Raw genomic sequence first — 72,089 nt, 5'->3', positions numbered from 1 at the left:
ACCTTGTTGAACCCTTTGGTTCTAGAAAGCCCAAGTAGTTCTAGCTTCTGCTTAGGGCATGAGTGTAAGCCTGAGTTAATGAATATGACAAAACAAAGTTGCTGTCAACCAACTACAGTGAAGCGCCTTTTAGGAAACACATCTGCAGTCAATAATCCTGAAGGGTAAATAGCATTATGGACAAATTCATTGAAAGCAAATTCTATACTGCATATGAAATTCTTGTGCTCATGTATAAATAGCGTAATTCTTACGCTCTAGAGGCCTGATACAGGGCTTTGGATAGACACTCAGCTACCAGGGTTTGTGTGTTTGCACTCAGTTCATAAACAGCACAACTGGGAACCCAGTCCTGTCTCTGTGGTTTCCTCAGATCCTTCGTGTTGGATAAAAAATAAGCTGCCATTCATGGTGTTGTGGAAACACAACTACTTAAAAAGACAATCATAGGATATGGTAAATTCTGCGTTGCTGGTAGCCTTTAAATCAAGGGTTGATGTCTGTCTAAAAGTGACTGGGATAGATGTAATAATTGGTTACTGAAATTTGAGGGGAAAGTTAAGGAGATCAGGCTAAATTATCACAATGTTCCTTCAGGACTAAAAGGTGCCCAAACAATGCTAAGCACATGCACAGTCAGGCCTTTATATGTGACATTTAAAAGTGTACCTGCTGCTCGGGCATCAGCACTTTGGTGGGTGTCCTTCCCTTTAACCCTCCCTTTCCCAAAGTCTGCATGAAGGCTGAGTTTTTCTGAAGTGCCGTGGCAAACGAAAGGAAGAACAGAACGGCCTGCCTTCATCCCTAACTCAAGGCTGCTGCGTTTGCTTCTAGGGCGCTAGTTTTGCCCTAATAAACAAGAGAATCTTGCTTTTTGATAAATTGAAGTATGTTTGGGAATAACCACCTGTGTGTGATACAGATGAAACCTGTTTGTGTTAATAGAATGGGCCCATCCCACCAGGGAAGCAGAGAGGTCTTGCCAATATAGATTGGTCTTGATGGATATTAGACAGTAGGGGAGAACAGATTAATCTATATACATTTGAAATATTTACTGGTGTTTTTCAGCTCCAGATAATGAAATGCCAGAGAGGTACAGTTAAATTTCTGTTTATTGACAAACATCTGCTGCAGTAAAGAGCTTGCTAGGAGCATGGTCTACGTTTGGCTTGATTTTATATTCTGATAACTCTCCATAGCTGTGGGAAACATGCCCTAGTAGCGCAATGGAAATCAGTAGTTCTGTCTATAGTAACAATTTATCTGCTACTCTGTCTACAACGACTCCTCTTCTGGTGATTTTTTTTTTTTTCTAATTTTTTTTGGCCCTTGCAAATCATAGCGGAAAGAAGACCTTTGCTTTGTCCCTGCAGTGGTAAGGTAGCTATTCTGAGAGTTTTGAGCTTCTTGAATATTTGCTTTATCCTGTCAATATTTTGTTGATTTTGATATTTCCATGATGCTTGATGCTTTGGTATTCGCCTACGCACGTTAGTGGCTGTGAAAGCTGTTTGGCTGAGAGGAATAATTTTTAGACCCCAAGTGTAGCTGTATGTTGCAGCCCCGCAGGGTTGTTGGTAAGTGGTGAGCGATGTGCAGGGTGGGCTGGTGCTGGGGAGCCGAGACCAGCGAGGTCTTCCTGAGGGTGACGTCGAGCCGTAATCTGTATGGAGATGCCCCATGTGGCCGTTTGTCCCAAATGTCTGTGTGCTCCATCACTTCCCTTGCTCTTTTTCTGTGATCTTCCTCACTTATGGCCTCTATACCTTCCGGTTAATCCTGTGAAGCAGTTGGCCTGTAGCTCTGTAGTTTCACTGTTAAGCCAAGCCTGGATGAGCAATTCCTTTCTTCGTTCTCCAGCGACACGCGCAGTGGTGAGAACGCGCAGCAGTCACCACTCCCATTAGCAGGATCCCTCGCTGCCTCGTTCCCAAGTGCAGAGCGATACTTCTGACAAAATGTTCACTGTGCTGCTGTAGTTGTGCAGCAGCTTTTATTCGTAGTGGCATGGCCTAATTGCCCATTCTCTGGGCTGAGAAGTTGCAGTGCTAGTCCCACTCCAAAGTCTCCAAAAAATGACTTTGGGAAAAGAAGTTTAGAATGAAATAAACCCTATTTCACGTGTTGAGTAATGCTAGAGATTTAAGGTAAGGTGACCAGCTAACATTACGTTCAGGTAGTGTGAGTTTAAAAAACAAAGAACTTAACAATATCCATGTTTGCAGAAAAATACGGATAACGGCTTACAGTGTAAATAGTGCACAGCTTCGATACTGCTGAAACGTGGGCCAGACCACCGGGTTCCTGGCAGCCTGCTGGGCGGCTATAAAGACCATCTTTGCTCTTGAGGCTGGCAGGAGCTGCGGCGGGGGACTTACCTCCTACCACGAGGAAATGCCTCCAGCTGCTCGCAGTTGCTCTCCACCCTCTTCTGGCTGCAGCGCCCAGCGGCTTTGGATGACTTTCCCTCCTTGGCTTGGAAGGGTGGTCACTAAAACGCAGAGCCCGAGGAGGGAGGGACGAACGCCAGGATAAAGCTTCCCCTGAATAGGTCCAGAGGATATGTAGTAGGTATATAGGAGAGTCATGAAAGAGAGCACGTCAGGGCCCCCTCTCTGTAAAGAAATGTCTTTGTTAATGCATTTTCACACTTATTCCCAACAAAATACACTTTCCTTTTGATGTTTCAAATACCCACTGTCTTTCTGAATAGCTTGGTATTACCCCAAAGTAACTGACAGAGCAAAATCCTGCAAGCCTTCCGCTTGGCAGCCTCCTGTTCTGCACTGAGGTCTCGGAGGGATACAGCTATTTTCTGTGCTGCCTTTGGCACACAGGATTGTTCTGGGGATGCGATTTTGCTGTGGGGGAGGTGTGCGCTTGGATTTGGGGAAGGCTCTTTTGATCGCCCTGAACCAGCTCCCTAAGTTGGCTGTTGCAGTGATTTGTTTTGGCCTGCAAGTGGCATTGTTTGTCCGGTTACTGGACTCGATAGTCTAGTTTATCTGAAAACCCTACGTAAATTAAAATATTTCGGAATTGCTCCTTCTTGCCGAATGTTTGTGTATGACAGCCTGTTTGCCGACTCTGGAAATAAAATCAAGCTAGAAGCTATGCTGTGTCAACTGCCATAACTCTCGCTCAGTTCTCTCTAACCCTATCAGTTATTGCAGAGCCCCTTCTCTGCACTGCAAAAGCTTTTCTCCCCTTGAACTTCATGAACACTTCTGTTTTACTTCCTCGCTTCACAAATGCTCTTCTGACTAAGCTGAGTACCTTGAGATCATTCAGATGCAGCCTCTTTCCAAGCTTAGGAGAAAATAGGGCTCTGTAAGTCCCCTCACCTTTGGTTATCATTATTTCCACTGTAATTTCTGCAGAGGTTCCTGTGCCATTTTCACAGTGTGCCGTGTGGTGTCTCTGCTAGCTCAATTCATGCCACAGGACATACTCTGTTACTTAAATATGATTCTTAAGATTGTTAGCATCGGAGAGCAACAGAGCTGCATTTTCCATCAAAATACAGGTATTAAAACAGTGTTTGTTTCTGGGAGCTTCATCTCCTCATGGTGCAGTTAATTTTACCAATGTATCTTCTCAAAGAGAAATTTGAGTAGAAATTCTGAATAATTTGCTAATCATGGCCAGCATACATAACATTCCAGGGGTACCCGAAAACAACTGTACATTTCTCATCTGTCCACTTTGGGTGATTTTTTTCACCCTCATTTTTCACTTTTGAGAAACTAAAATGTATTCTCATGAAGATTGTGCAAACTCAGAAGGGCCCCTTGTCTCACAACATTTTGCTCAGGAAACATGGGGAGGTGGGACTCCACTGGGGCTGTGCTGTGCAGAGGGATGGATACGGGGCTGCGAGCCTGGAATCTTTTACTGCCTCCTCGAGAGACCTCTGTGCTTATATGGCAAAGTATATACATAAAGAGAAGGTATGAATCATTGTCTTTAATTATTTGAGTAGAGAAACTAGAGCCACTTCAACACATTCATAAAAGCTGAAGGTAACTTCAAAAATGAGCACATAAATGGGTGCTGTAACGTGTGTGTTCCTAAGCTCTCCAGACTCCACAGAGCACAGCCTTTGCCAGCCGAGATTAAAATACTAATGAGGAGGAATGAAGTATTCCAAAAGGAGATGAGGAAGATGAATTAATCTTGATACTTACTTGTGAGTTTTAAAAAGGTGAAAAAGAATGTGTTCCCTTGACTCTAGACCACTTCACTTCAAAAGAAAAGAAAAATTCCCCGTGAAGGTAGGACTTCAATGCTTGAGTGTAACAACCTTTGAATAGAGACACAGTTTTCTCAGGAGTACTAAAAGTTGCCAGTGTGTCCCAGAAATGTAATGTATTTTTAATATTTATTATGATGTTAGTTTTAACTTTCAGAGACTACATCCAGTTTTACATGGCTAGTATTTACAGAGCAAAACTTTTCAAAGACTAGAATTATTTAATAAGACATACTTTCATTTTCCACACACAGAGGCCCTGTGAGGTTGCAGAATCCACAAAACCTTCAATTTTAGGAATATTCTTGCCTGTGTTGCAGGAACCTTTCACAGTCCTGAATCCAGTTGTGGGATTTTTTCCCCCCACTAATTGAATCCAGGCTTCAATGCTGGAGGCACATATTCTGTCAATTAGTGCAAATAAGTTCTCAGAAGTCATTTAGTGGGTGCAAATAGTCTATTTGGCACTGTTGGTAGTGCTGTGTCTGCAGTGTATTCAGTGCAAACAAATTAGAGCACTGGAGAAGGCCATGGCTGGAAAAAGGCAGTCTTGTGACTGAGCAAGACCACCGAGGGATGTCACATTTGCCAGGCAAGGTTTCCACTTAGTCTGGACAAAAGTTTGCACAGTTTTGCCCTGCCTTGTGAAAACTGGTGAAGTGCCTTTGCACAGTTTGATTATTAGCCTTAGCACGCTGAAAGCCTTCACCAGGGTAAAATCCACTGCGGTGTTTATTTCATGGGAGAATAAAGATCTCAGAGTATTATAAGCAATCCATATTTAATAGCTTTCTGGATGTATTGGTGAGTGTGGCTTTCAATAATTTAATGTGAAGAATTGCTAACACAGTGGAAAAATCAATTGCATTTATTGTGCTGAAGGTAATCTGATAAGAATGCCATCTGTGAGTGTCTTTCAGGTTGGCTTGGTGTATGAGCGCGTAGTTATGTCTGTGATTGGAGAGAGATCAGATAAAGCGGTTATGATGAAATGTTCCTGGTGCTTTAAATTTGAACTGATTTACTGGCAAAAAAAATCTTACTCTTCTCTGCTAAAATCTGCCTATGTTCCTTAGCCATTCTTGAAATCTCCCTAATGCTGCCATCTTTGGGAGTGGGCACACCTCTGCAGAGCCAGAATGAGGCACGGGGACGCTTCACCACGTTCTCAGCCTTGAAAGTCGGTGGGGGTTCCTGCCTGAATAAGAAATACAGAATCAGATCCTGAGTAGGGGGTGTGATGCTCTGGAGTTACCAAATCTTTGGAGACTTAATTTGTTTGTAACTTTGATATGACAGCTTTCTAGATTTAGGATTTAAATTTGCTGAGATTTCTTAATTAAATACTTGGTTCTCTTTCAGAAAAATATGGTTGCCACCGAGTCATCTGTAAGATGGGCTGTGTTTGTAGTAGGTAAAGTGAAGATCCTTTGCTAAGGATGTGACTCTGTTGTGATAAGCATCACTTTACCCTGAAGAGTAAATGTTTTTTAAAAGGGTGTTAAGTAACCTTGTTTTGAAGTCTTTACTTTAGTGCAAGTACATCAGTGTGTGTGGTTATGTATCCAACCTGCCAAAAACAACATGGCTAATGGATGCAGGTAGGCACCTGCCGGGCCTTTTTCAAAGTGCTTCACAGGGTTAAGCAGAAGGTGATCACCTTAGTCTAGTTTAGGCCTGTCTGCAGATTTTGTCTTCTAAATTTTTTAGAAAATATGACCTGAATCCTGACATACTCTTGATTTGCTATGCCTGTAACAGATATTCTGGGTGCTCTAGGTAGAGTAAATATCTCCAACCTTTGCTACCTTGCTATCTTACATACATATCTTGCTATTTGTGTTTGCCATACGTTGCATAGGAAGTTTCCACTCCCAGCTGTGAAGTGCAGCTTAATACAGTAATGCAATAATATTTTATATGCATATAATATACATAAATAGGTATAAATGTTTATTAGTATAAATATACCAATGATAAAAATAAAGTACCATGTCATGAATGCTCTGACATGGCCTCTCCAATGGGAATACACATAGCCCTGTTTCTGAACTCCTAATTAAAAGCAGAAAAGAACAGTGTGTGTAGCAGACGTATTTAACAGCCAAGGGGGAGCTGAGACTGGAATGGAAAAGAAGGACTTCATGATTTCACTAGAGAAATACAGGGGCTCAAGGACAGAATCTGCCCGTCTTACAACTTCTGCCACCTGATATTTCCAGATTTTTCCATTGATAGCACAAAATTTGCATACAAAAATTAAGAGTATATGCAGACAAGCACATGTGAAAGTGATGTGGTCTTGTTTTGTAAGGTGGTTTGAACTCGATTTGCAGGTAAGAGATTAACTCCTGCTCCCTTCCACCTTCTCTTTTTAGTCCCAATGTCTGGCTATTTATGTGGGAAACAGAGCTGAAAGAACAAGAGAGTAAAGAGGGGATATCTGTGCAGTGAAACCACAACAAAATCTGTAAATGCCACGAATGCTTTGCTATATGATGCATTTCCTCAAAGGACTTGTTTCCTTCTCGTTAAAGTGCAACCTGAAAGCTGAAGGTCTGTTTTGTGGCTGTCATACCTCTGGGTTGCAGCCTTAGTCCCTTTAGCTGCAGGATGTTCCTAAATTCAAAACTACTGCATGAGAATGATAAGAACTGAAATTTTACCTATTTGAGCGTTGAACCAAGCCAACATTATACTTACATGATCAGTGATAAAACATAGTACAAGAGATAGAGGACTGAGACACTGAAACATAGTAATACATAGCGACCCATCCAAATGTAGGAATGGATCAAGGCCATAAGTCATAGGGAGTGCTACAAAGTAGCTGTGAGGATTTTAAAAGGACATAGTGGAGACCTCTTTGACTGCATGGCAAACAGCAGAAAAAGGACTTTCAGGGTAGGTCCTCCTGCTTCGTGCTTCTGAGCTGCTGAACAAGAGAATTGTCGGTGGCCTTGGAACAGGTGGATTTCTAAATGGAAAAGCAAAGCATGGAAATGCAAAATAGGAGAATGTAAATGAGCCTTGCTTAGTCCTCAAATAGTGAGAAATCACTCTCTCCCTTTAGAGGAATAGGTTAGGCAGTGCCTGGACCACAGAGAGAAAGCGAGCTGAATTTTTCTTCTGCTTGTAAAACTTGCCTCTCAGTAAATTGCTTCAGCTTGGTTTGCCCAGTCTGATAGTCGGTGCCTCGATTCAGCAGTGAGCTCCCCTGCAGCGCGGTTCAGCGTGAGTCAAAGGGAGGGAGTTGAAAAGGAGGGCAGTAGCCAGCATTGTCTCTTATAACTGGAACCACAGAAGAAATAACGTCTCTGTGGCACAGCTGACTGTGATGTGACGCTGGATGGGAGAGCTGTGGTTAAATTTCCTAATTTCTTGGCTAGCGGTGATAAGAAATTTCATGCAGTGGAGATGCTGGGTCTTCATCCTTGCCCAGCATCCAAATGCAGGATGCAAAGCTGCTTTCTAGCTTCAGCCCTTCTGGCAACAGTATTATGGCTGTTGTAGTGGCGCAGGCAAGGCACAATGAAGCTGTGAGGCAGTCCAAGATTAAAGCAGTGGTTAGAAACCTTAAAAAAAAAAAAGAAAATAGCCTGCTTGGATAGCCTAACATTGTGCATTTGTGTTTTTTAGAGGAGGAGGCCACTTCCAAATAACTCCAGGGACAGGCAGCCAAGCTCCAGGCTAAGGCAAATTAAAACAATTATCCTCTTAGAATTTTAAGTTTATTTTGGCAAAGTTGGCAAATTCTTGACAGCACAGCGCATTAGTCACTCAGGAGCAGCTCTGGGGAGTCCTGGAGGAAAGCACTGGGCAGTAACACAGCTGAGGGCTTGCAAGGTTTCTGTTTTGTCACCCTCCGCTTCGTTGTGCAGACAGGCTGCAGCAGGGCTAGCGAGGGAAATGCGGGACTGTAGTGACGTGCGGCCTCTCATTCCTGTCTCCCTTTTTTTGGGTCATCTGGTAGAGTCCGAGTGTGGCTGTGGTGATGTTCGCTGAAGCTCAGCTTTAGGAGTATAACAGGAATTTGGGGGTTTGCAGAAACAAGCAGAGAATGATGCAGAGACTGTATCAACAGGCTATCTGGGTACAGCCTTCCCAGCGCTTGTTCAGCAGCTATGGGCAAACTGTTTGTCCTTCGAACAATAAACCCAGTGAACTACTGATTACTTGGAAATCCTCACCTCTTATCTCTGCTAGTGCTGCCGGGGAAGAGACCTGTGCAGACTGACTGCTCGTAGTTTTAGCACCATGTTGTCCTTTGCTGCTCAGGATGTGGCTTATTAGATGGAGAAGGGAGAAGAAACTGGTGCTGTGTGCTAAGCAGGTTATTATTTCACATGAATGTTTTAATTGAATGTTAATCAAAATTAATGTTAATATTAAATAAGACCGTTTAGCATAGCCGGGAGCTGTTTCTCTGTGTGTGTGTGTGTGCGTGTGCACATGCAGGCATGTATTTAATACGTAATTTTAGAAAGCTCTTATATATACACCTCTAAAAGTGATATAAATTAATTTCATAGCTTAAGACATTCCAAGGCTGGAAGAGACCGTTGGCTCACTTAGTCCCATCCCCACATAGGCGGGGCCAGGAACTTTTCCCCCCAGTTACACTGTAGTAGTGCCAGCAATGCTGTGTCTGAGTGAAGGATGTTCTCCCAAAAGGCAGCCAGCGGTGATCTGAAGACAACAAAAAATGGGAGCTCTCTCACTTCCGTTGGTAGTGTGGCACAGACATTTATCGCTCTTGCCATAAATAGCGTGCATCTTTTCAGATTCTGTTGTTTTCTAGAAAATGGTTTCTGCCATACCTCTCTCCATCAGATTATGTAGTTCTGTTGTTACGTTAGTTTTGTAACTTTTGTCTCAATTAAGAAAAGACTCATTGAAGATCTTTTCAAAAAAAGCCTGTAAAATTTGAGCCCCTTTTTTCCCCAGGTGCAGACTTGCTGTTACCGTCGGGGCTGGCCGGCCGGTGGGGAGCTAGGTGCTTAGCTTTCCAAGTAGCTGTGCAGGAAATCGGAGCTGTTGGTGTGTAAATACCGGAACTGGACAATTTACCCTAAGGCACCATTTCTGTTCTCACTTCCTTTTTCAAAGGCAATGCCAGAAGGGGATACATTTCCAGTAATGGCCTGTGCTATAGCTCTTCGGCAGGCTCTTGTACGCGGGAGCCTGGTTGGCAGCTGTGGCGACTCCTCCAGTTCTGCCTGACCCAGCGCTGTTTTTCTAATGGAGTCTCTGAGTTGCTGGTTTTGTTGTTGTTATGGGGGTTTTGTTCTGGTTTTGTGTTTTTATCCTTTCTAATATTCTCTACCTTGACATACCTTAGTTCTTATTTGCTTTCTACATAACCGGTCTGGAACAGAGTGTTCCCCCTTGTAGAAATAAATCTGTGCACATGCAGAGATCCCCGGGGCCCAAGGCCTGGTCATTTGCTAGCCGAGTCTCTTCCCAAAGCCGAGGGATGTCCATTCACCCAGTCTTTGCTGCGAAAAACATGCCTGTCTGTGCTTGTAAGTAGAAATAGCTTGTCCAAAATGGGCCCAAAGGACCTACTTTCTTCTGATTTAAAGAACAGCACAGTTGATGTCAGTTGCTTAAATTTATGGGAAACTGCTGCTTTGTAGAATTGAGACGGACTAGCAGGAAGCAAATGTATTTTTAACAAAAGCATTATTAGTGAGATACAAACTGTTAAGCATGCTTCACAGTTCAGGCTGCTGTGTCAGTTCAGTATTAAACTGTGGCATTTCATTATAGCCTTGGCTGCCTTTCATGTCTTGTGACAGAGCAGTTACTAAAGCGCTGCCCTTTACTCCGCTGGGCTGGTGGCGCCCGGCTGGGCACACGCAGCCTGTCCTGCTGGTCACTGAGAGGAAACTTCCTTCAGCTCCAGGAGCAAGAGTGTCTGAGTTTCTGTCCGGGTTGCTACAAGCCCCTGTGCAATGTGTGGGCAACCCTAACCTGACACCAAAAGTCCTAAGTGAACCTGACTTTAACTTAATAACACTGTGGAAGTAGAGCAAGATAAGCAAGGGTTTGGTAGAATTTTATGCTGGGATTTATGTGGCTTTGAGAAAAATGTTTAAACTTTCAGCTTTTTTTTCCTTCCTCTGTGAAGAAGAAAGGTGAAAATGTTGACTGACTCCTGTAAATGTCTTCGGAGAGAAGTGTCATGGGCAGGAAGAGCAGGCTGCTCCCAAAGGAGGTGAGCCAGGAGCCCGGGGGAACATGCAGGGGCAGTGGCTTCACCAACAGTCCTGCAGTGCCCAAGCAAGGGTATTGCAAAGGGGAAAGAAGCCCTACACAGTCACTGAGGAAAGGTATTTCTTGGGGTTTGCCCCTAGGAAAAAGGGTGGAGTCCCTCATGGAAGAAAATGCAGTGAAGAAATTGTAAAGTTTCTGCTGCATTATTATTACGACTAGGTGATGCCAGGGTATCACCAAGGTGGTGGCGCAGGTTGTGTCCACATTCCTGCAGTGAATTTTAAAGGTGGCCACCAGCAAGTGGAATTAGAGCCAAAACCCTTTCCAGGACAAATTTTGTGACTTTTGGCATTTCGCTGGTTGAATTTGAAAGGTTATGAGAAGGGTCAGTGTACCCCTCCAGCCAGTCTGATCTATAACCTAGCAAATGTTACAGTTTATCAACAGACACAGATGCATTTACAAATGGCCTGAGATAAGCTGAAGGCTGCCAGTCTGAAACTGAACCCAAGGAAGTGTGGGTTGCTGTAAGGAAAGAAAACTTATTTCTAGTTTTCTGACAGTGCTGTAGCCATTGTGGAATGGATTTACAGTGACAAGAAGAAAACAAGAAGCTGTGCACAACTCCTTAAACCCACCAGATGTTCAAAGTCTTGTAGAATGATGGTCTTATTATTCCAGAAGGTATACTGGTAGATTGCCAGGGTTGCAAAACGTATACGTAAGTTGGAGAGGAGAAGGAAACGATTTCAGTCATCAGTAGAATGTGATTTAGGAATTTCAGAGCTGAAAAGGCCTTTTGCAAGTGTTCCTCCTGGCATAACCATGATTCAAAACCCTTCTTTGTATTAAATACAGATGTTAGAGCATACAATTTGGGGCAGTATTGACACAAGAACACAAAGCTCTTCAGGGGATGGTTGCTTAAAACAGTAAGAGCTTAAATTCCCTAGGGGGAAATTATTGCAACACTCGGAAGGAACTCCTGACTGTCATTAAGGCTACAGAGTATATTCAGCAGAGGTTTAGGAAGATGTTTATGGTCAGGACAGGCTGTACATTCCCGCAATGGCTCACTAACTTCTGGAAACCTGAGAAAGTTGCCAGGTGTCTGAAAAACTGCAATACCAACGTACCGCAATTATGACTGCTCTGCTCACGTGCCTTTATCTCGCTGAGTCTAGTGCAGGGCTGCTTGGAGGGGCGAGTGATGGTTGCTGAAGAGAATGAGGATGCTCAGGAGGAGATGTTCATCTCTTCTCTTGGCATAGGTGAAAGTGGTACTGGTTCATTCAGGTAATAATCGTCTCTGTAATTGTCATAACCAAAAGCTTCCCAAAGTGGGAGCTATCTCTGGATAGTGGGCAATGAAAAGATTATTTGGCAAGTGCAGCCACTTCAGAAGTGGTATCTCTTCAAAATATCTGGTAAAAAACTCTGGTTAGAAGAGGAAAGCACTGAGATTAAACTTGACGTTGTAGAGGACATGAGAAGAAATCAGCTGATCATTGGTTCAGGTATTAGTTGGTTAACAGCCAGTTTTTCAAAATCATGAACTTAAAGTGAGAAGGATCTGGGTTGCGTGACGCCGTCTGCAGAGTCTCACAAAGCATTTCTTGTTCGTGAAGCTGGATAAGCTCCTTCGCAGTGTGGCATCTCGCCTTGTGTAGAGATAACGTTTTCCCTCTCTGTTTCTCCGAGTTGCTAAGCGCCCTGTAGGAGATGCGTGCCTGTGTGTCTATCCCGGCTGCGTGTGTTGTGGGGGGTAGCCTCGTGATGAGGAAGGAGAATGTGGGTAACAGACCAGCATGTACACTGTTCTGCAAGGCACTGGGCTTCATGGAAGCTTGCGGTCCATATCATCTACTTAATATAAATTGGTACAGTTCCATTTTTAGAGCTAACAGAAAAATTAACCTAGGTTTCTAAATAAATCCAATATGCAGTTATATACTGGGATGATACTGTCTTTCCTTTGACAGGTATTTCGTTGTAACATGCTACTGAATTTCTAAATGCAAATGATTTAAGGAAGCAGGGCCATGAGAAATGTTGACAGTGTAATTTGATTTTATTTGTATCACTGGCACTTCATGTGTGGGACATTCTTTTCTGCTTTTTTTTGAATGAGAAGCATTCCATCAGATTGTGAAAAGAACATTTTTCTGTTGCCAATGCATAAGCAAAAAATTAACCAAACAAAAAACCAATATTGTAAAGAACAGGAAGATAAGACAAGTTAAACAATAATACTTGACTTTTATGTATAACGCATTGACTTCAAAAATCTGAGTCATTCTGTCCATATAAACAAGTTATATAGTAGTAACAAAGTGCATGAAGCAAATTGCTAAATTTAACTAAGGTATTAAAATAAAAAGTACTTTAAAACAATACTTTAATACAGTTTCTTGCCATGATTCCATCATGCATCAACACAAATCAAATCCTGAGGCAACCTGTGCCTTTGACAGTCTTTCTGTATTATTATGTAAATAAATGGAAGTAATGGTCAAACTCACAAGGGGGTGAAGAACATCAAGACAAACCACCTATTTATAACAGAGTTGTATTAAAAAAAAAAAATCAAAGTGCACTGCTGGTACATCTCATTTGAGCCTCTTTGGGTTGTGTATAACACAGGGGCCTGATCCAGTCTCCAAAGGTTTTTGTTTAAGCACCAGGGGAGTAAAGAACAATACGTGTTCTGTTACGAGCATTACTATGACTAGCATGAAAACTGAAAAATTGTACCAGAATATATACGTAAACATCTTTTGTATACTGAGGAGGCAAACACTCTTAAATTATCTGATGTGTACAGTACTGGTACTTAATGTTTTGGTGCCAGTACCAGACTGGTCCAGTAATTAGCATTCAGATCTATTTCTAATTACAGATAAGGCATATAACAAAAAAGTAAATATTTGGTTATTAATAGCTCATACAGTTCAGCAACCCAACCAGTCAGAATTTATCTTGCCAATTTTAACAATCTTCAAACTCTTGTCTTCCATTTGTAGATAGTACTGATCTTTGAAAAAGTAGGTGTATCCTGTGAAGTAAATTAAAAAACGTACTCAGGTTATGGACAACATAATTCTTGATCAAAACTTCTTTGTGCGTTTGATTTCACTAAGCCTAGTGGACTTGAAGAGGTATTTCCTGAAATATTTATACAATCTTAAAAAGTTACATAGAGGCTCCCTTTCTGGAGAACAGAGGCCTCCTTTTAAATGGAGCCTCTAGTCAGGTTACCATTTTGTGAGCCTGAATTTTCGGGGCAGAAATATTTGCTGATGCCATTGACATCCAAAATGTAATCGCTGAGGACGTCCTGACATCAGCGGTGCTTGCAGACACCTGTGCATGTCTGCACAAAGCAGGAGGTCACTTCAAAGAAGGTGCCAGGCCCTCAGCTGCAGCTGATAAAAGGAAAGAAAGAGCAAGATGCCTCCTCTTCGTGCCTGGCGTGCAGGAGATGATCATCGCTCTGGCCGTGGTGGAGCAGCATGAAGCTGAAATGGTGCTGGGCCATATCCTGGCTCTTGGGAACCTACAGACCTGCCAGGGTGCTGGGAAATTTCTAAGCCGTAGGGACTGTCCCGCTCACACCGTTTGGTGGTAAAACAGCCTGTGTATCAGGCTGTGTGTGGCAGGAGCCACTTCTGTGACTGTCTCAAACTACACTAAAAAGAGAGGCTAGTTTTCCCTGTGCCCAAATGAGAACACCAAACAAAACCCGGATCTTGGCCTTAGTGACATCTTGACATCAGAGCGACTGCCTCATCTGTTGCTCCCCTCTGCAGCCTAACATTTGTATAGCAGGTTTCTAGTCCTGTGCAACATAGCAGCAGAAAGCAGTGAGACACCTCAAGACACTTTCACAAGACAGTATAAAGTCTTACGAAACTAAGTTCCTTTTTTTCTTACAAAAAGTTAACAGGAAGAAAAGGAGAAAAAAATGCTACTAAGAGCCATTTCTTGCCTTGTAAGTTTTTCCAAAATGTTTAACATCAAGCAAATGATAAAGAAAGGTAGCAGATTTAAATAAAATAAGCTTTGTGAAAAGGTTATTAGAATAACTATTATTATTTGCTTGGACTGATACATTTGGGAAAGGTTGTGTCCCCTAAATGTTGCATTTTAAAAGGATAAATCTGTGGTTGGTAGGATATTTATCAATTGATATTTAACGGGAAAAGAAAGAGAGAAAAAAGTTTGAGCCAGCAGTATGCAAAGCTGAATTAGCATTTGGCTCCTGTTCATTAAGCAGCAGAAACTAAAGTCTCCAGTAATTGTCTGCTGTGAAACTTAAGAGAGCTTGATAGGGACTTAAATCAGACCTGCAGCTTACCACTATCACTGAGACCCAGGACAGCATCGAGATTATCTGGAACTCCATTCCAAGAATCAGCAATGAATTTAGGGGATGCCAGCTCCATTTTCTTTTTTTCTTCGTTGTACCTGAAGAAAATTATATCCCGGCATTATGAATCTGTATTTAATGTTAAGATTTGACATATTTTTTCAAGGAGTCCTAAGCAGATGTGGCTATATAAAACAGTTCAACAGAAAATAAAATAGAGGAGATTGTAATATTCTTTCCATTCGGTTAGAGTTTCCCAATTTCTTTAAAAGCCTGTGACATTTTGCCTCTTCTGCTTCTAGAAATGCAATTGTTGCTGAATTGAAAATATGGTTTCTAAGCAAAACATTTTTCAGAAATTCAGCTTTAAAATTCAAAACACATAATTCCAGGAAAGGTAACAGTTTTTCACGCAGGAACCAATATTGGAAGATGTCAGATTTTAATGTGAAATGGCTGTCTTTTTTAAATCTTATTTGAAATTTTAGAGTTGTAACCCATATAATTGATGGATTACTAGTAAATTACATATTGCTTTCTGTGCCATTTCATTCTAAAACCCTGTTGTCTTCACACAGTCCTGCCTCCCCCTCAGTGATGATTAAAAGATAAATGCATGTTAAAAATATAGGCATTTCTTTGAACTGAACCCAATGGCTTTCACCCTCCGTGCTTTGGAGAGAAAACCTCAACTGACGTAAATCCGCGTAACCCCAGGGCAGTCGGATCTCCTTTGTCGTGTCCTTCGGGAGCGGCAGGAACGTTGTGCATCCGTATCGCCTGATGATCAGGTGTTTTTGTTACTCTGTGCGCTTTCCGCTGTCCAGTGCAAAGACGGATCTGCCCAAAGCTGCTTTTACACTCTCACAACCAAGTAATCCAGGCTCTCGCTACAGGCGGGCAGCCTGTAGGCAGTTGCTGTCCCAGGGAGGCCGGTTTCTCGGCGGTGGGCAGGGAAGGGGCAGGCTGTGGCCTGCCTTCCCCGCTCTGCGGATGTACACGCTGGAGCGGGTGCTCCGGAGGAGGCTGGAGGTGTCCTGGAACAGTCGCGCCGGCTGTACTGTGCACCAGGCTTGGTCACTGCGCCTGTGAGGGCGCGGTGATGGCGAGCATCCCACCTCCAGGACGGCTGGCTCCGCGGAGGTCGCTGGGAGGAATCCTGGAGGGAAGCACTCATGTTCTCGTTTTGGTTTATCCATATCTGTCTGTACCTTGCATCACCTTTCCCTCATTGCTGTATGAAACTACTTGGATTGTGTCCAAAGTTACACCAGTACAAATGAGCAGTAAGTTGGTCAGAATCAACCTAGATAATTAATTTAAATTTCTTATTATTTTTTCTTATGGATATTTAAAGAAAATCTGGTACCTTGCAGTGTATCTTTAAAACTTCAGCTGTGGAATTTGAGCCAGCTCCTCTTCCTCTCACTCACATACCTTCACTTTGCCTAACAGTCCTGCTAGGATGATGCTAAAATAGCTTGGGGCTGGAACGAGGCAGAAGAGAAGGCTGCCAAAATATCCATTTAAATAAAGTAGGTGTGATAATGACATGGGAAGGACTATGGCATCTAACTATTTTGATTCCATGTGACAGAGTCCTTGTGTAAAACAAAACAGCCGCGTACTTAAGGGTTGTAATGTCTGTGTTAAACACACAGGCTTTTTTTCCCCTCAGATATTTGTTAACTGCTTGCTTTCTTCTCTGAACACATAGAAATCACTTAAAGTTGCTTTCGTTTCTGAACAATAAATTATGCATTCTGCAGTGACTGCAATTGATAAGGCACTTTGATAGAAATACTCTCTGTGATTAGAGAGATAAATTGGAGGCCCCAGAGTACAGTTAATCCAAACAGGGGCCGGAACAGAGGAGGCCGGCAGCTTGCTAACTCATGGTCTGTAGGTTTTAGCAGGAATCTGAAGTATTGCAAATGACCATTAAAACTACTTGAAAACATTCAACGAGATCAGCTCTACAATCCGACATTAAAAAAATGAATAACAATCTTTAGGTTTTGAGTTCTTTATAAATATAAATATATATATATATTTAGATAATGGAAAAGAGTAACGTCCTTAAAGCAGCTGAAAGAAAATTATGCTCAATTGGTAAATTGTGAAAGGGTACTTTATTTACTTACAGGAAACCGCTGCCATTAGGATATAAAATAGACAGTCATCCAGTTTGATCATACCAGGAAATGACTGTTCGTATTAAATGGACTCAATTATACTGATACCTCCTTGATACTTGATATAGCTATCTCTGCAAAGGGGCTCTAAAAGCCTGGAGAATCTTTTACATTTCTGGTTGGTGATTCTGATTTTCCTCTCCTCTCCTTTCCCCTCTCCTTTCCCCTCTCCTTTCCCCTTTTCAACTCCTTTCCAAACTGTTAGTTAATGAATGGTTCTGCTTTCAGCCTGTCGTTTAACGTCTGCATTCCTGGCCTGAAATCCTGCTCCTGACAGGGGCTTCTGGGGGCGAACCCAGGCTTAGTGCCTTGCTTCTGGGCTAACTCACCCCCCTTCATCGGAACACCTAAGCGCAGGTCTGCATTTTAAGCTGATCTTTTGTGCCAAATCTTCCTGCCAGTTATGATCATGCAATCCTGTTATATATGTTTTTTACACTTTTCCTTAGGTGCAAGGTAGGATATTTAATTCTACCACCCTGATAGCCTTGAGGCATTTTAAAGACCTTCCTTCCTCATCTTTGAGTCAAACATCCTTCCTGTGCAGAACATGTTCTCGTAGCAAGTTATCTGCCCGCCCAGTTGCAGCACAGTTGTCTTGAAAATTACTTTGAATGTGTGGAATACAAAAGAGAAATGCAGTTCAGTACCTAGCTCTGCCGGAGGTTCCTGTATAGCCGTAGTTAAGACACTAAATTCCTGTGGGCCTTTTTCCTTTTTTCTTTTTATAAAATAGGTCTTTGCTTGCTTTGCCTAGCTAAAGCATAAAGCTTTTGGTGGAAGCGCTAACTGTTATCCTAACACAGGTAGAGCTCATGTTGATTAGGGCTTCCAGGCTCCATCGCAATGCAGGAGTTGTTTTAATATGACGCGAGTTTGGTTGCTTGTGTTGCATTGTATTTGGGTTCTCATACAGCCTTTCAAAGAGCAGCCGTGGCGCAGATGCACATTTACATGTGTCTGTGGACTTCTTTGCAACAAAACTGGCCTGAGTATGTACTGGAAACTTGAAAAGGACTCTAGAGACTGTGGAAATGAATTCAATCTAAGCTTTCCCAGAGTACTCACAGGCACGCTTCTCGCGATTTGCTCGGATCTGCTCAGCGCCGGCTGTATTACTAACGGGGGTGTTTGGGTGACTGGCGCGTCGGCAGCGGAAAGGACGCCCGGCCCCACCAGCGCGCGTTGCTGGCTGCCGTGGCCTTTGCTTTTGCGTGCAGCACCTCAAGCCTGACGGCTTAGCGAAAGGATTTCGAAGGCAGGCTGGGCGGGTTTGGGCCTCTGGTGTTCGGCTTTTCTTAAAATGCCCCCTCAGCGACGGCGCGCTGCCCACGGGGGCATCGGCCTCGAGAGAGCCGGGGGCTGCCGGGGAGCAGGGGCTGGGACGCGTGGGTTGAGAGACGAGTTGTCGGCAGTGAGCAGCCTCACAGGCGCGCGCACGTCTCTTCCTCCCTGGCAAGCTGTCTTCTCAAACACATGCTGTTGTGCGAAGAGCTTTCCTAGCCAGGCCGTCGGGCTCAGCAGTCTCGCTCACCGCCGCCGTCGGCGCCGTGCTGGCAGCCTTCGTTTCAGGCCGCCAATGGAGGCGACCCCCCCCCCGGTTGCTTCCCCCCGCCCCGCCGCACCTGTGGGTGCCTTCAGCGCTCGAGGCGAGCTCGGCTAAGGGCATACCCCCACCACTGCAATGCAGCTTACTTCCAGTATCTGTCTCCGGCAAAAATGTATGTCCTCTTGTTCCTGCCCCAGTTAAAGGCTGCGTCGACGCGTTGCACATCGGGGGGGAGGCCCAGGCTGCTGAGTTTCTTTGGATAGCCCCGGTCCAAGTTGCTTGCCGAATAGACCCAGTACTCGTTCCCTAAGCGGGAGAGAACAGAGCAAACACACTGCTTACTGACCGGACAGAGAAATCTCTCTTCTTTTATACTTTGTTATGGGACTTTTTAATCACACTAATCGTGTTACTAGCCTTTCTAGCGTTTCCCCATCAGTGAAACCCTGGGTTGGAGTGCAGGTGTACTATAACTGCAGTTACTGGCTTTATCTCCCGACTGCTGCTTGCCTCTCGGCAAATGGCTTCACCTCTGTGTGCTTTTGCTTCCTCTCCTGCTTCTTGTCTGTCTCATTTATTTTGGTGAACATTTTGAGGCAGAGACTGTCTTCATCTAATGTACAGCTCCTTGCAAGAGAAGTACAGTGGCAGTTACTGTAAAACAAATAATATTGGTAATTTTCTGTATGATGGAGATGGTTGTAAACCAGGCATGGGCACCTGAAGGTCAAATGCAGAAACTCATGCTCAGCCTCTGTATATAGCCATGGTTTGTTTTATTCAGGAATGTTCCTGACCGATTAATAGGAAGCTGTTGCTCAGAGTCCCTGCTTCTGTTGGCCTTTGCTGTACAACGTTTTCTAATGTGCTTCCAAATATGTGCTAGTGGAAGAAGTCTGGTTCTGCGCTCTTTACATGGAGCTGTAACTTGCTTAGCAAATACCACCCCTGGGCAGTGAGAGTGCAAGCTGTGGGGAGATTCATTCATGAGAGGACATTTCTTCAGTTCTATATCACAGTAACTGCCAATTCCAGAAAAACTTCTGTTGGTTTCAGTGACAGTTGGATCTGACAGAGCAAAGTATTAAATATGGAAAGGTGTAAAGTGCAGCACCTGAGTTCTGCCGAGTTCCTGGTTTGATCATTCAGGAGCAAAGGGTGGGCTCACTAGTAAGTGTTTTAGGATAGCTGAGCTGAAGGTTACTTTCAACCAATCTTTGATTGATTGATAGTTCTCATTTCTAATTTTTTTTAAGGAGGTTAGTTATATTTTTCTGGAAAAAAAAGAGAGAGAGAGAAACAGAGAGGGAGAGAGAGGTGCAGCTGTATTAGGATTATATATATAGTAAATGAAATATTTAGTGTTTTCACTTGGCTGAAATAGAGGGTTTTTCAAGTTGTTTTGTTTTGTTTTATCATGTAAAGTAAGGAAAACAGCCTTTCAGACATATGGGACAGATTATTACTACTTTTTTTCCCCTCCTGTACAGAAAGTGTACAGCAGCATCAGCCATATGGCATTTACATGGTTGGAGATGTTTAGTCATGTTTTCAGTGGATACTGGAGCCCAGTTTTTGCTGGCTCTGTTTTTCAGCTGTTTCAAACAGCCTCCCAGCTCCGCTAATTTGGCCAGTAGAGCTGAACCATACGTGTGAGTCCGGGCGGATGGAGAGCTGCCTCCTGGTAGCACGGCCTGGCACCGAGCGAGCCAGGTGCCCGCTGCAGCCTCTCCTGGGAGCCCCGCGCCGGGCGCTCGCCATCGGAGCAGGAGTCGGGCTTCGGCAAAAGAGAACAAGACATGGAAAGGCATGGGGAAAAAAGACCTTATCTTCTCAAGCAACAAGTACAGGGACAATAGCATAGGATGAGAGGAGAGCAAAGAAAAACAGTGCTGAATGAGGAAACAGAGCTTCCATTGCTGGATTGGGGTTGCTTCTTGTTTTAACTAAGGAGTCTTGCTTAGTCCTGCTTGTTGCTGAACTTATCTTTCCAGGTGTTTAAGTGCCCTTTGGTGTAATGAAGACTGAATGCTGTTCAAAGTCTTTCAGATCCAGCCTTTTTTCTAAAATCCTCCATGGGGGATGTTTGGGATCTGCCTCCTGTATCCACTGGGTGTACCGCTCTCGGGCAGGCACTTCCCTGGCCCAGGCACAGCTCCCGAGGAGCTGAGTTTGAACGTAGCATTTATGCACATGGCTGCCTACATTTTAAAGCATCACCCCAATACCTGAAAAAAATACAGCCTTCTCGTCCTGAGGGGCCTCGTAGACAGCATCAATTTTCTCGGGCAGGTCGGGCCAGAATGTAGCAACCAACAGAGGACCGGTGGGTTTACCTCGGGGGTTCACGGTCCTCCACATGAATCTGAGCCGAACAGAAAGTTGTATGAGATTTGCAATGAACTAATTCACCAGCACATCTGTTTCTCATCATTTCTGGCAAAGGCCGCATGCACACGCACACACATGCACACAACAGTGCACACTTAAAAGTGTTTTCCTATAGTGGCTGAAAAGGCAAATCATTCGTTTAGAAGCGTGCTACTAAAACAGCTGCACAATGCGCTGCATGCTGGACCACCGGTGAAATTGCTGATGCTGATTGCTTTACAGTTCATGTTGCCTCTTGCATCAGAGCAAAATGCATCCTGTGTTTCAATTATACAAATAAGCTCATTTGCAAGGCATTTAAACTATTAGACGTTTCCTGCTGTTGCCTTTGGAGCAGACGGATGGGTGTCTGACAAAAGCAGAGATTTGCATTCTGTGAATTGCTCTTGCAATTACTATTATAGTGACTAAAAGTTCAAATTTAATAACAGTATATCAAACAGCTTGGAAGTGAGCTTGGCTGTAAAAGGAACTGCTAGCACTGAAAATGTTCATTAGAGAAATGCAGAGGGTAATTTATTGGCTATTTTATGTATAAGCAGGATCATCATTTGATTTAAGCTTTAAAAGATGTAATTATCTTTTAAATGGCAGAGCTTTGTGCTGAGGGCTTTTGGTATTAAAAATGGCACTGTTGTTCTCCTCCTGCAAAGAACAACCAACCTTTTTTCCCCCCAACAGAATAAAAGTTTTGCCAATTGCATAAAATGAAAAACCAACAAGGTAGTGCAATCTCTCTCTCACCAAGCTGTAGCTATTAAATAAGCCTCAGGTCAAACAGCTTTTACTAATATTATTCAATCATTAAGTCCTGCATGTTGCTGAAGCTTAAGACACTACCAGCATCTTACTTTTTGAGAAGTATAAACAGTCGTTACCCATTCCTACCCAGAATCATCATTCCCTTGTGAAACCCAGGAGTTGAAAGTGGATTTGGGTTTTGCCTAAAACTTGGAAGATCAGTCCTAAATTAATTTAATAAATTGCTGTATTATCATCAACAGAAATTTAACTGTGAACAAATAAAGTTTAACTGGAACATATGAAACATTCCGAAATACATTTGCAAGTATAATTATTTGCAGCATATTCAATTATTATAGTCTGTAGTGTTTGTTTGCCAGTGCAACTGGCAAAGTGCATTATTTTTGTCTCTTTTTTTAATTAAAAATGAATATTTATTTAACCTGACATATGGTACTCATAACTAAGCTAGTAATATATTAACTCATTCTCATTTTGCATACCTGTATGTATTTTTAACATGTACAAAAATATCTCTGATCATATCTCATTAGAGTTTTCATGTTAAAAAGAGGCAAAGAATAATGCATTTAGCTAATTACTCTTACTCATATCAACATTTAAACATATATAAAAAGGCTGTAAAAAGTAATGATAAAATGTATCTCATGCATGTCTTCTTAGACAGAAAAATGGATCCAATGTGGTATGAAATGGAAATCCATATAACAAATCTCTCTAACACTGCATTAATAAAAGTAGCCCTTGATCAAATTTGGATCTGACTTATGGATGAATCAGCGCTAATAATTACTATCTATATGGACTCCAAATTTTCCAGAGCCAACAGAGAGTTGAAGGCAGGTTTTGTATTAAAGCACACATTTCATGAGACTTATTAAAATTGTGAAGTCTTCTTCTGAAAAGGGAAGTTTTGTCAAAACTGAATTTTTGTTTGTTTTAGAATGGCATAGGAGATATTTTGATTTCTGCTCATTGTGTTGAGGAAATGCTGAAATTAGGTATTTTGGCTTGATTTTTCACTTTGAAAATTTTAAAATGTCAGGTTAAATTTTAATATTATATGTCTAGACAGATTTCATTCTTCATTACAGTCAGGATTTCAAATTATGTTTTAATATAATCAAGATTTTCCAACATTAACAAATACAGTTATTTAAAGGGACCAAATCAGTGTTGTTGGGTTTATTTATTTATTTTAATTTCCTGGGAACTTCAGAAGTTTAGATTTTTATTCCCTTTAAAAACAAAATAAGCTTTTAGCCTTGACTGTTCTCTATGGCTAATAGCACCTACAGGATTTCCCTTTTTATTTCCTAGGTTTGAGATGTGATTTGAGGGGGGAGAAGAAAATACTTTTTTGATGGAACTCCTCTGATCTGGCCTCCTTTTTGCTATTTAGTCCTCACGCCTATGTAATGTGACACTTGGGTGCTGTGGTCGTCTTTGTTATTAAGGCAGATGAGCCATACAAGTCACACGACACATGATAGACATTTGTTTTTTTGATTTCAATAGTGAGTCATAGTGTTGCTTCCCTAATATTTGGAAAGGCAAGAGACTCATAGACAAATTAATTCCAAAGCAAAACAATTAAATAACTGTTGTCTGCTTTTGCCGAATGTTAGCATAAAGCATGAGTCAGTCTGAACAGATTGTTCTAGTGTTTACATAGCTCCGTGACCAACTGTAGCTGAATGTGAAGTGCTTTAACTGGTTCCGATTACAGAAAATACTGGACTGCCTTCCTGACTTAGGAATAGGTTTAAAACTGTGCCTTGTGGAATCAGGCCGTATGTGGAGGCCAGCTTAGGAAAGAGGAAGCTGGGTGGCAGTCTGGCTGAAAAGCAAAGCCCCCAACTGAGCAGAAGGCAGTCAGGATGCTGCGAATGCTGTGAAACCGGCACTGTTTTTTCACTGCTGTGAGAATATTTTGAGGCACTGAGCCAAAGCGAAGACTTCAGCTCTCTGATGACTGCGGTAGCAGCGGTGGAGACCCTGCTTTGGCAAGCTGCTGAGGCTGGTGCGCTGGGGCCAGCCCTGGGCGGCTCCCTGGTGGCACGGTCCGGTGTTGGCTTTCTGTGATGCCAGGTTGCAGGTACAGTGGGGCCATTTCTTGCCCCCAAAAGGGCTCTTTTTTGCCATTATGGATCACTGGATTATAGGGAATCCTAGCCTGCTGCTGATGGGGCTGAGAGGAATAATACAAGAGGTATCACAGATGTCCCCACACAGATGTGTTTAATACATCCTTTTTGCCCTTAGCAGCTGTAATAGAAATGGAGAACATTATATTCTTATAACCAGGACTTTTTAATCACAGTTTCTCCATTGCTAGAACACAATGTCTGCAGTAAAGTCAAATTGCAAACCCAAAGCACATTGTCTGGGTGTCACATAGATGGGAACCAGAAGTAATTGCATCCGAGGAACTGCTGTATACCAGGGACTGTAAAATTATCCATACTTGCCCCTGAATTTTCATTGTGAAAAGCCAGTGGGTGGAATTAAACAATGCAGCATAGTAATAAATCCCTCACATCTTCCAGATGAAAATTTAAAATCTGGAGGAGATGGCTGGCCATTACACCACCTGCAGATACAAGTAACTGTTAAACTGCTGGTTTCAGAAAGGGTGTTTTGTGAGGGGGCTGCGTTTGTCAGTTCCTGCTCCCTTTAAGTTTCATCTCGGACACATGGCGAGGAGCAGTGAACAGGTGAGTTTTGCTACTTTCTCAGCCTCAGTTGCTTGTAAATGTTGCAACATGTTAGGACATAGCGTTTGACGTGGACACACGCACTTGTCCCAGATCTTCATCTACATTGGGAATGTTCAGGGTAACGGAAAATAAAAGATATAAAGTCGGGCATTGATTTATGGCAAGGGGGAAAGGAGCTGTGGTGTCTATGGGGCTACCAAGCGCATCAGAAGATGCTCTTCATTACTGAGCAGCTACTGGTAATACAGGTTCTGGCAGCAGCAACAGGAGCCACAGCTGTGCAGCCTCCTCATTTTGTCAGGGCAGTCTCCACTCTTGCACCAAAAATGCCATTTGGGCTGGCTGCCTTGGAGCCCTTGCACACATGGAGCCCATCCTAACAACCAGTGTCCTTGAGGTGTCATTATAGCAGCCTTGCATCACCTGATACTATTATTGAATGATTTTAAACTCACCCTGGACTAAACCAGTTGGGGACAAGATTGTATTCAGAAATGTCCGTAACTGTGTCTTTATGAGCACGGGAAAAGAACAGACCCTCTTCAGACCATCATAACGCCTGCACTGCAGTTTTGCTAAGGAGTGTCTCCATGGTGGAACAGACATTTGGGGTTATTACCATTGGCTTTGGATGTATTACTTTTGGGGGAGTCTTTTAGAAATTGCTATTAGAATTTTTGTCCAATTTTCCTGCAATTGGCTTTGAAGCTTGCATCAGCATGTAGAATAAGTGCAGACTATAGGGAATGAAATCCGGAAGGGCAGTGCCTCCAGAACTCTACTCCACTGCAAGTGATGAAATTTCCATTGCTGAATTACAGTCCTTGTTGTATATGCTGTAAAAGGCATCCGGAAGTATTTTATAGGGAATGAATCCTTCTTTGGCAGAGAATAGACTAACTAATGCATCTTCTCCATCACTAATTTTGTGATTAATGTTACAGATGGGTAAACCTCTAAAGATTCAGGGTTAGATCTGTTTCGAAGAGACATTTAGAAATTTGGACGCTTCTCCCATCTACTTGACCCTTTTGAGCTGGTTGCAGCCCTCGTGTGACTCCACAAAAGCCAGCACAGTGACATCAAGGGTAACTTTGGCTCTCTAGTCTGTAAAATTGGGCTGAAAATGTCATGAGAGCAGGCTTTTTTTGTGAGGTTTCTGGCATTTCCTTGTTCTGATTTTGGCCAGAATCACCACCAGCCCAGTCGTTGTCATAGCATCTTGGCACGAGCAATCCCAGTGTCGGCCAGAAACCAGAAGTGAAAAACCAGCATGAAACTGCCTGAAACCATGAGTGAAGTTGAATGTTCCAGAATCTCGAAAAAGTTTGTGTGTAGCTGTAAGAAAAGGTGAATTTGGAGCGTAATCATTGTTTATGTCAAATATCTCATGTCTCCCTAATTAAAGACAATCTTTTCCATATTATTTAAACATAAAGCCAGAATTTGTCATCTCCTTCCCGTAGCAGTTGATTAGGACACTTCGCTGTCTCTGAGCACACAGATGAAAGGGCAGAGATCATGCCTGATCATAACTTTCTAGGTTTTGACGAATAGGTCTGACAGAGTCCTCCAGTCGAGACCACATCAGCAAGCTGATAGGCGTCTCACTTACCTATCTTTGAAGAAAAAGATTTCTCCTCTAATCTGTGCGACTCCGTCAAAAACAATGTCATGCTTGCAGAGCTCTGGCGTGACCGGTCCAAGGGTTGGACGAGGGCCTGGCCCCGGTCCTGGTCCTGGCCCTGGTTCAACGTCGGGCGATACTTCTGCAATGGTGAACAGAAATTTTCTGTAAGTCTGAAATACAGTGTCGCCTTGGTAACATGAACTATCAGAATTTATAGAAGGGCAATAATTTGGAGGCAATACTTGAAGGGAAAAAAAATTGTAATATCTTTTCCGAAGCGGGGTGGCAGAGTATAGCTCAGACCGCCTTGGATTCGAGTCCTGGCCCTAGGCGGCTGAGTGGCCTCATTCAAGACACTGTCTACGTGTCTCTGTTTTCCCTCCTATCTATGTTGAGTCACCTGTTTAACTTCAAAGACATTCAAAAGTGGCTCTATTTGGTTGAAATGTTAACCTTGAGGTTTTTTATTTTACTGACTATGAGAAAGAAGAGAAATCCACTTTGTCTCTCTATTCGGAATTATCTGCATCTCAGCCGAGAGAGACATCAAAGCAGATTTCTCTTCTTTCTACAAGTGCTAACAGTTTACAAGTTTTAAAGGCACATTTCGAGGCAATTGTATGTTTCTTTCTGCCTTCATCAGTAATCAAATGTGCATGCACTTTGCCATTTGGTTTATTTTATTTTGATTTATTATTTGGCTGCTCCTGTGTTGCCTTATGAGGCATTTGGCTTTTTCTTAGATGTCAGGTTGATGTACTTAATTGAACAAAATGTGAGTATAGCTGGTATGAGATAATCTTGAAGAGTGAAAGAAAACAAAGTTTTCTGAACATTTGTTTTGTGTAGAGAGCCATTTCTAAAAGGTTATGTCAGTTATAAGGCAGCAAGAAAGACAGTTTTGCCTCAGGTTTTGAACTGTGACTTGAGAGACCTGGGGTTAAAGTCTGAGCTCTATCAGAGATATGCTGTGCACACTTAGAAAATGCACTTAACTTTGCCCATGTCTCAAATCCCAGTCTTATTTAAAGCACCCAAGAACAAAGAGAAAGGGAAAATTCAAATCAGATTTTTGATAAAAGTTTTTTTTTTAAATCTGGTCATTATTTTGACTTATTATCAATTCTAAGGTGTTGAGTACAGTAGAATGTAGTCACGTACAATTAGGAAGATATCTCAGTGTAAAAGTGAAAAGCATAGAAACAGAAATGGTATAGATTTTCCTAAACTGCTCAATAAACTATAATATACTTGTTCTCTACAAGGTGGGAAATACAGAAATGGAATGGACTTCAATCGTAATAATTCCCCCTCGTTTCACTAAGAGTGTCTGTAGAGAAAACAATAAATTTTAAAGATGTACCGACATAAAAATACTTAAAACCCAGTTCTTCCCCTGGAGCTTGCCAAACACATTTATACACAAGTATCAGCTCCCACACGTTATTTGCAAATGTAATTGTGACTGTACAGCTCCAAGTGCTGTGGGAAGGGAATGCGAAGGGTTTTCCAGCTGGGGCAGGAAATGAAGCCCTTCCCCTCTTACCCGGAGGTGCAACCTGGGAAGCCCAGGGTGATGCAGACCAAAACACCCACACCAGGTATTTCAAGCTAGGGAAGAGCGCAACATTTCATTGGCCCAGTAAAGGCACTATAAATTTTCATCTATGGGTTTGGCATTTATCAAGGGAGTTTGGGGGCTTCCAGTAATTCAGTAGATTTAGTGACTCCTCATCCTTAAATTGTGTTATTAGTAAGAAAAAGGAGCTCTGGTAATAACAGAACAGGGAATGTTTCTGTCATCTGTGATATTTTAATTACTGCAAGTCCTGAATCCCCAAATTCAGCCTGTGCTGCCTGTTTTTCTGATGATTTCAGCTGCTGAAGGAAGACATTACCATATAGCTCCTGGATCCCTTTAATGTCGTCCTGAGAAAGTCGGAAGTTCTTGGTGTAGGTGTAGATTGGAGCCATGAGAGCTCCTGGGTCCTCAGAGTGCTCTAACCCCATGGCATGGCCAAATTCGTGAGCAGCGACCAGGAAGAGGCTGTATCCTGAGAAACACAACAAGTTAAAAAGGTATTGCACAGGCTATTCTCTGTATTCTCGTTTTATTTTCTTTGCTACCCATCAAAAATCTCCCCATAATAAACATCTTACTGTAATAAATCATAGCTAATATTTACAGCCTCTAGTTTTGTATGTCATGCATGTTGCCAGAAATGACATTTCATGAAATAGAGGTATTCCAAAAGCTCTTGTGTAGTTGGTATGGGCTTGTTACGGTCTCCCATGAAAGTGACTTTGGCCATGGCCTTAATCCCGCTGTGAAAAAAGGAAGTGTAATAAATCAAATCATAGTGGGTTTTTTTGTTTTGTTTTGTGGTTTTTTTTAGCACAGAAGGTTTAAACTCTAGTCTAGACCTCAAATCTTGTTTTGCGTCGTGAAATAACATCCAAGTGTTAAACAGGTCAACATGCATGTGTGTTCACTGCGAGCAATGCCTGCATCAGTACTGTCATACCAAATGGTTAGGTTAAAAAGAATCCCCTTTATCATAAGACAACATTTTCTCAATTATCCCCAAACAGGCAAGTCTCTGAAATTTGGCAGTTATTTTCACTCCTAAAAGACAAAGGGGAAATACTCATATTCAGAAACCTGATTTTAGCAGTTGTTTATAAATGTCTGAAAAAAGCCTTTTGCTTTATTTAATCTTAGCCATGTTACAAATAAGGGCAAAGATTAACTGAAATATTTTTAAATATTCATTTTCACCATGCAAATTTAACAGTTTCTCTTTTTTTTACATTTTCTTTGTCTTTGGCAGTATCAGTCACAAATGTTTTGTTGGTTGGTTGGTTTTTTTACATTTAGCACTTGTTCCTTGTTTGGCCAATATCACAGTCTAATTCTTATGAACTATTGAAATACTGCAGTACTTGTGGGTTTTAGCCTGGTAGGGGAAAAGATGGTGATGAGAGAAACATTTTTCTTTGATTTTCTTTTTTTAAAGTTTTTTTTTTATATTTTGGAAAGATACTTCATTATAAATTTGGAAAATTCAAATGCATCTGTTAGAGGAGTTCTGGGACTGGCTGTTTAACTAATGCCTCTTTCATGGTTAAATGTAGGGTGTTTGCTCAGATACTTGGGCGAGGGGAAAGTAATATTACCGGCCAGGTTAGATAAGTATGGCAATAAAATTGTGCTGAGTGTGGTGTCATCAATGTGGTCGATATACTGTCACCAGTGTGTTGCTGTGGCAAATGGTTTTACCTTGATCGGGACAGAAGCCCCACTTGCGGTCGTCGTCATAGCTGCTGGTGGAAGCACACCACAGCTTGCCGTCGTTGCGACCCGCGCTTGTGCAGGACTCATGTTTATTGCCAAGGAAAATGAAAGGGAATACGCAAGGTGCTCCTTCAGAGTTTCCACCAACCGTTGACATCGCTGTGGAGCACAACAGGAAAACACAGTGAGAAGGGAATCCCGTTTGATGGATCTTCTCCTAAACTATACATGAAGCAAGCAGAAAATCTGAAATCCTCTTAAGAACATGAAGAGTAAGAGTCAAAGTAATATTTGAAAAAAAAAAAATTGCCTGACACAGGAGAGTGGGATAATCTGGCCGGTGCCACTGAAATGAACTTGTTGCTGTTAGTTTTGATGGGAGCAGGAACGAGCCCCAGACCCACGTTCTCAGCTCTGAGAAAGCAGCGGTTACCTCGGTGTTTTGGGGAAGAGGATTGCATGGCAAATGTCTTTGTATTGCCCTATTGATGAAGTCTTTCCTGGGGCTGTTTTAAAGTGTGTCTCAGAAAGGTTACAGGTAGGTTTATTATCAGCAAGATGAAAAGGCTGTTGATTATTGACTGGTTGGTAGGTGTTCCACTGAAGTATAATGAGCTTTCAAGGAAAAAGAAATTCCCGAAGAGGAGTCAATAGGTTGCATCTTATAAACTGAGGAATTGCTTTATGTTGACAGCAGGATGCAGTTTCAAAGCATATGGTTTTAAACGTTCTTTAATGAAAAGGATATAAAATGTGGATGATGCTTTCTTTTAGAATACTTTTGCAAAACCTAGCAAAATTTTCCCCTAAGTTCTTTCTTCTCTGTTTAGTATATCAGAAATAACATTTGTATATGCATGTACAAGTATTTTGCAGAGGGAAGGACATGAAACTAGATTGAAAATTGCACTCTAAAGTAGGTGTCACAAACAGAATATGGAAGGAATATAAAATCATTTTAATTCAAATTTACTGCTACTAAATAATTACAATATTCAAATTATGTTATATCTTCTTGGAACATACAGGAGAGCAGCACAGAGACAAAGCCGGTTATCTCCCTCATGTATAATTATTTATTTCTCATTCATTATTATTAATAAGGCAGAAATAAAAGAATACATGAACACAGCTACCTGAGGTGATAGCCTTTCATGCTGAAAAAACTTAAGCTGAGTGTATTTCTTAGTTCCAGTGATAGAGACTATGTTATGCAGGAGTTCTGGAGCTTTGATATACTGGTTTTCAATATAATGGTTCTTTTGCTTGTTGAACTGTCATTTAGATTTTTCTTTTTCTAACTCTGAACTTGATCCTTTCTCTCTTTCTTTCTTTCTCTCTCTCTCCCTCTTTTTTTTTTTATTTTTAATTCTGTAAGGTAAAATTGAAGGGTTATAACTGAACATCAGAGGTAACAGGAAGCCGACCAAAAATGCATCCAATCCCTATCTGAGGTGGTTAGGGCACTTTGAAAAGGCCCCCAAAGGGGGTGCGTGTGTTTGCTCCTCGGCTGGCCCGTGTTGCGGAGCCAGGCCAGTGGGCAGGGGGACCGAGCTTCACCGGGGCCGGGTTAAAAGGCCCAGATTGTCGAGCTGCAATAGGTGATTTATGAAGTCTAAATGAATGATTATGCCTCTAAGCCTGCAACTTAAAATGTGTCACCTGCCAGGCTACACACGGCTATAAATAAATTTTATTCCTTTATGTATTAAAAATCAAGTTAAAAAGTATTAGAAATTGTGAAGAAGGCAGAAATATTATTCTCCTGGAGAAACCATTTCACTTAGCTCTTCTGAACAGCTAGACAGATTTAATAACTCAATCTTATCATACTAAACAGGATTTTTGTTCAAGTGTAAATGTTAAGTATTACTCATTGACAGTTACAAGCTAAAATAGCCTTCATGCTTTCTTTCCTCACATGAGGCTTCTCTTCCAGGGCCATTAAAAAGTTGTAGCTTGCTCACAGTTATCCTGCAGGGGCAGACACTTCGTCCTCTGGTTCAGTGCCACCTGCGCATCCCTGATGCATTTGGTACACTTGGGCATATGGCATCCTCTACATAGGCCACTGTTGCTTTGGTTGCTTCCTTGGCCACCTGTGCTGAAACTGCACCCAGTCCATCAGCTTTTGTATGTTTTGGGGAAGGTGTAAGAAGGGAGATCTGGGTTGTTTAGAACAAGGACAAGCAAGACAGCATTACAAAAGCAAAATTCCTCCTACCAGTCTCTGGACAGAATCCGTATTTCTTATCTCTGTCGTAGTCTTCGGTAGTGCCGCACCATCGGTACCCATCTGTCCGGCCTTCGGTCGTGCACTGCTCATAGGACTTGCCTTGGAATTTAAAGGGGAATTTGCATGGCTGTCCATCGCCGTTGCCGCCCATTGTGAAAAGGGCTGGAAGGGAAAGGAGATAGAAAACTGTCAATACCGAGTGTGCCGTATCGATGAGCCGTTGTGATGTGCCACCGGTGACGGGAAGGTCCTGGCAGAGATATTAGATATATTAGGTATCCCTTAGTGCGCTGTGCTGTTCACATGTATTTCACAGCAAAAATGAAATGTTTTGGCTAGATAGACAAGGGATGTTACAATCTCACTTACAAGCAGGGAAAGAAAGGAATGACTGATTCATCTTTATAAATGAGCTGGGAATGAAGAAAATGCTACCAAGTTGTGTGAATGTAGTCTGAATTGTGCAAATCCTTTACAGCCTGCCTCATAACATGTAATTATTATCCCTTCTTGAAACAACATTTAGAAAGAGGATGTTGAGGAAGCCACTCACCTTCCTTACTGTTGTGTTGGTTAGTTTACCTTGCATCAAAAATATTATTAAATAGGATTGTAAGCTTTTGTACAGAGCCAGGGACAACCTAGATCAATTTTCCTAATGGGTATCTTACGTAGTTTTTTCTCTGTTTCTTTAAGATGCTGACATACAATAAAGCTAAAGTAAGATAATACAACCTGTAGGCTTTTTCCCTAGGCTCTGCTTTGCATTATTTGAGAGCCCATGCAGCTGGGCTTGGACACTGGCTAGATAGGCCAGGTAGTAGGAATATCACTCCTCTGGGAGAGCTGGGCAGGGGCAGCTCCTCCTGCCTTTTGCTTAGGGAGTGAGCGTGGACGTTGGGTACTGCTCTTCTGGAGGCTCTTTGTCGTCCGCCCCCACGCACAAGCAAGGCCCGGTGATTCATCCCCGAGAACAACAAACCTCGTGGAAGAAGGACCATAGCATAAATTGAGTTAAGAGTTCTGCTAGCTTAGGATTTCAGTAAACTTTCTGGAGTAAAATCGGTCAGGACAATTTTTCAAAAAAATTGATGTCCAAATTGAATTACTTGAGAGTACAGATGGCTCAGAGCATCTAACAGTAACTCTCTCGAATCTCCTGGCTGCTGTGCTCTCCTGGCTGCTGTATCTGCTGGTGTCCGCCATGGTGGGACTGTTCCTGAGTGCCATGTACTGATGAGCGCAAACAACTGGGACAACGTAATGTGCCAGGCCTTTCGCTGAACCGAGAACCAAACTCCGCCACACAGGAACACTAGTTCTCCTTGAGAATTAAGAATAGCACCTCGGAATGAAACACAACTGTCTGATTGCCAGTGTAAAAAATGCGGATTTGGCCATATTTTCTTACATCCCAAGGGGACACCTTTCTTCCTTTCCTTCCCCCAGTCTAAATCTAAAGCTAAAACCCAAATATTTACACAGAAGGCTTGGCAGGTTATTTAGAACTTCACTTTAGTCATTTTGATGACTGAAAAGTCATTGGAGACCCAGTGTCTTTGTAGGATTTCAGGGTTGTTTTTTTTTTTTCCTTTGCTTAGTCTGATATGCTGCTGGGAGGAGACACTGTTTGTAAGCCTGCTCCGCTTTGTTCGAGTAGCAATAAATAAGGACCCAAGACCTTCTCTGGCTGAAGGGTGACCAAGAGGGCTCTGATGATGGGTGTATTGTGACACGGATGATTCATTTTGCCTTTCTTTTCCACTTAAATCAGTAATTGGCCATGGCCGCAGCATTAAGGGCATGAACTTGAAAGTTACTCAAGTAAGCTCCAGTCGCACTGAGGAGAGGACTTGGAGCTTGCGGGCCTGGCTCGCACGCACGACTTTGCCGAACCTCAGATCCAGCCAAGCTCTCCTCTGTATCCTTGTGCATCCTGGACGTGGAAGCAGCCGCACACAGCTCCTGTCGCCAGGCAAAACTGCGCTCCTCAAGGTGACTGGGACACACCTGGCAATGTCTTGCTATGCATCCCCAAAAGGGGCAAGATACAGATTTTTGTGCTTGCATCCCAGGTTCTGTAATGAGTTAGGAAACCTGCATTAACTAGGGCTGTGTTTATACGGATCAGGGAAAGACTTTATTTTTTTTGAAAATGATTGGATTGGAAAGCAAAATTAAGCTGAGTTGTTTAGATGACTCACTTGCCGCATGAGCTGCTTCCAGCTCTAGATCTGGCAAACTCTGTATTTTAACAGCCTTTTTTTGTTGGTTTAAACATGGCTAAGTTGCAAAAAACCATATGGAAAGTCAATCTCTTACTGCTTTGCGTAGAATCCTTCTGAGTCATAGTCAAAATGCAGTTTTTCATTTTGCCTGAGGTAACATCATATGATGCTCACAATCCCCTATTTCAGCAATGGTCTTTAAAGATTTCGGAGATTCCCCCTCCCCCTCCCCCCCCCCAAAAAACCCCCCCCTCTTTGCCTTATTGCAAATTAAAATTAAAGAAAGATACTAGATCAGTTTCTCCCAAAACTAAACAAAAGTTTTAGGGGTTTGTAAGGAAGCCTTAGAGTGTGACTCTTGGTCTGCACCCTGGCAAGCTGGACATCTTAAAAATTAGGGAAGCTATGTGAGAGAGCAGATTCAGACTGGATATTACTAAACTGTAAGCTGAGTGACACGGTTAGCTCTCCCAGAAAAATCAGCCAGTCAGGGTGTAAGGAAACCTCAGGGCTGGAAGGCAGCTAAAATGTCTGGTACGGGTCTGAGGTGGAGGTAGCTGCATCCACAGGAGGCTTCTGCCTGCGACAGTCGGTTGAGCAGCTGCAGCAGCCTACAAGACTGCGACCGCTGCCAGGGAGGTATTTGGGCTGTGCGACTTGCAGAGGAAACGTCTTTGTCTTTTTTGCTCCTATTCAGGATGTTGTCTGGGTTTCTGAGCTGGTGCCACACAGCCTGCTGACTTGAATCATGATCTTGATATTAAAGATGACATAACTGGGAGGAAAACCAGCCTGGGTTAACCCCCCAACCACCACTCTGCGGTGTGTGACTGGCTGGTTAGTGTGGTGTCTTTCTCTGGCAGGGGAAGCTGTGGGAGTAAGGCAGAGTACCCATATCAGTAATGCTAGATAGCAGAGGGCCAAGGTTAGGAGCCCTGTGCTGTCAGCAGAGTTCGGTAAAGAGAGCGACTTGACTTCCCTGGCTCCCAGATGCCAAAGGAGAGGCTCAGCACACCTCCGTACGGTTCTTGCAGCAGGTAGATAACTTTCTGCTTTCCCTTCTTCTGCTTTGCCAAGTGATAGTTGAGTCAGTCTACAAAATTGGGGTACAGATCTGCGATCAATTTTAGAAAACCCTAGTGCAGTACTGTACCTTTAAAAATACTGCCAAATATGCAGTGTGGCCATGTAACAAGAGAAGAGGGGAAACAAACTTAAGTGAATTAAAGGAGAGAGAAAAAAACACTGGCAATTAGGAATCTTGCTCCCAACGCACAGCCTGTATGATGTGAATCCTGCCCTATCTGTATTTAAGAGCAGGATTTAGCAAATGGTGTCCTGGAATAATGAGTGAACAGTACCCCTCTGCATTTGATCAGAAACAGCTGTGCATAACTGTTGAAGGATCTTGCAAAACAATTACGTCACGAGCAAAAGGCTGAAACACATCTGCTGGGTTTCAGAAGCCTTGACACAAGCATTTCCAGGAGTCGTAGCGCTCTCTGAGAAAGGAGACTGCTTCACTGCTTACGTTTTCTGGCTTGTGTGATCTTAGGGTTCTAGAATGGTATTAACCATGGTATGTAGACGTCTGTTTGTCCAGCCACCTATAATCTGTGTTTCATTCCTACAATATCTGAGCATTTGAGGTATTTTAAAGAAATAAACCTATCTTTTCTCTTTTCCAGCTGGAAGGTTTATCCTACAGGAGATTTGGGGAAAGTGGGGAGTGAAAGAGATGACAAAGGGTGTGTGTGTGTGCGTGTGTGTGTGCGCTCACGTGTGCATGTAATTCACTGAAGTAAATGTTAGGCTAAAGGAGCTAGGTTTTGGTAAATTCAAGTCTGTTAAAAGTTCATACTCCTACTTGCACGTCCCCTGGAAGTCATATAAGTAGCTGTCACCATGATAGGTCCCAGCTGCAGATGTGATATATAGACAATCAGGCTTTTAGAAATTAAAGACCATTTTTTATCATGTTAGGACTAAAAGACTGATATGTTCTACAACAGATTTTCTTTGAAAGCCACTAGCATCCTGATACAGAGAAACTGAAATCCCTTATTGGAAACCATATGGTTTTGCAAATGTACTTGAGAAATCCCCCCAACTTGTCAGGCGGGAATCTGTTTGTTGTTTGGCTGCGGCAGGCTAGCAGGGGAGTTTTGAAGACAGGATAGTTGAACTCTTTCTGCACACACGCCTGTGATATTTCAGAAAATTGTGGGTATTTAATTGACATATACATATTAAAACACATACATGTGTGTTTTTTGCAGTACATGTTGGGGCTTGCCTGGAACATGCTGGGCTGTACTTCTGCATTCTTGGTCTGGCAGAACCCTAAGTCTGTCTTGTTTTGTTAGCTTTGCATTTGAGGCATCACAAATTTTCTTTCAGCAATCTGCATTCCCTTCCCTTATACCGACTGCATGTATATTATAAGTAAGTTTAGTGCTATTGTTCCAAGTGGGGTTAGCACGATTAGATTAGATTGCAACAAAAGCTCCATTGTTTGCTGTTTCATTCTCTTTCATAACTCTATTATTATTCATTAGGACATAGCAGTAGCATGTAGCAGTTCCAAATGACACTGTGGGCCCGTTGCTCAGGACATCGGGTAATGTGTGATGAAACAGTCCCTGCTGCCAAGAGCTTAAAGCAATTAGTTATGTTCAGCAGAAAAAAATGGATATGGGAAACTGCAGAACTGCGAATGTAAGTGAATATAGATGCCAGCACTGGAGTTGGCAAACACGAGATGGAATGAGTGGCTAAAAGCCCCTTACCTTCTCCTCTCATCTTTCATCTGCTAAATTAGCCCAGTAGGCTACTGCCTATTGTACTTGTCTCTCTAAAGGTTTCTTGCTGTTTGATATACAGGAGATCAGATTAACTCTCATATAGCAACTAATTGTCTGAAATTTTGTATCCAGTACGCTCATCATCAAGGTTTTCAAGCATATATTTATATGTTCCCAGTGTTTAAAGGGAAACACATTGCCATATCATTTCACTATAGAGATAATCACATTATGCATATTTTTAAAAAAAATCTGTAAATGAGTGCTTCCTAAGTCATTCCAAATACAAAATAAATTGCTTATGAAATCTAGAATTCTGTTCGCATGTCAAAAAGCTGGAGATTAATTATGATCTCAGCTTTCTAAACCCTCTAACATTTTTTCACTGATACAGAGCTGTGACTTCTAAAACACACAGTGTCATTCCTGTATCTAAAGTGAACAATTGGAGCTGCTTCATGAGTAAAAGAATCCTAAGGCATGTGTTAAAAACCTAAACTCTAAAAATGCAAATGCTTTCCTTGCTAGCAATTTGCAGTGTACCAATATATAAATAACTTTGTACCAATGTTGATTTTCAGTTGAAATCCAATCATTTTTATTTTGAAAAGCAGTAAGAGGACATTTCAAGAGTGGTATGTGACAGTAATAGTGTCACCTTGCAATAAAAGGGCTCCTGGGCTCAAACAGAGGACCTAGGCCACCAGTTAGTAAAATCTGATGTACTCATATATAGTACGTGAAGTTTCAGAGATTTTGGCTTGGTGGGTTTCTTCCTTAACTACTAGTTTTTTTCACTTGCTGCTCTTGAAGGAGATGCAGTTTTAGTGGGATGACCTACAATATTGGAATAGATTTCTACGACTTAGTGTGCTCCATCTCCATGTTTGGCCCTATCCTTACTCTAAAAGGTGGCTGTAGTTCCTAGATCGTGAAACTGAACCTATAGTGTCTTAGATGTATATACGAGGCCTGCATTGCTTCAGACCTGTCTTCAACATGTCCTTGATTTTAGAGGAGGGAGTTGGCACAGGTCATCATCAGTTACAAACTCTTCTATATGAAGGGAGTCTTTAGAGAGTTAAGTCTGTTCAGATACTGAGGAGATATTGAAGAGTGGTAAATCTAAATATGCCATCAAGGAAGTAAAAAAGCACAAGGAGAAGTGGAGAGGCAAAAATAAGTAGGGGACAGTCTCCTAGAAAAAACATTAGAAACAGTGTTCCACTTACACTCGTGGGGACAAAAGCCGTATTTGCCATCTGCATCGAAGTCTTTGGTTGTCGAACACCAGAGGAACCCATCGCTGCGGCCTGCATCTGTGCAGCTGTTGTATTCCTTACCATTGAACCAGAAGGGGAATTTGCAGTATTCACCATCTGCGTTTCCATACTTCACCCTAACCACTGTAAAGAAAACAGATACCATGGTGAGACTAGTCACCCGCTAGTCACCACCTCCAGTTCCTGGAGGACAGAAATGTAGTCTGGGTTTCCACTTTGAAATTCTATACTCTGCTAGTCTCTCTATTGGCAAGGTGATCATAGCTGAAATAATAACTGGTAATTTTGAAAGAATTACATGGATATTACTCATTGTGAACTGTTAGAATGAGCAGTCCTTAAAATCAGCCCAGAAAAATATATATGTTTTTGTTACTATGACAATGCAAACCTGCAAACATGCTGTTAATATATTTAGTAATTTAGGTTCTTGGGTAATATGGTTTGAAATGTTCAGTATAATTTGAAAGATTCCAGGCAGTACTTTGAGCGTGAGCTGAATATGCCTTCTGCCTCATAAACCACTTTGGTATTTCCAATTTGACTTGAATGAGATCTGCTGCTGCAGATACGGTGGTAACGCAGACACACCTGGATCCTGGGATTTAGTTCAGTTTGTCACATATAAAAACTTTTCTTAAGCCTGCAGTACTGGTGCTGTAGCATGTGTTAGTGTGCAGACGATCTGCTTATCCATTGCATTTTTTTATTGGCATTAACTTTTTGGACATTTGTGCAATACGTCCACTAATAGGGAGAACAGTTTCCCCCTGCTCATTGTGATCCTGCCCAATTGCTACAGCTACCAGTCAACGCTTCTGCTAAAGTTGAAAGAAAGCCAGAGACAGAATATGACTATTTTGGTGTTAAAGTTCAATTATTTTTTTCAATTTGGAGGAGAGTTGAGAAAATGGAATGTGACATGAAAGACAAGCATGAGTTTGCATAAATTTTGCAAATTATTTTACAGTATAAAGAATTATAATTAGTGAGAAATGATTGTGGTAAAGCTTAAGCAGAAAAACCAGGTCCGAAACAACTAATACTTGGTCTGATTTTTCTAATTTAGGTGATATGCTCTGGACTTCGGTTGTTTCCTTAAAAAGGGTATGGCAAGCTGCCTGTTAACGATTCTTGGGAGAAGTCCTTAATCCACTATTTGATAAAGACTTTGTTTCAATCATCAGCATGACAAATTTGTAATTCAATATTTTTTGACAGATACTGTGAGTGTATAAATCCTTATTCAGGTGGCTGGTTCTATTGGAGTCACAGCTTAAGTCGTCTTAAAAAGGTACGTCTGCAGAAAAGCACTGGACAGTCTGCCTTTTACAAATGAATTTAAAGATGATGTAGCTTGGGTACCCAAAAACTGAGGCACTCAGAGTCATAGTCACGGCTTTGTACTTCCCTCACACTTTGTTAAGGTTGTGCAGCGTCAGGCCTATTATTAATTCTGTTTTTTCAAGGGGTAACGGGAGAGGAACAGAAAGGGGAATCCTATGAAACACTTATTTAAGAATTATATAAACATTTTATAGAGAACAATTTAAATTGCAAAAATTAATTTTCATCTGTAGTAATATTTTCCATAATGTTTGTTGATAACTTAAACCATGTCAATGAAAACATTTAGTGTAGTGCCTGAAATGGCATTAAAACACAGCAGTTAGCAGGCCACATGCTCTGAAACACTAAAGTTTGGTACCTTGCCCCTCTCCAAGAGTCCACAGTTCATCATCATCAAAATGGGAGTCTCCTCCAATTCCTGGCCCTGGCGCAAAAGCGTGAGCCAGGAGACCATCTTTGCCATCAAACGGATAGCCATCACCATGTTCTGCAGGAGAAAGCATACAGAAAAAGAACAGTTTCTAATGACTTCAGCTCTGTCAGCATGTAATTGCGAACGATGATTATCATGTGCACCCTTGTTCCCATCCAAGAGAGCAGCAGCGTATTCTGGTGAGGGAGTTTATTGGTATGAGCTGGGCTGGCAAGCTTCAACGTGAAGAGAAGCTGCCAGTTCATACAAAGAAGGAACATAAAGTGAGTGTACTGCAGTTGTCGCAGCATGTTACTTTATATATCCTAAGTATTGTGGGAGGGCCTCAAAGGCAGCCAAGACCAGTAAAGTATTGTACACTGGATGTCTGAACGCATACACAATGTTAAACATTGTAGATGAGAGGTATTTTCAGAGAATTCATGCCAGCCTACAACAGAGAGAAGGGAAAGCAAAGACAGGTTTCTTTTTGCGGCTACTCTTCTGTTTCACCTCAGCCTGCTGTGCTCTCTTGTCTTTGCACAGGGCACCAATTTCTTTAAGCAGGAAAGCACATCAGCTGAGTGCTTCTCACTCCTGTGAGAAACCTGTGGAAAGCTGACACTTATTCAATGTCCCGAATCCCGTGAATGAGCCTGTCCCTCCTCCCCGCTGACCGCTCCGAGGCTCAGCCTGCCTGCAGGGCAACAGCGTTTTAAGTAGCTCTCCTGTTATTACACTGTAGGCTTTTCTTGGAAGTACACCGCATGTGGCTAGAGCAGGCTGGCAAGGGCATAGCCCTGGTATTCATAGCTTTCCCACCACGCTGACCTGTGCTTCAAAGCTGGCTGCCAGCGTCTCCCGTTGCATCATTTCAAGCCTTTTGGTCTGATGTCTTGCCATTTGACAGAAGCCCTAAATACACAGGCCTGATTCTGTACTCTGCTACACTGATTTCATGCTGGGGTTGGTCTCTTGATATTAGTTCAGTTTATTCATTTCAGTAGACTAGTGTCGGTTGTCAAGGGCCAGTTTTTAACATACATTTAGGTGCTTAACTCTCATTTATTTCAAAGCAGATTCTTTGCTTAAGAGAAAGCTTAGCAATGAATAAGCTTGAGGAAGTCCCAACTCCTGTGAATCTGACATGCAATAAAGTGATAAGAATGAATGTGGAAGAAGCTTTTTCCCCCACTACTTCTGAGCTGACTATAATCAGCAAATACTAAAACCAGCGGGAACACTTCTGCTTTTGTAAGAGTTCACTTCTGAGACCCAAGCCAGTCTGGATGAGGATCTGAAGTTTTGGGTACTGTACAGAATCTCTGAAGCTTTTGAGGTCAACTCATCAGTAGCTAAAGCAAAGAAAACCAGCTTGAAAGGGAGACTTCTACACAGAGCTCAGTTATTCTTCAAGCTATTCACTTCAGTTCCAAGGTCTACCTCCCAAGTGACTGGCTGCACAAGTGTCTTCATTGGTATTAAAAATTCTATGACTGTCCGTAATAAGTTAAAATCCTCCAGGTATATACTGAAAAGCTATATATGTTCTTTCAGGAGAAACCAAAATTAATTCAGAAGACATGTAGAATTAACATGAATCATGTCACCTATCATGAGCTGGACCCAAACCAGAATTCGGTTTGAGGTCTGTACTTTGAAATTCCTCAAGACTAAAGAGTATGTTGCAAGTCTTCATTCTGCTATGCTAAAGAGCAGAGATGAGCTATGGAGTTAAAACTGGAAGTCGCAAATCCATTTTTAAGGTCCAGCATGTTAGAATCTCTTCCACTAACTCTGGAAGTCTGAGCAGAGTGTTATAAATGAAGAGCCTGATGGCATTCCTCTCTCTTCTATGGAGGGAAGCCAATTCACATCATCCAAAGATCTGTACCAATATTTCCCAGTTCTATTTCTGATTGGTAAATTTAAAAATAAAATGTTGCCCCTAGCAATTCTCTTTTGGAAAGATAAATATAGCATAAGGATATTGTATAAATATTTCTCTCTCTCTGTCTCTCTCTCAATTATAAGAAAGAAAAAAAAATCTTACTGAAATTAGATCTTAGCCTGTATAAGCCAAGTGCAAACTAGGACAAGGTTTGCCAGAAAGGCTCACGGGTAGTGCTTATTGAGGGTAGATCATTCCAATACCGAGAATTAATGAAAGGAACAAAACCAAAAACATATGTAAAAATAGAAAAATATACCCCATCTGCCAAAATTAATCATAATGTCTGCTTCTCCATCATGTATTCGGTTAAATCTCAGTGGTGTGACATCACTCCAGACTTGAAAGGCTCGGGCAAAGGCATCATCTACTGTCTCAGGATCCAAATCCGGTGTATAACCTATAATCCTTAGAGGTAAAAGGAACAGTTAAACAACACATAAACCCTCCCAGTATTTCTGGCTTACTGACCAAACTGCGGAGTGCACTGTGAAACTGATTGAGAGGCGAAACCACTGCATGTAAGATCTAGATTTCCCCTGGTCCAGAATGGAGTTTAGATGTGGCACTTAATGTTTGTTTTCCTTCAAAATTGATGCAGCAGCATGAAGAAAAATGATTACATAGCCAGAGGCTGTGCAACTTGCATGCCAGCGGGCTGTGTACAAAATATTCGGGGTTTTACCTTAGTGCCGAGGTGCTGGAAAGAGAACACCTGATGGTCTTTTGCTCCACTGAGATTTACATGTTTGTAAACTTTTTAAAGGCTTTTCAAGTCACGCTCACATTTTAGACTTGAACATACAAGCACATCACTGATTTGTCAGAGCACTTGAGCCTCCTGTTTGCCAGAACAGAGCTCAGTATAGTTCTGAAGGTTTCTGGAGTGGATCATTTTGCTCTTTAATAAGACAACAGCCCTTCTTCCTCACCTTCTTAGCTAGCTATATATTGTTTCATGGCAAATGAATGTTAATCCTTCACCAGTGTGCCAGTTACATTGCCAATAGAAGATACAAGGAAGTAGCAAAAGAAGGCAAAAACATGTAAGAAAAAGTCATAGACTTGACATAAAAGAGGGGCAAGCTCTTAAGTGCATTGCTTTTTTCTTCTTGCTATGTTCTAATTGGATTTAGTAGTGCCTTGTATTGCAGCCAACTAACCTCCATCTGAGAAGCTTCCAACTCTTTGCTGCTGCTGCGCATGGTGAATGAAGCTACTTTGTGCCCAAGGAAATTGTTATCAGAGGAGGCCCATCAGTGTGAGGAGGCTGAGAGCCACCGCAGTCTTAGAGTCAGAGTCTGTTAGACTAGTCGCAGAATGGAGGATGCTTTGAGTCATCGCTAGCAAGAAAGCATCAGACCAAGCTACGCAGCTAAGACAAGTACTCTTGCTTGCTCTCGCTGATGCTAAAGGTTTGTTCCTGGGCACCTAAGCCAATGGGATTTTTTCTTGTTGACTTCAATAAGAGCAGTACTCGTCCCTAATTCTTTAGGGTAATAGTAAGAAATGAAAATATGCCAAACCTATTGCAATAGGTTTGCTTTTAGGCATGTCACTTGACCCATAGCTAGTGGTCACATGTATGTGCTCAGTCTGTGACTGACATTGTGAGACAATGGGGGGCCATTTCGATCCCTGAACGATTGTATGTTAGTCCAGCCCTATTTCATGGGGGGCTGAAATGCTTTGCGTTTGCCACAGTCGGGAGTATGGAAACAGAAGATTAAGTGAGTACAGTTGCTTACTGAACCAGGGTAACTTGACTACCTCTTAGCCATTAGAAAATTCTGTGGTCATAGATGCAACTTCCTAAACTATTAGGAATAATGTGCATAATGAATTTACCTTTTTTTTTTTTACTTCTTTTTAAATTTTCAAGTTCCTCATGTAGTTAGACCATTAAATCTTTAGACTAGATTAGATTAATGTTAGATTTTAACATGAAAAATGTCCATCCTGCAGTTTATTTTAGCAGTGTTTACTCCCAGTGTTGCTGACTGATCATTCCTTATTTATGGCCAGCTACTTATGTAGAATTTTATTTCATCTGATTCCTGACTGTTGAAAGCATAACACGAAAGACCAATCAACAGCAACTGGTAAATGAGCAACAATGTTATTTGTTTTATTTTAAAAAGTGTTTGATGACCTCCATTTTCATGCCCGCTGAATACAGAGGTGTTTGTCCTCCTACACATGCTCTGCAGTCGCAAAGTACTCTTGTCCCTGCTGAGCGGACGGGCAGGTGAGCTACTCCTGCTCCAGATCCCACAGGATGCTTGCAGCAGAGCACAGAACAAAACCAACATCTCATTAGTCTCAACCAGAACCATGAAGTTGAGCTTTACATGATTATTCCTCAGATTTTACAATTTGAAATTTCAGAGGTGTTTGCTTGAGCATCCAGTAGTTATCCAAACACAAAGAGGTAATAATTCAAGAAATTCTGCCTAGCCCACCAAGCACTACCCCACATGTGACTGCCTCATTTAATTGGTTCTTAAAAGCAGGCTATGGTTATACATATGAGTAAAAACCAACATTGCTAGCCAGTACCTGTATGTTATATGATTTTTTTCCCATTTTGGCTTTCTTGGAAAGAAGTTGTAATTGGCCACATCTGGATTACCACAGCGCGGTTTCTTCATCGTCTCAATAGTATTTTGATCCAAATCTCCCGTTTCAGGCAGCCCAAAAAATTTCTGCATTTTCTTCAAAGTATCTTTCAGTACAAATAAATTGCAATTGTCTTTTGGGCACCCATAGTATTTGTTCAGGTATTGCTTGAAAAAAAAAGGCACAGAACAAAAACTTTAAAATTCATAAAGGAGAGACTTAATCACTACAAATAAATACTGCAATTCCATGTTAACTTTCACATCTGTAATTTGCAAGTTTTCAAAATTACTATTATTAGTAACTGAGTAAGCAGCAGAATCGCCTTAATTGACATAAACCATCCTTGATCTCACAACATTGCTAATTAAGCAATCATTCCCTCTATTAGCTATCACCTTTACTTAATGAATTGCTTTATTAATAAGTGGATCATAGAGCTTTAATGTAGAACTACAAAGTAAAAATTAGTTTATCTTTTTTGGTTTCTTTATGATGTATAAATCTGCTTACAGTTTTAGATTTTGTATGTTTTTTTTCCTGAAGACTCTATGGATTATTGAGGAACTTGTCAAGTTAAGGTATCAAAGAAACTTCACAAATGAGACCACATTAATTGAGAAGAAAAAAGCATTGTTTATTCAAACTGCATAGAGCTATTTGAATGTTGTGTGTGTTTGCTTTTGAGTCAACCCTTGCAAAGACCTGAGGAAGAAAGTCTTTGATAGCATTTCAGTTGCCTGGGCACCTTATCCCATCAATATCTGCTTAATGTCTTCATTGAGTCCTGCAGCAGATTATGGCTAGACAAGTCTTTCTGATGCATCTAAGGTGACAGACCACTAAATTGTCTCTTCTTAGAAAACAGTAGTCATAAAGGATCAAAAAGGCAGCACAAATCCATTATTTTCCTGTCTTTTCTAAAATAGTATTAAAAACTCAACTCTACTCCACGTTCCATTTCATTCAGTATGACCTAATCAGCAGGTGCAGTTCAATTAAAAAAAAAAAAGTGCACCAAAAAGCATGTGAGGCACCAGTTCTTCCCTTCTAACCCCGGGGGTGATTTCCAGCCACCACCAGGTGTGCCGTTTAAGCGCAGTAAGTCTGCCTCTGATCACGGAGGAGCAATGGGTTAGTCTGGTCCCTGGCAATTGCTCCAGTTAAGCAGTCGTGTCTTTCAAATGCATATTGCTATGTTGCATACTTCTGTAAAACGAAAGGTACACAGCTGTGGTCTCAAATATCCACACATGGGCCCCGCCTTCTGTGCAGTACACAAGTAACCTCACACAGACAATTTAGTATTTTTTCCCCTTAATGTCAAATGTTGACAGACTGACTGTGAGCTGCTTGGGGAAGGCACCAGCCCTGAGAGCCTGTCCGGCACTCTCTAGCACCTGGTGACAGCTGCCATAGAAGCACTCATTCAAATTAAAAAGAATGACCCCTAACAAAAAGCAACCAAGAAAACTTCCAGGTTTATCTTTACACCTGGAGGGATAAATCCTTTATCAACTCTGCTCTTAACATGGGAATACCAAAATGTGGCTGCACAGCAGGCTGCCTGCTAGATAAAGCTCTTGGATTCAACATTTGGATCCAGACTAAATTTGGGAAAAATTGTAGTTCAAGCTGTTGCCATGGCTTGGACCATTACACAGATAATCACACTTTTTAGATTAAATACAGGTTTTGACTGTTGATTTTGCATCCTTATTGAAGAGTAGATAAATGGACTAGGATGAAGATGTTAGTTGGGGCACATCCTGAATGGTAATAACCAATAACTAATTATTTTCATTCACAAATTCCAAACAGCTTGACCAGCTATCTGGAGACTTAGACTTTATCCAGTAGAGTGAAGCTTATGATTCCTTTATACTCGCACAGAGATTTCAGAAAGTTTGGGTTTACAATATTCTATACCTCGCTCTAAAAGAAAAACTATAGCCGTATAAAACAGCCAGTGTTCCCAAACTACTGTGTAGGCCCCCCAAACTGGTATGTAGCATGGCACAGAGCAGAGAAATGCTGTTGCCAACGATGCTGCCAGACAGGAAAGGTTGCAAGCTGCTGATCTTTTAGGTACAGTTGCCTGTAGAATAGGAAAAAGCACTCTTCAAGGATTTTATCCAAAATACTAGCTACAAACTCCAAGGTAGGAAAAAAATGTAAACAAGCTAAAGGTATATTTCCCCAAAATGTATAAGAAATGTCAGAGGTAATTATTCTTAATCAAGGATTCCAAGAAACTCGACAGACCGACTGCACACTCAAGTCCCTGAGCCACATGCTATTCCTGAGGGTACCTTTGTTTTACGTATCTAATTAATTGACTGAAGTTCACCCAGGAGACCAGGGATAAGATCTCTACATCGGCGAAATATAGCAAAGGATATTCTATGACTGCAACAGTCAAGGCCTGGATTTCACCCACCTTCTCATCAAGTCCTGGAGTGCCTCACTCCACCCTGCATAGGAAATGGTTCAGAGATGTCTTGGGAAAAAAAGATGTACTCAAGTTGTTGCACCGTTTCCTGTGGAAGGTCCTCCATCCATCTACTGACTAAGCACAGACTGCGCTTACTTTTTATGATTTTTATAACACCTCCTTCTGATGAGGTATTTCTCCGGTGGAGATGGCTGCACTGGCAAGTAATGGACACACAAATCCTCTACTGGCTTCACCTTTGCTGCACCTGAGTTTCTTCTGGCTTCTCATAGTTAATGGGGCCTAGTGGCTTGATGTGAAGTGCATTAAGAGCATAAACAGGCCAGTTTGCAGGATCTATTATCATGATTTTAATCTCAATATACTTTTGACATATTTTATTATGCTTCTGTCTGTCTCTCCCGATGAAATACCATGACACAGTATAGACCACAGATCAGAACTGAAGTTTACTGAAGCAGCAGGATGCTGCTCTTGCCATTTTTGGTCTGGGAGCATGATAAATATAAAGCAATATAAAATGAGGCACGATAAAGAATTTTATTTGCTAGGATTATAAATATAAACCTAAGCCCTCTCAGTTTTTCCTAAAATGGTGATTTTACTGAAGATGAGAAATGAACATAACCAGCTGTTCTATGAGAAGAGAATCCTGAAGAAAATTTAGTATCTCTGTAAACCACATCTTGGCCTACACTGCAAGCTGCAGTTTCCCCGGAGTCAGCAGGGAGCTGTGGTGATCTGGAATTTAGATCCAGCCCATTAATGAAACAGGGTCCAGCTGCAACACAGCAATTTGTGTCCTGCTCCCGAGTGCTGGGGCTGCTCACGTGGAGGGGGCGAGGGAAAGCCAGCCAGTTAGCGTCACCCAGGAATACTGCACCAAAGACAAAGAAGAGCTGCAGTGTTGAAACAGCTTGTAATTTTCCTCGGAGCTCACATAATAAATAGGTTGTTTGAGAGAAATAAAGATGAGAGGAGATGTGGATTGCTGTTATTGAATAAAAGCCTGACTGTGCCTAAGAAAATAGATTATTTAAGAGTGGTTAAATTACCGTTCGACGTGTATGACCCCACTCTCCTCTCCCACACACGCTGCCCCCATCCTCTGGCTGTCGTGCTGCCAAGGCAAAACCTTGGATGATTTTAAGTGCTGAGGAGAGCCCTTTTGGGGTCAGTTTGTCTGCTTTTGCTAAACTTTCCACCGCCCCCCCGTCTGCAAATTCTCAGTCTATCCTCCCCCAGACCTCCTTTAACCTGGCAAGGTTTCCCGAGATGTACACCAACTCCTAAAGCAAAGTGACCAACTTTCAACCCTTTATATGCTAAAATAAGAATAATTTATCTCAATCTTCCTTAAAATGGAGTTACTGCTGAAGAAGAGAAATGTCTGTAATTTACATACTAAAATAAGGATAATCCATCTCAATCTCCCCTTAAATGGACTTCCCCATAATGTCATTTTTATGACGGTCCACAGGGCTAAAATAAGGTTAGAATAAAATGTTGTAGAGCTATAGCTATAACTTCCTAATGTCACATTCAGAAATCCAAACTCCTTTTTTTGTTCCAGATTGAATTTAGAGAAGAATATGTCTTCAAAGCTGTGATAAGATTTTTTTTTCAAAGTTAGAACTAGTCATTATGGCTTCTGAAACTCAAGCCAGCTTTTGACTGTAATTGCTCCTTAAAGCTGTGCTTATGCAATGCATGGTAAACAACCTGGAAAACAAAATTCTGCAAAGCTGTGTGCTACATGCATTAAGCCCAGGTTTATGTAAGTGTGCCTCCGCAGCCTTCAGTTCTGTTTGGTTTAAGTCAAATATTAGATGTATTTTTTTGTCCTTCTCCCCTCTTAACCACTGGAATCTTTTGACTATAGTCACAGTGATTTAGTGAAATTATTTTGTATGTTCAGACTTAAGGCAAAAAAAAAAAAACTTTGCTGGCTTTAAAAATTTTAAGAGAGGAAACATTACTTGGCTCTAGTTTTTACTTTTGAAAGATGATACTTTGCTAGCTAGCATGCTCTTCCAGAGACTCCAGCAAGAGAATGCTACAGTCATTTCCTAGCCTCCGCTCAAACAAGAAAGAAACATCTGCTTACGAAGAACAACAATATAAATCTGAAGCAAAGACGAAACCAGGACTTACCACTGCTAGTTCTTTGTCTGTTTTTGGAGTGCTGTCTCCAGGAAACTTAATGATTGGTGACGGTGCAGCTAAAGTTTTGTTAAAAAGATAGACGTGGATTAATAGTACTTTAAAAATGAAGCCAAAGACAATGTGAGTCTTCATTCTGCCTAAACTTGCGCTACGCTCCTTGGAGAGAGGTTTTCCCGACCGGCTGTCAGTTACTTTAGCTGCCCGGTACACCAGTTGCTTATCTGCACATCTTAACTCTCCGCACCGTTTTCTCTTTTGCTTGCTCTAGCAATTCCTTTGTATGTTTAAAACATCCAGATGCGCAGCCTCAAGCTACCACAAGAGGAAGTCTGAAAACTAGTGGAAACATGAGAAAAGGGCAGTTACAATTTGAGATTGCTGTGATTTTAAGGTAGCAACAAGCAGATACTTATTGCTGCTGAAAGAGGCCACATTTTCTCCTCGTATGCGTATATGAACACGTTTAGTTATGTCAGAGAGCAGTGAAGGGTGAAATCTGACCTAATATTCAAGGGTCCTGGGTGCATTTTATATTTAAAAAAATTTCCTAAACATTATTTTCTCGACTAAGCGTTTGTATTATTTTTTAGCCCCTTTTCTTGCCACAGACATAAGAATCTGCTTTAGTCATATGTGGTTTTGGTCTTACCCAGTGCCTTTCAATAAACATTTTGATTACAGATGTTGAGGCAAAGCATGTATGGAGCAGTGCAGCCGAGCGAGGCTGCCCCTCGTGCTCCCGCCCCGGCTGCGCAGACGGCAGGGCTGGGTGCAGGAGGCTCGCTGGCATTTGGCATTCACCTGGTGGGCATGGTATATCGCCTTCCCCGTTTGTCTGTGGGGTAAGAGAGAATCAGGCAGATTCGGCAAATACAAACGATCCCCAGCAGCTGATGTCAGGGGAATTGTACCAAATTCCGAATTTGCTTATGCAGGGGGATTGGTCCACTGGTGTAGCCGCCTTAGTCTGAAATACTGGTATGAATGCGTCTATCTTCATGGACAGTCTTTTTATTGTTTTGGTCATAATATTGCCATCTTTGAGATGTTATTACAAGCTGAATGTTTTTTTAGCTGAATATCCTTAATCTAGGGGCTTGGCTCATGACTTTTTAAGACTGGAGGCTGGCAATTCTGCATGAATGAAAACTGTGTTCTAGCCAGCCAAATGTCACAGAATGGGTGTTATTAAACCCAAATCCCACCATCAAGGTTCCTCTGAGCTGTATGTCAGCATAGAGGTTGTTACGGCTTTCCACTGAATGTTACCGATGAAAGCTTTCCGGATGTGACTCTTGTTACCAAATAGGTCTGTTAATGAAAGGAAATATTTTGTGGGTATTTGGTATTTATTCATAATATTTTGATATTTGATTGAAAATATTTAATATTTATAATTCTTTGGCTTACTCTAATATCAAGCCATTTTGCTAACTGCACCCCATCATCCACAAACTGAATAGTGTTAGAAGGGCAAAGGTTTCAGACCGTGGCCAGGTGGTTCAGAGAGAAAGCACTAGCTGAAGCCTTTGCTGCCCATGGAATTAATTTGGTTGAAAACCAACCACGGTAGGTGTGTGGCCACTGGGTGAATCAGCCATGGGAAGCAGCGCTTAGCATGTAGGAAAGGGAGAGGAATTATAGGAACTTTGAACGCAAAGAGAGCTTTCTTTGTAAAGTAAGTAGCTTTGCATTTATGCCCTCTCATCCTTCCATGCGCGATTCCAATGGCACCAGAGTTACAATGAATGACTTTCCTCTAATGGTTCAGCTTTGAAATTGCATCTCCTTTTTCAACTTCCCCTTCAGCAAAAAACATAGTCCCTTCTAAGAGTTGCCTTAATAAACAGCAGTTCTGAAAATATGATCCAGTTTTTCCACAGCCCAGCACTTGGTTCTGGAGAATGACTCTCCTGCTTTGATGTGATGACAGCTCCTATTTGTGTCTGGCCACAGGCAACTGGAAGAGAACAAAAGCTAAGGAAGCCTTCACTAGATGTGCCAAATCACTCTTAGCTTATCCTTTTTTAAACAAGTAAAAATATTACATGTTGTGTCACAAAGTTGTGCGGTTATCTCTGTTCTGCAGTAGGTCAAGGGCTGTTGTCAATCTTACAGCATAAGAACTGTCTCATTTTTGTAAGAATTTTAACTTAATATGTGGTAGCGTAGTAGCTTTCATTTTGAAAGGTAGTGCAGCAAAGCTATTTAAAGCTAAATGTCTCCTGGTACATTCCTGTTGTGCTCATAAACCTCACTGAAACCTAATGAACACTCTGACGTGCTCCTTGTGTCCTAGCAAACATAGACTCAGAAATGGATGAGGCCACTTGGGAATGGTCTTCAAGACCCTTGCAGTTTGAAAATCTCACTATATTTTATTTCTTAACTTTGTTGGCAGGGAGAGAGCCTGGAGGTCACCTTTTAAACAAATTACCTCAAAAAATCAGCAAAGCAACAGAAACCATACAGACTTGCAGTGGAATGCTGTTTCTCACCTCTGGTTGCAATTTTGCTGGCAAACTACTTTGCTGGTGCTGTTTCAGCTAGTGATCAGTTAAGCAAATTCTGTTCAGTTACGAAATTTAATAAATAATAGAATATTGGGTTTGTGAATACTGGGTGAACCCATATATTGACTTTCTGATCATGCAGTGAAAGGCCTTCTTATCTGTGATCACCTGAGATCAGTAATAGTTTACAAGATCGTAGCTGAGGTGCCATCTTTAGATAATCAAAGCAAATTAAATGCTGGTGATGCTTCTTTGTGAGAGTAGAAGTCCTACCATAGTATGACTGAATTCCGGTTTAAATGTTTCTTGTCTACTTAAATTTTACTTAAGTTCTGTGTGATCGTCCTCTCCTCAGCATGCTGTGTAGGTGATTTTCCTCCGGCTAGCTCTGCAGTGCTGCTAAACCCCGAGAACAGGGAAATTCTGCCGCTACCAGACCCCACAGCTGGCCCTGCTTTGAGCCGGGGTAGGACGAGGTGATTTCCTGAGGTCTGTTACAGCCTGACTTCTTCCGTGATCCTATCAGCCTTGCTGAGTTTGAAATGACATGGTACGATCTGCCTTCTGTTCCCTGACTAGATAAGCTTAAAACCACGCAGACTCTGAAACATTTGAATTGACACATTTTGACATTTATAGATTGACGTTTTGACTGTCATTAATATTTACTTCATAAACATTCTTTAACACTCTGTACTCGGCAGAGTTTACCTCTTATATAGACTTCTGACTACAGACTAGATGCATGGAAGTTAAAAATTAAAAAAAAACAAAACAAAAAGAGGAAGAGAAAGAGGAAAAAGACCCACTGAGAGGGAACACAGGCCACCTAGCAGCTTTACAGAAGAGCTGAAAGAGAAACCTAGATCTTTTTTCTCTTAGCTTAATACTCAGTCTATAAAATATTTTGCCTATGTACGTAGTTGTTACCTCTGGATTAGCTACAGAAAGTGAACACAGTTGTAATTACAGCTACGACTTGTTTTTATTTGTGGAAAAATTATATTTCAATGTGGCAGGTAACTTCCATATCAAGTAAGAAATGTATTTGATATGCATGGTTTCTCCTGATTCAGGAGAGAGAAACCCTGCTCTTCAGTTAACCACGTTTGTTTTGGGTTAGAACTGCTTCATATCCAAATTTTAGAACCATCTACTTTACGAGTAAGATGCCAGCTTTGCCTTTTAAATGCCTGCTTTTATGCATTAATAGGAACTGATGGCAGAAACCACACATTAGGAGATGGCAAATGCCTCTTGAGGACAAAAGCAATAACAGCAAAGAGGGAATCATCATCATGTCTTGTGTTATTAAGCTGTAAGCTACATATCTCAGTAGGTGTAACTGTAATAACAGACATATGAGCATGTATTAACATGGTATTTTTATCAAAGGATTTTTCTGTTTTAAAGAAAATTATTTTTGAAATGATTGAGGAGCACTCCGCAGTTTCAGGATTAGACTTCAGATGTTGTCCTGGGTAATTTGCTGTCAGTAAGTCATCCCAGAAAGGCACTGTAGCAATTCCTACTGTCACTAATTCCAAAATTACATCTAAAGCTGATGATTTCCTTGTGGTTCCAGAGAGATGTTAGGCAGAATGTCAATGAGCACAGTTCATGGGAGGATAATGGATTTAGACTTAGTGGTTTTTCATTATTCTTAGTGGGTTTTCATGTTTTAACTTGAAACCTTTTGCTAGACTAAATAAATAAATAATTATCAGGAAAATTAAGGTCGCAAGAAAGCACCTGATCGTCTGATGAGAGAGTCATCTGCCCATAACAGGGGGTAGTGGGATGTGAATCTCCAAGTAAATTCTTGCTGTACTTTATATATACCCCTGTCTTGCATTTGTTACTTCTAGGTTCCGAGCTGTCAGTTAATAGCTTCCAGTTTAGGAAACAAACCAACAGTTTGATTAATGAAGATGGACTTGCATTGATTTTAGCAGGATTTTTCAAAAAGAAATAACACATTAAAATTGTCAGAAAATTGCCAGTGTAGTGCTCTAAGGGTGTTTCATCCAAAACTTCCAAGGGATTGGAAGACCTGAAGCTCAGGTGATGGAGAAGTTTGCTTGGGCTTGAGGAAAGGTGCGATTGGGGCTGCCCCAGGTCCAGTTTATCCAGGTCTTTGGCTCCTTCTCAATTTGCCAGGATTGCCTTGCAGCTCCTTTTTCTGTGCCCTGATCCTGTTCTGTAAGTTCTTCTGGGTCATCGCTCCAGTGCCTTTTTCCTTCTGGTCTGAGGAAGAGGAGTTCATAAGGATGGGGAAAACCAAAGAACTCCAGGAAGAAAGCCTGGGATTCAACTAACCTAAGGGAAGCTGACACTGTTTCCCATGTCTGGCTTGCAGGGCACTGCACTTCTAGGAAAGCTTCCAAAGTGGTGCCAGCCTGAAGCCTCACCGAACCTGAGATACATGAGACTCACTTATCTACTTGCTGCTGGTCTCTGTCAAAGATGGACCATCTGTGCAAATAATAATGTTAATATACTAAGGGAATACATTTTTTTTCTGGTGTTTTGCACTGGTAAAACAATAAGTTGCAAGTACTTGCCATCCACTTTATTCTGTGCCTGTAATAGCAAGAGTGGGTGTTTGCTGGAGCTGACTGATGGGAGACGTGTACTCATGTAGGAACAGAGAAAGGCATCATATTAGCAGTTTATCCATTACAGTGAAAGTGTCTCCAGGAAGCAATGATTAACCCCAGCAAGCCCCATTTGACTTTAAAAGGATTAATAAATTCAGCAAGAGCTCATTTATATTGCAGTCAAGCGAGCTCATCTAAGACTCGTATGTTGAAGAGTTGATCCTAACAGTGAGCGTAAGACTTAAATATCCACGTCATTTATATCCACCTTATCTGGATATCCTGTCTGCCTGCTCAGTGCTGGCTCAAACCCCTGTGATCCACATTTGCAATATCTGACCACCGCGTGAGGGAGTCTTTAAACTGTTGGAGACGTGTGTGTGCGTGCATGTGTGGGATGGGGCTGGAGGGGTGAGGGGGCACAACATACAAAGGGCCAGCAGTTGGTGCCAGATGTGATTTTCAGCTTTGAAGGTAGCAATTATATTTTTGCTTTTGTTTCTCTCATCTCTTCTGTTTTGGGAAGTTAGGTCCTAAGGACATGAATTTCCATTGACACATGGATTTGGTTTGTTAGCTTGCTGCTAAATTAGAAATGAATTTTTGGTAATTCTGTTACTCCGGACAAGGCATTTTCCATTGCATATGTTCATTATACTTCTGTCTGAAGCAGAAATTCCAGCCTGTGTCCTCAGCTGCTGTTAATTGCCATTGCAAAGCTTCTGTTGGGTGAATTAGTTCAGCGGAACTACGCTGAGCGACTGCCGTTGAAACCCCAGGCCAAGCTTACGTGTGGCACCGGTGCAAACATCTGTGTGCCTGCCTACCACTGGCAGACACTCGAGGGGAGGTTCAAAGTGCAAACACTGTTGAGAATTTTCACTCATCTCTACACATTTTCCCATTTTTCAATTTTTAAATTCCGAGCAGTGTAGTTCAGAGCAGTTTTAATTATTTAGTTTCAAGTATCTGATAGGATGAAATGAGATCTGGTGAGTTCATTTCACTTGAATTTGGGGTGTTCTGGTTATTCATTGCTGTTGAACATTCTGCTAGCTAGGTAATTCAGAAATTCTGAAGCCTACACAGATTTGGTTACAAAGTAATTTCCAACATTTCTACTTGAAATAGAAATTGGTCATTACCTGCTCTTCTCCCCTAAATTTCAGTCTTTAATATAATAGATATAAAAATAAAATATATATTCTAGTTGTCTATTTAGACACTGGCTATAGTAAGCAGCAAATGCCTGAGCTATTAACTGTTAAGGTCACTAATAGAAATGTCTCTGGTGAAAATTTTGCCAGTAAGTCAAATATGGAAAGTATGGTGCCTTCACGAAAAAAGCCATAGTCTAATAATGCAAGGGAGTAATTGGTTTTTTTTTTCCAGTGTGAATATACTTGGGCCTTCTTTGGCCTTCCTTTGAAGACATAGGCCTTGCCAATATTTTCAGTGCTTTCGTTAGCCTGGAAGAATAGTAGAAGTTTAACCCTTACCAGAATTTCTCCTTTGGTACCACTGGGGAATGACACTTACTTAGCAAATGAAAAATGCAGAGACTTGCTTATTTTGTAAGAGAAACTGAGGGAATGGTGTTTTAGCAAAGCTTTGTGAAATTGCCATGCTAGCTCTGTTGCAATTTCAAATGTTCTAGGTGAATTAGAAAATCTGAGAGGAGACTTTAGGACCCACTTTTTTACAGTGTGCTTTACTAATACCCTTTTGTGATGCTTTTATGGTCATGTTCTAGATGTGTATTCTTGAGGACTAGGTTTCTTGAGCAGCCCATAAAACACAGGCGAATGGTTCTGTTAAGGTTCCACTGCAGCCAACAGAACGTTTGCCATCAGCTTGATGGGGAGCCGGAGCTGGACAGTAGCCCAGGAACATCTCCTAGGAAGCCAAAGACTTCATTGTGTCTTGGTGCCATGGCATCTTTGTAAAGGGTATTTTTGCTTCAGGGCATCTTTTTCAGGAATGTTATTTTTAAGCCTTGCTTTTTCATAGAAAACTGAGTTTTTGCATAGTCATATGGATGTACATAATGAAGCAAGTGGGTACGCAGATGCTGTGGAGGTTCTTCTGTTGATTACTAATAACAATTCAGACATTATGCAAAGCATATAATTTATTCATTAATGGGACAAGTTGATGGCAAAAGCAACAGAAACCAAGTCTTACTGACAGTGTGTAATTAATATAACCTGTTAGGGGCCATATGGAAATGGCCTGGAGGTCCAGTATTTACAAAGATCTATTAAACGTATTCAATAGCAAGGCAATGATGTGGAAATTTTCCTAAACCCCCATGAATGGGACACAAAATAAGGCTGTCCCTTAGGGTCAATCTATGAAAATACTCAGAGGAATAGTTTCTATACAGTAACAGTTAATATCAGACATCATAAACTGAACAGCTAGTGTGGAATACTGCGAAACTGTGTGTTGATGTTTTTCATTATTTCCGAATCTGAAGGACTCCCTTTTAGCATTCAGGGCTGTTGAGTTTAAAGAAGCTCATGCTGGCCTATTGGTCAAGATAAGCGTCTTGATGAAAGGAAAGCTCAAGTGAGAAGGTGGCCGTGGCTTTCTCAAGGGCCTTGCTTGCTAGCTCCAGCAGGTCTGGCCTGCCCACACAACTTGTAGTTCATCGAGGGAGAACAAAGTTTAAGCCACTCCTCAGCAGTGCAGTAAGAAAAGGTTTTAGTGTCAAGCTTTCAATTGCGGAGGAGTACGAGGAAACCTTTGTTTCGGAAGATGAATCAAGCTAATATGAATAAGGATTTTTTAGTCTTGATTTATTGATATTCTCTGAGGACAATGCATCTGTAAATGAGCTGTTTCCAAAATAAACCTACGCACTCAACATAAAACATAAAAATGTGCCTCAACTTGTATTATTTCAAAGAAAAATATCATGACTATTAGTACCTGACTTTATATTTCCCCCTTTTTTCCCTTTTCACATATTAGCTCTTTCCATTATTTACCAGGTCTGATTCCACAGTGACTTACAAATGAGGTTATTACTTATTGTAGTAGGTTTCCCAGTCGGTTTCAACATATGAAAAATACCTAGTTATTTTGTGTTGGGTGGTATTTCACTTTGTGAAGCGACTCCAAAAAGTAAGTGGGGCTACTTGTAGGGAAAGGCAGAGGCTTCTGGCTGGTGGCTTCTCTGCTTGAAAGTTAACTGGATCTTACAGATAAAATATGCGGAACTAATTTGCCTTTAAGAGAAACTCCACACCACTGGTGGCTTGGCAGAAGAAAGAAGTCTTGATGCTGCTATATTTGCCTAAGCTTGGTAAACTCAGCGTGATCATAAGTAGCTCTGGGGACAGATCCTGCCATCCGTGTTGATGTTGGCTAGCGTTGTATTTTGTCGGTGATCCTGTTGATCTTAACAAGGCATCTTGCAGTGAAAGATGTGAGTAAGCATGGTGGGGTCTACCCCTTGGCCGGAAGCTGAGTAGCCTCAATATGTTAAGCACAGTAGTAAGAGCAAGAGCTGAGTTTTATGCTTGCGTGCTCAGCTCCTAAGCCACATAAGGCTTTGTAATTTCTGCTTTTTGAATTTCAGAGATAGACCCTAAGGAGCACCTCCCCAAGAGAGCCATTTATTGAATTCTGGGAAGATACACATTACTTATAAGCAGGGCCGCGCTGAAGTGGGACTGTTGCCGCTGCGCTCCTGCCTGTATTCATGGGCGAGCTCTTCCCCGTAACAGTCAGCAAGTGCAGTCCTGAGCGTGTCAGCAAAATAGTTCTGCTTGCTTTGCGGCTGCTGCTGGGCAGCTGCTTGTTGGTGGGCACTGTACATCTCACTTGTCATTATAATGTTAGTGTTGAGACACCGAGGGGCCTTAATTAATGACTTTGAAGATCTGGTCTTTTATAATTCATGACAGAACTTTAATTAAAATCAAATATATAGCAGTTGAACTAGCAAAGGATTTAAAGTGCACAGTCGTTGATGGAGAAAGTGATTCCCTCTGACCGCTGGTGCTATATGCTGAATGCAAATTCCCTTTCATTCCAGCAGAGTTGGAGAACAGAATAAGCTTTTTTGAAACAGAGAGGTCCCTGTTGTTACAGACTCTGGAAAAATGGTAAGGCCAAGGGGCCTGCAGTCATTTGATTCCCTCTCCCCCCCCCTTCTCCTTCTTAAATTCTCATATAGTTTAAAAGTCTACATAGGTACAAAAGAAGAGGCTACAGATCTGTATGAAGCTTATGTACTCAATTACTATTTGTAGAGATGGTGAGTAACAGTGCTGGCAGGTACTCACTCGAGGACTCTTGTGAAGGCAGTAGGACAACTCCTATTTCACATAAAGGGAGACTGAGTCACTGCTTTCACTCAGACAACGGAGAATTTAATGTGTTTTGGAAGAGTTCAGCCTGGTGCAGTAATCAAGTACATTTTTTTCTGGCCTATGTTATATAAGCTGGGCTTAAGCAAATACAGTAACAGAATGTATTACTGTAGATTAAACCTGTTCTGCCAGGGGATGTGGGGTTTTTGTGGGCCATTTAGTTTGCTTCCGTTTATTTGGTCTTTGTGTATACTTTGGTTCACCTGAAGTTCATGCTTTTCTTCATGTTCACATGAAGAACATGCTTTTTATCCAGGGCCCTTAAAATACTGTCCAGTTACTGCAGGGGCTTCCATGAGGTTCCTTGGATGGACTTCATAGTCTTCCTGGTTCATCTGCCTGCCTGGATAAACATTCAGATGGCATTTGTGGCATTTGATTTTACAGTTGTGGGTTGTATTTTAAGGATTATTGTTTGGTCTGCCAAGGGACTGGGGGATTGGTCTTCCTTTCTGTGGGATTAGTTGATTGTTTGCGTTCGTGGGGAAGAGAGGTGAGTGGGATCTTGCTGAATAGGCAGCCTGTGTTGCTGCATTTCCCCATACTTTGTATGGAGGCCAATCCATGGTCTTACCTTCAGAAAAGGAAAAAAAAACCCCAACCCTCAGCTACCTGCCACATGTACAAAAGGTAATAAATTAAACAAAATTTACAGTCTAGTGGAACTAAGGAAAATTGGTTAATAAGTCACATAAAGGTCTTTCACAGAAAAAATTTGCCATGAGAGGGGGATGAATAATGGAAAAAATTGTATTTGAATAAATTAGTCACTGCAAGCTGGCAAAAATTCAGAAATAGCTTATTTACTAGCTATAGAAATGGTCTAACAGTAGGAAAATATGATTCACAAACCATTCTTCAAGATTTGATGAAAAAATGTTTAATAAACTATTTTGAACATCATTCAACCATCTATAGTTGCCATCTTTACCTTTACCGTGGCAATAATTTCTTAGTCTTATAAATATAAAAATAACTGCTCTGTAAAGGAGACATTGCCTGACTTCTTCAGTGGTTACTCCTGCTTATGTTGCAAAAGGTTGCAAAGTTTTTCTGTTTTATATTACTAACTTTTCACATAGTAATTCAACCAACTGCTAACACTACAATTTGAGAACTGTCAAAATCAAATTCCTGGGCACAGTCATGGGGGAAAAGACTTATCTGGAGTTTTTCTTTTATTTTTATTGTCAACATATTAAAGTTAACTGTTATGTGTATGTGATTATTTAAGGCTGTTTGGCTGGCAGATATATTTGTATAGGAGTCTTAATACCCCTGGGTTGTTCCTGCAAGTCTAGCCGTTGTTAGGGCATCTGGAGCTGGGTTTGGAGCCTTTTCAGAATGCTAAATCAAACTAAAAGTAACCTAACTGCAGGTTTTCTTTTGATTGAGCATTATTTTGTGGCATTTTATGAGAAAACTTTGGATTACTTTCAAGATCAGATGTGCCCAAGTGTGTTCAATGTCTAGACCAAGGTTGTGCCGGCAGTTTCAGGCATTGCACGTGCAGCAGGAGCTGCTTCAACAGACTGTTAAGTAGATTGGGCTCATGACTTTTATTTAGAGACTTACTTTCTTGTATAAGTAGGTATCAAGGTCGGCTTATTTTTCTTTAACAAGACCTACTAGGTTGATGGTCCAGCACAGAGGACTCAGGAATAGAACTACAAGCTCAAAGATGGCAAAAAGGGGAAAAATCTAAGGGCACAAAGGGAATCCCAAAGGGGAGAAGCGGGGAAAGGCTAACAGCCCTCGGTGGTTAAAAGGGAGGTATTGAGTTCAAAGGAAAGCTTCCATTAGAGTGAAAACCTGACCCAGCGGCACCACCTGCCTGTCCCTTAGCGGTCTGTATTAGTTGTTAATGGGAATCACCGAATCAAGGCAGCATTTTAATGGTCAGTGAGAATGTTTCTATGAAGGGATTAAATTCCAACTTTTTGTCTTTCAACATTTTTATTACCCTTCCTATGCATTTTATGGGCTGTTAATTTCTTTCATACTTGACTAGTATTAATACAGGGCAAATAAATGGCTAAACTACTTCCAGAGGCAACTTGATGGGCCGTACAATATGTCCACATTTCCTGTCCAGGAGTCTGATTCTAGAGCCGTTTCCACAAGTTTCATATTGTTTTCCTTGTGGATTTTAAGATAATATTAAATATATTGCTACTGCTCTGCACAAAATCAGGATCACATATTTTTTTCTGCATTTCAAAGAGGAAAGTGATTAAGGTTTTATTCTGATATCTAAATGGAAATTTACTTTATTTTTATTTCTGGATTGCCTTTTTTGCCTCTGCCTGGAGGCCATAGAGAAAGATCTGAGTTAGGAATTGTGATCCTAAGCAAATCAATCCATGTTTTCCAATGACAGGAAAATAAACAACGGGAACTTCTGTGTGCAGTGATTGATTGAAAGGCATTACTGAAAACATGTTGTTTTCTATACTGATGCAGCAGCATCTGTATGGTATTATTAAGTTTCCTTTTAGGTTTTCTTTAGCATTACCTCTTACTCTCTGCAGTGGAGTAATCATCCTATTCCAGAGCTGATTTGTGCTTTGCAGCAGAGGGAATGTACATGCTATAAAACCCAGTATGTCCTCTTGCTTTCAGCTCTTCACGTTGAGAGGTTCTGCAGCCTCCCCTAGCACAGCTAAGTACCTCGTGCTGCTTGATCTCTGCAGTCCTGGCAGGCCACATGGCACCCGAGACGGGACACGGGCGTTTGCCCCGGCCCCTGCTTTCGTTCCGGCCACTGCTCTGCTGAGCTTTTGTCAGCTCTGGCGATGGGGCCTGCAGTCTACAAATGTCTCCCAGGTGATTCACAAACCACAGATCCATAACCATCAAAAACCAGCCTGCTGTGTTCTCAGGGGAGTGGTGAGTCTTTCAGGCTTTTTTGGCAAGGAAATAAGTGATTGGCCGTTTATTTCAGTCAACAAAGTCTTCTCATAGATGAAGACAAAAAGCTTTTTTACGCTCTCAGTCCAAGATCGAATCCTCCCTCTCCACCAGCATTTGCTACTGCATGATAACTGCACATATAAGTTAATTCTCACCATATTTCATAGAGGATTGATCCAATTCCTTTCCTGGGGACAGAATTTAGTTTTTTGCTTCCCTTAATAATACCGGAGTTTGGGGGAAGGAGGGCTCTTCAGGTGTCCCAGTTTCTCAGATGCTTTGCCGTGATTTGCATTCCATGGCTGTTGGAGACCTTTGCACATCACCTCTCCCAGCTCATTGCTGCAGGCGCAACAGGCCCAGATTTCTCCGCAGAATTCTCCATTTCAAGGGACATTTGCGCATATGTGGCTGACCGATTCAACCTTTCTGTGACTTACCTGTAGACCGTTCTGTGTTAAGCTATTTCATAGGTCTGTTAGCTCTTACGCACAGAAATTTCCGTTTTCATTTGTTTCACTGAAGTTTGTCGGGTTCAGCTTTTCACTAAAGCTGATGAGATCATTCCAAGCAGTTCTTTAAGGGTACATTCCCCGATTCTGTGTACAGAGCTGGGGCTCTGCTTACCTGGCTTGTCATATCTCAGGCTTTCCAAGGAGTTTTGATATGGAAAAAATGAAAGATCATCCTCAGCCTTCTGGAATTTATTCTGATCAAGAAAACCTGTTTATATGGAAGTCAGACAAAATCCTAATAATCTGTAACATTGCAGATTACAAACTGCAGCCCTAGTCACACTGAATCTCTCGCCTAGTACAGTGTTTCAGGAAAAGCATAGGCTAAGCGAGCACTGTAATATTACTACCTGGTTTAATACAGATATGAGAACTGATTCATACCAACTTTTTATTAGTGTGAATATACAAGTTTGAATCACAGAAATATGCATGGATACAGCTCATTCGCTGCACATACTCTAAGGGGATTCATATGTGTTTTCACCCCATGGGTTGCATAAACATGCTTCTACCCAAGATCAATTTTTTGATTGTATAAGAAACAGATAACTACTACTAAGGTGTGACACAAGAAGACAGCAGAAAAGATCAAAGACATTGTCTGTGTATTAGATTCTTATAGCTTTAGGAAATGCACCACATCTGACATGGCTGAGAAGGAAAACCTAGTCTCTGGGGGGATGGCCAAGGGAAGAACCTGCCTTTTATTTCAAACTTTTTAGTCCTCCTTTTTTCCCCTTCAAAGCCAAAGGAAGCCCTCACAGTGGGGCTTAGAGCTCTAGGGCAGGAGTCAGGACTGTGACTGCAATTTTTTATCTTTTTTTTTCCAGTTATATATACAGATATTATCCCACTTTTATTTGTGTGGGATGGTAATCAAATTATTAATAGTTTCTTCAAGCTTTGGAGGAGATCTTCTTTCAAATCACCAGGTTCAACTGCCAAATGCAGTTTATTCTTGCAAAAAATCTCATGGCCTCAATCTGACAAAGCAGTTGAGCACTTGTTTTTACTCAACAGTCATGTGAAACAAAAGAGATTAGTCATATGTTTAAATGCTGGATTGGAATATATTTGCTTGAAGAAAATTAAATGCATTTATCATAGCAAAGAATATAAATTCTATACTGTCAAGTTCTAATGGGCTGAAGTTCAGGCAGAAGAATAGCACTACTCATAAGCAGTAGGAAGAGGAAAGCAGGCATAATAATAAGAAGAATATGTAATACTTCCAAAGTACCTTTCACCCAATGAGTTCACATTGCTGTATGCATAAAAATGATCAACATTTCAACACCTCTGTGAACTAAGCTGAATATCTCCTTTCTCAGATGGGAAAGTTGAAGCACAAAGAGTTTGAATGATTTATCTGCATGAATTGGTAGCAGAGCTAAGAATCAAATCTTGGCTTGACTCAATCTGCCATGGTATTATTGCTCATCCCAACTATTCAGTCATTTATACTATATGGGAGTGACAAGCTCTGTCATTCAGCTGGAGAAAAATAATTTTTAAACATGATTTCAGTACAGCTCTTACTCGCCTTTCTCCAAGTTTCTTTTGTAAGAAGTTTTCCTTTTTCTCTCCCATGACACCAAGCTTTGGATTTAATTTTTACTCTATTCATTCTGGTTTTTGCTTTCCCTGAACAGTAAGTTTGAGCTGGCCAAATCAACCTGTCCAACATTAATACACTGCTATAATAAAAATGTGATAACAGCAAGACTGTGGAAAATCATGCCCCTCATACTGGCATATGATACTAGTCGCGAAGTTTGTTACTTGGTTCCCATTGTTAGAGTTATGCAGCAATATATATTTAGAAGATATGTAATACTCCACTGAAACATGGGCAGAACCTGCCATCAGACAACCTACTGATTTGTTGCTCTTTCCAGGCTCCTACATGCTAAACGTGCTACCTGTCCTCTCTCCCTTTTGTGAGTGAATCACAAGACTGGAATTTTGATAGTTCTTTTGCAGAATTATTTGCGTAGAACATACTCCTAAAAATAGTTTGATCTCGTGGTGTAGTAAACACTGCAATTTCTATTTCCTGAGGAAAACTGCATAACTAAGAACCTAAGAATTATGTATTTTTTACAGCAAAAGTCTTTGCATTTTGACCAAGAGCTTTTCAAGTGTGGTACAACATCTGGGCAGCATTTTGCTCCTGAGAGTTTTGATGGTGGACTGCTCTTTTTGCAGCCCACAGAAGGTTGGCCATTCATTTAGTTGGGGAACAGGACAGAGTCCCTTACTTTAAGGGCTTTTAATTGCTTTAAGGTTCGAGATTTCTATTGCATAGAAGCCAGATGCTTTTCTTAGTCCTGCTGTCTGTCACACAGTGCCCACATGCAGGTCCTGCTTCTAGTTTACATACTGCAAGTAACTTCTTCTTAAATGCTATAAGAGTGAGGGAAAGGGCTGTAAAAAAATGGCACTCACCCCATAGACCTGCTCCCCATATGTCTGACATATCTGCTTACTTAATGGAAATGTGTTTTTACTGCTGCTAACAATTAAGAGACAATATAGTTGTGGGAAAGTGAGCTGCTTTTCTGCCCTGTCTGGCACAGCAGACAGCATCACTGTCAGATAATTTCAGTTGCCAGATTTTTATTATTGGTGATGATACTTGAGCCATTAGGATCAGACTTCAGATCCCAGGTTACATTTGCAGAGCTGGCAGCATGGAAAAAAAAGCAAAAAGAAAATCATTTACTTTGTAAATTGAGTAGACTTAGCCTGGAAGATATTGAGAGACACTAGTGGTTCATTAAAGCACATTTTTATCATGTTTAAGTTCAAACAAAGTGTGGAGCAAAAAATAGTACTTGTTAATGTACTGTAGAAAAAAAAAATGCCTCAAGGTGTGAGGGACATGATGATGGATTGTGAATCTTTCTTAAAAGGTTGACCTGCTCTTATTCCATTACCCTCTCTATTACGTGTTGCTCCTCCAGGACGTCAGCCTCACCCCATCATATGGTTGCACACACCTGGTATTCCTTCTGCCCCTCCAACACACTTCGTAGAGGCACAGCTCCAGTTTGGCATTCAGCATAAAACTCAATGCAACCACATTTCAGAGTACCATCATGGTCATGCTGTTTCTACTTCTTGTTACTTTATTATGGTGTTTTCTATGACCAGCACTTTCTTTAATACAGTTTTTTGTTGTTGCCAAGGTCACAGTACAAAAAAATTCAGGCATTAAATAGCTGTTCTTGAGAATTTGGCCATAAAGGTTAGCACCAGCTCTAATAATGAAATCCAGGCTGTTGTGGTTTCATCATTAGGTTGTTGGTGATGTAAGTAAACGACACTTGCTAAATGGTTGTTAAGGTGAGCTTTAACCCATCCCATGATCTAGCCACATCCCAGAATTATGGACAATGTGCTCATGCTGTTTCTTGCAGATGTAACATTTTGAAATTCCCTCTCTTTTCCTTCAAAAGAGTACGTTCCTTGGAAGTTCCAGCCTGCGGAAAGCAGAAACTGCCGCATCACAGCCAAGGCTGGTGAAATCTTCCCAGAGTGTAGTACTTGCACCCTGATCTGTGCCTCTATCTAGAGCCCAGGAAATGTTGCATTTTTACTGGAGATTTTTGCCTGTTCTTACCTACATTTTGAACAGTTGAGAGACCAAGACATGGGGATGATGGTAATATGAAAGGCAGCAAAGGTGAGGTTAGGAAGTGACCCCAGCTTTGTGTAGAAAGGAACAAGACAGAGACAAAGTAGGATGTGAAATCCCACATTTTTTAACTGACCCATAATTATAACAAAAGGAAAAAACACATGCAATGCTGCTGGGTTTTTCAAAAACAGCACAGCGTGATCAAGGTGTGATTAGTTAAAAATGAGCACGTTTTGGTTTGGCCTAACTGGCAATATTTGGGAAAGAACTAAATGCTTTTCTTAGTCAAGAGGATAAGAAAATATCTGCCTTTTCAGAAGTCCCCAAAATGTTTACAATTGCAAAGCTGTTTTGTGAATATGTTTGTCTGAGGGTGCCTGTGGGAACATAGTGGGTATGTCTTTAATCCTGGAGAAAGTTTGAAATGCAGCTTTGATTCCCAGTAAAGGCATGCTGGATTGGATGGCATTACGGTACATTGCAGTGGAGTAGAGAGCACAGCACAAAAACACTTCCTGAAGTTGTGAAAAAAGAAAGTTGCCATTCTTAGCGTTTTCATTTCTCCACTAGAAAGTCCATGTGCTATTGAAAGGGTTGTTCCAATCTGTCCATGCGGTTTTGCTCATTAAACAGAGTGTGGTCGGTTCCTTTGCAATGGACAATGTTTTAAGCAAAAGATGAACTCTTAGTGTCTTCTCTCTAATGCATGATACTCAGGAAAAAATACAGTACCCTACTAAAGAGCCTGATGTCTGCAGCAGCTTCAGGTATAAAGGAGCTGGCAAAATGTCAGTAGAAACAATAATGGATAGAGTTTCCTGTGGGCTACTAACTCTTTTGCTAATTCTCAGAATTCCTCCTTTAATAAGACATGAGGTTACGGACCATACAACTTGTTTTGTTTCCATATTAGAATGCTGCCATGCTTCATTTATGAGCATTTGCGTAAATCAGTACAGCTCATTCTTAAATGAAATGTGCAATGTGAAGATCTTAATTTAGGCTAGAGTTGCTTCTTTCCTCATATTTAATGGAGCACATGGATTTGATTTTTAAATTTTTAATTCTAACACATTTTATTAAATGTGCAAGCATAGGGAAGCGCCACCAGTCAAAGACATCATTATTATATGCATGGAGGGTTATCTTCTGCCTTTCTGCCCTCATCATTCATTAATGATGCACAGAGGCTTGTCATTTGTCTTTTCAATTCTTTGACTTTATTTTATTGCTCATATTTTATGACACCTGGAGAGCTGTGTAGCTAGCATTCATCATCAGCCTTACGTATCTAAGGGAATATCATCTCTATTAGGCCAGGAAAAGGAGCTTTTGTTCTCTTTGTATTTTACCTATGAACTTAGTCCAACATCAATTTCTTATTGTTGCTGTTTCTTGCAGTCTTTAATATTCTAACAAAATTAGTAACACAGCTCTGTTGTATGCTAGAAGAGAACTAATTCATTCAGCCTCACCTTTACCTCATTTCTCAGCTGCTTATTCGTCCCTACACATCGGGTATATTCATTGACCCTCAGCCATACCTCCAATATGCCATGCAGATAGTGACCTGAAGTATGAGTAAGGTGCTGCCCAGTCTTTGTAAAATTGCCAGATAGAAATGTCTTTTGTCAAGTCTGTTGGGTGAGAGTCTTTGCAAGGCATGCTGTGGTCCATTGGGAACAGTGAGGAGACTCTTAAACAACTTCTGACTTCCACATGTCACCTCAGAAAGCCCCCCAAGATACTCTGATCATAGAGTGTTTGGAGTGTTTTAACATTTCAAGTTCAGTTTAAAGAGCTTAATCAAACTTTCTGACACAACTGGCACACATTAACATTTTTGAGCTGTAAATGCACAAAACTAGGAATTTCTAATTGCCAGTAATTAAAGTGTGTGGTTGGTTTTGAAATGTTTTCCTATTTGGAAGAAGTCTGAAGTGGTACAGCTCCCCACTGATGTTCCCGAGGAGACAGGGCCTGCCTGAGGCTGCCTTGCTGCCTCTCAAAAGGTAATAGGGAAAAAAGTGGGCTGTGTACTCATCTCGCATAAACATGTGAGCTGGGACTACTGTTGTGTGTGTTCATAGCAAAAATTTAGTTGGATGGCTTATTTTTATTAAAAATGTATTAGTTCACCATGCATAATATCACTTTCTGCCTGATAGGACATTTAAAAGGATCTTGGTGTGCATCATTATTTTGCAAGAGAAGCACCTCACTGAAACGTTTCAGGTGCTCAGAAATGCAAACCCATAGGGCAGAACGTGGGTAGCTCCCATCGCTCTATTAAACACATTTACAAATGAAATGCTCTTTGGACTAGAGCTAACCTTGAATTACTCTGAGAGGATCCAGAGACCTACCAGTCTGGGGCCACGCTCTACGCGTTTCCTCTCCGTTGTCTGAGCACAGAGGGAGGCAGTCCCTCTCCGACGCTTCAGTGCTGTAGCCACATGCTGCCTGGGGAAACGGAGGGGACGTCTCCCAGGGGCATATGCTGCACCAGGACTGGCTCTGCTTCCTCTGCAGCATCTGGTGCTGACAACTGCTAAGAGAAACTTGATAGGGGACACAGCCTAATCGAATATGGTAATTTCTTGATTGCCATGATAAGTTGACACTTGACAAAAGCCACTGCTGCTTTTCTCCCCTCCTTCCACGCGCTCGCAGAGGAGTCTTGCATAACCTAGCCCTAAGAAAGAGCAGAGCTGCTGAGCCAGGGCTTGGCAGTCTGTTCTCTGGGGATGCACTCACAAGTTTTTTTGCTTCTAAGAGTGGTATTTCTGGTGGCCACATCACAACTCAGTTTTCAAGTGCTTGTCTTTTATTATCTCTCAAAGGGTTTCTTGATCTTCCTTCCTCTTCTAGTCTGTTCAAAAATACGGTAAGAACAGCCTTTATTGTGGTATTCTGGCACTTCTGTTTTCAGTTTCAGCCATAGTGAGGAAGCCCAGAAGGGAAAATGCATTTTTGGAAGAGCTTAACTGTTTGGAGCCTGAATTGATTCAGTAAGTGCAGCATGGGATAATGTTTCTTACTCTGTTTGAAGATTCAAATTGGAAAAAATACACATAATCCTAAGTTTCTGCACTTGCCACCAACATGAGATGCATTTAAAATGTTTAATATTTAGGTCATTAAAATGTTTTGTTTTGGGCTACTTCCTGCTGTACGAGTCATTTACCTGCAACCTTAGCAGTCCAGTCCAGCAAGCAAGACCTTCTTTTACAGTTTGACTAGTCAATAAGTGCACCGTCCTTTGGATTGTGGTCATGCATGTGCACAGAATGGGTGGGACCACAAGGAAATGTTTGGCAGAGGACACTATGGAGCCATCTGATTTTGATTTCTCATCTGTCATCTTTTATCTCTGCTCCTCTTCCAGGCCAAAGAATTATACCTCTGATATAGCAGAAACACTGTAGTTAACACATGAGCTAGAATTGCAGTTGCTTTCACTGTAAATGTTGTGCTTCCTGCTGATAAATATCTGTGCCAATGAAATGAGTAAATACGTGAAAAAAGTATCTGACATCCTGACAAATGAAAGAGAGTGTATTTTACCAAGAAGATTAGGTTTATAACTAAGTACTTAGAGGGAAAGTGTGTTGGGGAATTAAATTAAAAGTGTTAAATTCCAGCCACTTCATTATTCTGAGGCATTTAGTAAGCATGAGTCCTCCAGAGTGTCCATTTCCTGCTAGCTCTGCACAGTCAGAGCGACCTAGCAAGTGGAAACACATTAAACTGAACATGTTTTCATGCAGCACGGCCTGGAAAAGAGCAAGAATCAGAAGCTTGACAAAGCATTTATTGCCTGGTACAAGGAATTGATGCACAGCTTTTATTTTGTTGATTTGTATTTTATTTTGCATTCTCCAGGCAGGGAATACGGAGTTACGTATTTCTCACTGTGCTTTTCACAATAGAAGATCAGCTATGCCCCTGCTAGTGGAGAGCATACATTCTGCAGAGCTTTGGATCAGTCTGTGATAAAATGACTCAGGTGTTAGCAATTTGCCACTTCCTTTGGAAGCCTGTTTCACAGCTGAATAAACATGGCTACAGGAGTTCTTCCTGCTATACTTTCAGTCGGAAGAGAAGTGAAAAGGGTCAGGGTCCCCCTCGTTCTGTAGAGCAGAAGCATACTGGGATCACTGAGAAGCAATGTGAAGGTGTTTGGAGAAAGAAAGGAGAAAGCCTAAGTGAGTGGGAGAGACAAGCTGTATGGAGGATTTATGCTTTTAAAACTAAACCAGACACTAGCAGAATGAAAGTAAAATGTCTGTTCTAATGGATCCAGCTGTAGAATAGCAGATGGATGGCAATTATGGGATGGTGATGTTTTCATTCATTCTTCTGCTTCCAGAAGCTCCCATTTGTAGGCAGTACCCATTGAGTGGCAACACTGAATACTCAAACACCAATCCCCTTACAGTCAGGCCAACTGCTTTTTAAACAGCAAAATCTTGAAAGAACAGGAGTCTAAATGTCCTGTTTAGAGCTTTTCCGTGATATTTTTCAAATTCCAACTCGGACGTTTGGAAGTCCAGACCAGAATTCTCCCATTAGCCTTCCTGAAACCCGCTGGGTAATCTTACAGGAGTTACTCAGCAAGCAGCAGTGCCTCTGCCCCAGCTCTGCATGGTCAGGCACTAGCTTCAGAGCGAGCAGCAAGTCCCTTAGGGTCCAAGTGAACTACTAGAAATAAGAGATTGCGAGGTCTTGGCAACGGTTGCTTGCAACCAGGATCCAGGTGGGAGTCTGCCCTGCTTCTCTGGTATCCCAGGGTAGTAAAGATTTGTTTCCACTTAGAGTATTTTAATGAGCATAATCACATACACTTACTGCGTGTGGTTTATAATGCTCTGACTTTTCATCTCATGTTTGCAAAGCCACAAATCAGAATGCTGTTTTTAGATGGAGACACTGTCTTGGATTCATACTGAGTATAAATATTTATAAGAAGATAGATCCCAAATAATTTAAGAATGTTAGATTCATTTAAATACTTCCAACACTTGGGTGAAGTCAGCTGGCAAGTAAAAAAGGTTAAGCTTAATTTCCCCCTTCTCCTATGAGAGAATTTGCTGAAGTTAAAGTTAATGTACATTTTCCAGACTTGTACTTACTCAAAGATAATTTGTACTAACTGCAGAAAAGAGATGTTCTAAAGATTTAGCATTATGATCTACTTTGCTTCCTCTGTGTCAGCTACTGCAAGATACTTCCAATTCTGCAGGCAGCAAGCACCTAATGAAGGCATCACAAGTGTCTGAAGTGATGCTAAAATCTTTATGAAAGTTTGTTACAGCCAACCGTGGGTGACTTTCAGACAGCCACCATCTCTTGTGCGGTACATATCACCTGGAACTGTGTGCAGCTGCAAAGCATTAATGATTTCACTCTTGGGAGATGTCTGAGTCAGTTTTTCTTCTGAAAAGGTTCCTTACTCTAGTGTCAAGAGGTAGGAACCATCCTAAATGTGGTCAGACTTGGTGAGGATGCATGGAGTAGTGAGACAATGAGGTAGGCTGAAAGAAGGAAATTGCAACTTATTCTCCTTTTTCCAAACTGAAAGTTCACCCAAGACAGGCAAGACCTTTAATCCCCTTATACTAATGGCCAAAATACCTTTAGGAGCCTCATACATACGCTGTACACAGTGAAGGGAAGGCATTTAGTGGGCAGCTAGTGCTACCCCTCGGTTTTGCAAGCTCTCTTGTAACCCAAATGCTACATTGGTAACTCTGCTTCCTTTGACTATGTATGGTTAGTGTGCCAAATACAGCATCTCTGAACCATGAGAAGAAGATCCAAGAATGATGGTTGTTCAGAGCTGCCAAGCAGGCTGTGTTTTCTCAGGTGCTAAAGTTGCTCATTAAGAGCACATGTGGTGATGAAAGCTCTTGGACTATAGGTCTCTGAGCTCTTATGAGCAAGAAAGATTATGAACTACCTCAAGAAGAATGGTGTCAACGTGAGCTGGCTCAATGTATATCATTCACTTGCACTGAGCAATGAAATAGAGCCTCTAGAACTGGAGTTCACAGCCCACAGATGAGGTAGGAAATGTTTATGTCAATTAGTAGACACACAGTCATAGTGAATAATGCCAGATCTGATCCTAACCCTAGTACTAAATTTATTGAGTTCATATAAGACAGATTAATCAGTGGCTGTTGAAGACAGTGGTCTAAAGGCATCCTATAGCTCTGGCAGCCTCTGAAGCACTTGACTCCTAGAAGCTTAGGAGGTTTATATGAGGAAAAATCATTCTATACATTTCATGTCTTTTATATTCTTGTGCTCTTGACCACCAGAGACAGTCACAGTAGAGCTACATGGGACTTTTTGATGAACCATGATGTCTTTTCTTATGTTCTTAAGCTAAAGGCACTTAACTTTGGGTCCAAGAATGGATGTGAATGCAAGGGTTGAGGAATCGGAAATACTTTGTCTCAAATTCCCAAATAGTTAAACTTGGGAACATATATTGCTTGTGTCTCAGTGAACTTCATTGGGAGTGACACCATTTTGGAGAGAGATTCAGTTTCTCAGACTTGGCAGAACCCCACTGCACTAGTCTTTTTAGATCGACATCATTTCTGTTGTACTAATCAGT

The 72,089-nt window shown here is 41.4% G+C and overlaps 1 protein-coding gene across 1 annotated transcript; it reads right to left on the bottom strand.

Moving 5' to 3' along the window:
• Positions 1–12,526: 12,526 nt before the first annotated feature.
• MMP2 (matrix metallopeptidase 2) lies at positions 12,527–49,178 on the bottom strand. The gene is made up of 13 exons (XM_013941057.2): positions 48,881–49,178; positions 44,212–44,438; positions 41,912–42,060; positions 39,648–39,776; positions 37,889–38,062; positions 31,613–31,786; positions 29,374–29,547; positions 27,992–28,147; positions 26,079–26,232; positions 20,816–20,952; positions 18,734–18,893; positions 14,832–14,941; positions 12,527–13,529 (listed from the first exon to the last, which is right to left on the bottom strand). The coding sequence occupies exons 1-13, from the start codon at positions 49,022–49,024 to the stop codon at positions 13,426–13,428; spliced, it is 1,992 nt and encodes a 663-aa protein (XP_013796511.1). The 5' UTR covers positions 49,025–49,178; the 3' UTR covers positions 12,527–13,425.
• Positions 49,179–72,089: the final 22,911 nt, after the last annotated feature.

The sequence above is a fragment of the Apteryx mantelli genome, chromosome 10 (assembly GCF_036417845.1).
Source record: "Apteryx mantelli isolate bAptMan1 chromosome 10, bAptMan1.hap1, whole genome shotgun sequence".
In the NCBI taxonomy this organism is placed as follows: Eukaryota; Metazoa; Chordata; class Aves; order Apterygiformes; family Apterygidae; genus Apteryx; species Apteryx mantelli.
The sequence above is the reverse complement of the archived record's forward strand: the minus strand, read 5'-3'. Positions and strand labels throughout refer to the sequence as shown.

Coding starts and splice junctions, on each gene's coding strand:
- MMP2 (XM_013941057.2), bottom strand. CDS start 49,024: ATGAAGACTCACATTGTCTTTGGCTTCATTTTTAAAGTACTATTAATC. Junction 18,894..20,815: donor GAAGGCTGTATTTTTTTCAG/GTATTGGGGTGA, acceptor TCTCCCGCTTAG/GGAACGAGTACTGGGTCTAT. Junction 13,530..14,831: donor CCTGGGTCTCAGTGATAGTG/GTAAGCTGCAGG, acceptor TTTACTTCACAG/GATACACCTACTTTTTCAAA.